The sequence below is a fragment of the Hyperolius riggenbachi genome, chromosome 1 (genome assembly GCF_040937935.1).
Source record: "Hyperolius riggenbachi isolate aHypRig1 chromosome 1, aHypRig1.pri, whole genome shotgun sequence".
NCBI lineage: Eukaryota > Metazoa > Chordata > Amphibia > Anura > Hyperoliidae > Hyperolius > Hyperolius riggenbachi.
In genome coordinates this window covers 121,648,064-121,720,152 of record NC_090646.1, presented here as the reverse complement: position 1 = coordinate 121,720,152, position 72,089 = coordinate 121,648,064, and the positions used below count along the sequence as shown (strand labels likewise).

Sequence of the window (72,089 nt, the reverse complement as noted above, 5' to 3'; positions counted from 1 at the left end):
TGGCATGCGTCAGCAAGCGTTGCTGAAGCTAATCTGCCTTGGGGATAAGCAGCACACAGGGGAGGAAATTTGGAGGGGAATAAAGGAACAGACGGATTTGTGGCTGGCACCGCTGGACCTGAAACCGGGCATGGTTGTGTGTGATAATGGGAGTAATCTCATTCGCGCTTTAAGGTTGGCTAAGCTGACACACATCCCTTGCCTGGCGCACGTGATGAACCTAGTAGTTCAGCGGTTCCTGAGGACATACCCAGGCGTGCCCGATCTGCTGTTGAAGGTGCGTCGAGTGTCCAAACATTGTAGAAATTCCAGTACTGCTTCGGGGGCACTCGCCAAGATGCAGGAGCGCTTCAATCTCCCCCACCATCGCTTGCTGTGTGATGTCCCTACGCGCTGGAATTCTACGCTGCACATGCTAGCCCGCTTTTGCGAGCAGAAGAGTGCAGTGGTCCAGTACATGACGGCGCAGTACCGAGGCGCATCCGGCCAGCTGCCAAGCTTCTGTGGATCCGATTGGGCCAACATGTTGGACCTCTGCCAAGTCCTCCAAAATTTTGAGCAATCCACGTTGCTTGTGAGCAGTGACAACTCTTCAGTCAGCATTACCATACCACTGCTGTGTTTACTGAAGAGGTCGATGTTAAAAATCAAGGAAACAGCTGTCATGATGCAACTGGGGGAATCTGAAGGAGAAAACGATCAGCGTGATGGTACCAACATCAGGCCATCCGCCTCAGGGAACGCTGGCCCCAGCAGCTATGACGAAGAAGAGGAGGAGGAACAGCTGGAGTTGGAGCAGGAATTTCATGCCACCACTGACGAGGGCCAGAGCGGTGCACGTTGGACTTCCACAATTCAACGCGAATGGTCAGCAGAAGCAGACCAGGAGGAAGGTGACGACTATGATGCATCACAACAACTATCACAACGCTCACAAGAGGATGATGAGGATTCTGGTAGGACTCTGGCACACATGGCTCAATTCATGCTAGACTGCATTGAACGTGACCCACGCATTGTGCGCATTCTGGACAACACCAATTACTGGGTTTATACCCTTCTGGATCCACGGTACAAACACAATGTTCCAAAACTGCTTGAAGAAAGAGTCAGACAGGTCAAAATGGAAGAATACCAGCAGGCCCTTGTGGAGACTTTAGAGAGGAGATTGACATCCTCCCCCTCCTCTAGCCAGTTGTACGCAGACAGACTGACTTCCGCAAACCCAGGACGACCAGGAGGGCAGCAAACAACGCAAGCCGCAGCTAGTACCCAAAAGGGAATGGTATCGGCAGTGTCCTTGGAGTGGGAAAATTTTCTGACACCCATGCAGCCGCAGCCCACTGAACAGCAAGCGTGCAGATCCACCTCCAACACCGATCGCCTGGAGAAGATGGTCAAGGACTACATGTCAGATGGCGTAGCTGTGTCGAACCATCCATCTGCACCCTTCAACTATTGGGTATCGAAGCTAGACACCTGGCACGAACTGGCAATGTACGCAATAGAGGTGCTGGCTTGCCCGGCAGCCAGCGTTATGTCGGAACGCTGTTTCAGTGCTGCCGGAGGCATCGTCACAGATCGGCGTATCCGCCTCTCTACAGAAAATGCAGACCGTCTGACTCAAATTAAAATGAATCAATCCTGGATTGGAAATGACTACGCAACACTCCAGGACCCCAACCAAGTAACATGACCAATGAACATCTGGGATGGTGTTGCGTTTCCGGGCCCTGTTTATTGAACCTCTCATCTGTATTACATTTATGACTGCATGGCGGCAAAAAGCATTGCTGCTATATCCGCACGCTTTTTGTCCACATGCAAGGCCTGGGTTGTTGTGTCTCACAAAGCGTGGCCTTCTCCTCCTGCGCCTGCTCCTGTTCCATCACGTCTGCTGCTGCTGGGTTAGCGTTGCCGCGTGGTCCCTGTTTATTGAACCACTTATCTTTATTACATTTATGACTGCATGGCGGTACAAAGCATGCTATCCGCACGCTTCTTGCCCTCATGCAAGGCCTGGGTTGTTGTGTCTCACAAAGCGTGGCCTTCTCCTCCTGCGCCTGCTCCTGTTCCATCACGTCTGCTGCTGCTGGGTTAGCGTTGCCGCGTGGTCCCTGTTTATTGAACCACTTATCTTTATTACATTTATGACTGCATGGCGGTACAAAGCATGCTATCCGCACGCTTCTTGCCCTCATGCAAGGCCGGGGTTGTTGTGTCTCACAAAGCGTGGCCTTCTTCTCCTCCTGCGCCACCCTCCTCCTGTTCCATCACGTGTGCTGCTGCTGGGTTAGCGTTACCGGTCCCTTTTCCTGGAACCTCTTATATGTATTACATTTATGACTGCATGCCGACAAAAAACATGTTACCTGTGCAAAGAAAACAGACATTTCCCGCATTTAAAAGACAGTTTTCCCTTTGAAACTTTAAAATCGATTTTCTCAAAAACTATAAGCTCTTTTTGCTAATTTTTTTTCCTCTTGTACCCACTCCCAAGGTGCACATACCCTGTAAATTTGGGGTATGTAGCATGTAAGGAGGCTTTACAAACCACAAAAGTTCGGGTCCCCATTGACTTCCATTATGTTCGGAGTTCGGGTCGAACACCCGAACATCGCGGCCATGTTCGGCCTGTTCGGCCCGAACCCGAACATCTAGATGTTCGCCCAACACTAGTACTAACCCCTGTGGGACCCCACTGCTAACAGTCACTCATTTTGAATAAGATCCACTGACCACAACTCTTTGTTTTTTGTTTATTAGCCAGTTCCCTATCCATGATGCACACATACTTTATTTGCACCACTGCTGCCCTGCCAAATTTGGGAAAATATGGTCAAGGTGAGTAAACTCACAGGATTCCCTGGATATAGACCAGCCTTAGTGTGGTAATAATGAAAGTGTAGATGCCATAGAATAAGGATGGAGATGCTGGCACTGCAGCTCTCATAAGCAGGGAGGGGTAGAGGGTGGTAAAATCACAGAAATCCGGTTAGTAAAGCGAGCTCCAAGTGTGCTCCAGCTAAGATATAAGTCTATATGCAAAAAGAAGAGAAAGCGCTGGCACTGCTATCAATTGCTTTATTCCGATTGCTTATAAAATCACAAAGTGTTGCATCAGTGCATACATATTCAAAATAGTGAAGCACATACCGGAGGTAGCTGTGAAGAGGTGCAGTGGGTGCAGGGGATGAAGAGCCTTACGGCTGTTTCATGCTAGTGCGCTTCTACTTCGCGCTTCTTATCACTTTGTGATTTTATAAGCAATCAGCATAAAGTAACTGATAGCAGTGCCAGCGCTTTTCTCTTCTTTTTGCAAAAAATTAAAGTGTACCTAAGAAAACCAAAAAGAACAAAATTATACATACCTGGAGTTTCGTCCAGCCCCGTTCAGGCTCGCCGTCCTCCCGGGGGCCTCCTAAATACTCCACTAGGCAGCCCGGTAATTCAATACAAAAATGACTGAACCAAACTCACTCGCTCACTCCTGGACAGGAGAGCTGGTGCCGGTGCACTCCTCCACGCAGGTACACCACCCCTGCCACACACTGTGATACTGGTATTTCCGGAAGAAGGAGGCACTCCACAGGCTTGAACTTGCGTTCAGTTTATTGCATGTCGTTACACTACATGTTTCGGGCTCCGCCCTTCATCAGGAAAAGCCCGGTAATTCATCCAATCGGTGCAAGCACTGGGTCTGCGCCAACTGGATGAATTACTGGGCCGCATAGCAAAGGATCCAAGCGCATCCGGCCATGCGCGCTCCCCCATCGGTGGAAGTATTCTGTGTGCAGGCGAATTAGTACCTGCCCCCCCCCCCCCCCCCCCCCCCCCGGCGGGATGAATTACCAGGTCGCCTGAACTTTTCAGCCCCCAGGTGGCCCGGAAGGATGGTGAGGTACCGATGAGCCTGAAGGGGGCTGAAAAGTTATGTATAATATTTTTTTATTTTTAGTTATCTCAGGTTTCCTTTAAGTACAAGCTTTGTTCTTCTGTTGTATTGCCACGGAGTTGGCCACTGTCCCTTGTCAATATTACTGTTATTAATGGTACTGTTGTATGTATATTGGTATGCTCTCTGTTGTGATGCAAGTTACATCTTTTTTTTAAAATCTGCTAAACTTGATTATGAATACCGGTCTGCTGTTACTGCCATTGTTTTTGTTATTGCTTTCTGATTTGCTGGTCAAGATCACAAGACGTGTTTGTTTTCTGTGTAAGCAAAAATGGTCACTGCAGATCAGAGCCATACATATAATCACCTGATCAAACTGATCACATGCTTCTACATGAATTATACAACACATGTGCAACTCTTCAAAACTGTTTTCTAATTTATAGTGGCTTTCATTTGCTAGAGCTCCTTCAGCGGATCTTTGAGAATTTACCACACGTCCCTAGGAATTTATCATGAATTGCAAATGCATTTTCGTATGGTCCTTTTTCATATTTCTGTACAGTGCAAACAGTATTGTGTACAGTGGACAGAGGCGCCAAAAGGATAAAATATTCTAAAACGTTTAAAATGAGAGGAGGCAGAGGTGGACTTACCTCCTCCAAGCAGACACACACAATTGTTGTGTATATTCAAAACAACAAAAATGTATTTATATACTCCAGAAAGTTTCGCGGGCATCTTCCACTTCATCAGGCAATAGAAACGGAGCATAAAACTCAAACAGGTCTGATGCAAAGCTCTCCGCCTCTGTCTGCTTATACAGTTCCTGAGTCCACCCTTGGTGGAGGGGTGTTGCCCCTTATTTCCTATCTACAGGAAGTGACTTCTTAATCCTGAGTGGGGACAGGTCTAATCTCCTCACCTGCTGATATAGTGGTGGTTACCTGGACGGTAACCCATGTTTGTGAGTATAAATACTTACTTAATAGATACTTACTTGTCATATCCACATACCAGTACATACTACACTATATTGAGCTATCAGTGTCTCTATTCTGTGTACAGTGAATGCCCAACATCGCCTAAAGGTCCCGGTGCACAAGCGCATCACCCACTCACCCCTCCCTGCAGGCTTGTGGCACGACTGTACAGCATCAGGCCCTGAAATGTCACAAAATGGATCAATCTCTGCCAGGTGACAGTGTGTGTGTGTGTGTGTGTGTGTGTGTGTGTGTGTGTGTGTGTGTGTGTGTGTGTGTGTGTGTGTGTGTGTGTGTGTGTGTGTGTGTGTGTGTGTGTGTGTGTGTGTGTGTGTGTGTGTGTGTGTGTGTGTGTGTGTGTGTGTGTGTGTGTGTGTGTGTGTGTGTGTGTGTGTGTGCAGAAATGACCTTTAGATGGTCAGTTAATTTAAAGATCTGCACATCTGATATGTCTGGATACCTTTTGCAACTTGTGTTCCTAGGTTAAAAGGAAGAAGAAAGTACAATGTTATCTCAAGCCATTCTTATCTTTGGAATGTCATTAGGTCATGAAACTCAGCTGGAATGCCATCTGTCAACTCGCCAACCAACAAGAATGCATCATGGAGTTGTAATGACTAATAAATAATTCCAGCTTGCATCTAACCAGATCTTTTTTTTTTCTATAGGACCACAATACACCCATAGCACTATAGGAAGAGAGAGTTGCAGACAGTAATCTTCTCAGCACTGGTTAGGAAAGTCTGCTTTTTTTGCTGTACAATTACCAGCTGGCTGGAATTTCTCCTGACCAGCAGATGAGCAGGAGATACTGAAGCTTCTCAGAAATGCTTATTGCCATAGGGGTCTAATCTTATCTGTGATGCTGTATGCAGTGTGCCTGCTACCAGTAGGTGGTGTTATCAGATGACATGGCCTAGGAGGGTTATCACTGCTATGCAAATGTCACAACAACTACCAGATTTATGTCACATTCCCGCCTCTAGGAACCTGCTCCATCATTCCAGGCTTGTTTAAATGTTTTCTAATTCTTTCTTTCCACTTTCCTCCCATTGGGTTAGAAACAGGGACACCATCTGTGCCCCCAACTCACCTTCACTTCCAAAATGCTATTGAGAATTCATGATCAAAAGACATAGTTATATTTTCTAAATCACGCTCAGCCATTTTTCATTGCTGCTTTTTTTTTTTTTTTTAAATGTACTTGAACATAGTTCCCAACTGTCCCTCTTTTTGGGAACCAAAACCCCCTGTCCCTCTTTCTTCTTCATTTGCCCCTCTTTTGGTACTGATGCCCAGATCTGTGTAAATATAGGTTGTTGTTTTTTCTCCTTAAATATGTTTTAAATTGACTATAAACTTTATCCTCATCCTTTAAATTAATATATTTATTACTTTTAAATGTTATTATGAAATAAAACTAATGATGATAGATAGGACCAGCATGCAGGGGCGTAGCAATAGCCATAGCAGCCATAGCAACTGCTATGGGGCCCTGGAGAGGAGGGGCTCCAGGTGGTACTTGACGTGTTCACTTTCTTTCTCCACTGACTTTGTCTCAGTGTCCATGGAATATACACATTGTACATTGCATGATAATGTAAATTGCCCAGTCAACTCACATCCATAGGGTAGAGGCTGGTGGCATTCCTCAAAAGTGCCTAGATCAGATGGCTCCATAAATATTTTGCTATGGGGCCCCATAGTCTCTAACTACACCACTGCCAGCATGCTTTCGCTTATGAATTTTTTTGTGATATATGTGACTAGGGGTGTGGCGGGGGGTGTTTAGAGGTGTGGCAGGGGCATGTCTTAAAGAAACCTGTAACGAAGAAAAAAAAAACTCCCCTGGGGGTACTCACCTCAGGTGGGGGAAGCCTCTGGATCCTCTTGAGGCCTTCCCCGCCCTCCTCTGTCCCACGACAGCGGCGATAAAGTTCCCCGAACAGCGGGGATGTAAATATTTACCTTCCCGGCTCCAGCGCAGGCGCAGTATCGTCTCTCTCGCCCGGAGATAGGCGGAAATAGCCGATCGCTGTCGGGCCGCTCTACTGCGCAGGTGCAAGTCTCCAGTGCCTGCGCAGTAGAGCAGACCCGACAGAGATCGCCTTTTTTCGCCTATCTCAGTGCGGAGAGCCGCAACAGCGCCCCCGCTGGAGCCAGGGAAGGTAAATAAATCAGCGCTTATCAGCGCTTGTCAAGCGAGGATTCCGGGACACTTCTGGGGAGCCAGCGCTGGATTGCCTGCAGCTACAGGGGAGGGGGAAGCCTCATTGGGACCCTGAGGCTTCCCCCTCCCGAGGTGAGTACCCCCAGGGGAATTTTTTTTGTTACAGGTTCTCTTTAAAGTGTCCCTCCTTTGTAACCCATTAAAAGCTTCAAACAAAATGTTTTGTTTGAAAGCTGCTTGTGCAGTGCGAGCCTCTGACGGTATATCTCATTTGGCTGCCTGGTGTATGGCAGTAAGCAGTTATATTTACCTGTTCCGGACAGCTTCTTCTCTTCCTCTACTCTGAACTTCCGGCAGGTCTTCTGGGTCCCGATCACATTGGATCACATGATGTGACATGACAGCACTGTAACACTAACACAGTTTCCTGGTTCCCGATCACACGTCATATCGTGATTGGAGCTGAGGAGACATGTCAGGAGTATGTCGCTGCTGCAGTGGAGGAAGAAGCCGATCCAGCCGTCCGGACAGGTATGTATGAAAGCTCCCATCTGCCACTCTACCCTGCCGCCACATACCCTGCCAAGCCTGCCGGGCTGGAGAAAGCACACTTCCCTAGCGGCAGGAAAAATTCCCCAATCTTCGTACAGCTCTCCATTCAACTGCTGGGTTCTTTTAAATGTATTCAACAAAATTGTCCAAAATACGTCTCATGATCACGCTTCCATACGTGTATGAGTGCGGCCGTAGTGTGCATGTGTTAGTACGATCCATGCATGCTCAGCAGAATGAGGCCGCTCATTCATGCACACCGGCCTCAGAGGAAGCTAAGTTTATGAAACGCGTTTCACAAGAAGGAATGCATGCACCATCTGCTAAACAATTGTGATTTATTGCTTCATTGACATCCAAGTATGCATCTTACATGAATCATGACGAAAGGCTATCCATTGGTACTGGTGCCCAGTTCTAGGAGCGGTGTGTAGAGGTGGGGTTTGGAAAGCAGTGTGACCAAGCATCTAGAAAGATGCGAAACGGCCGTTGCTTGCCCGCACTTGTGCTCACCAACTTCACCTCTACACACCGCTCGTAAAACTGGGCACCAGTACCAATGGATAGCCTTTCGTCATGATTCATGTAAGATGCAAACTTGGATGTCAACAAAACAATAAATCACAATTGTTTAGCAGATGGATGGTGCACGCATTCCTTTCTCAGCATCTTTCCTTCAGACCCTACATGGAGCACAGGCCTGTACACCAGTATCAAGGAGTCATAGGAGTGGGTGAGAAAAAATGTTTTTATCTACCTTTTTACAATGTTTACCTTAAAGCGAATCCGAGATGAAAAACTAACTATAACGAGTAACTTGTCTATATATCTTATCTAAAGTTTAGATGGTTTACACAGCAAATCACAGCTTTAATAGAAAATGATTAATTCTTCCTGTGATACACTGACAGCAGCCATGTTGTTTGTAAACATTACACAGAGGCAGGCTTATCTGTATCTTGAGCCATCAGCCTAATCCCCTCTCCTCTGCCTCTGAAATCAATGGCTAGTAACACCACCCCTTCCTCCTGCCCAGACTGAGCTCCCATGAGCCCTTGCTACTGCCAAGGCTCTCTGAAAACCTGTGGGCGTGGCTTTTTTTTAGTTTATAGGGAAATAGAGTATTAAAACAAAACAAAAAAGTATTTGGCTTGAGGAATGCCCTATAAACAATAGGAAAGGAATACAATTATGCAATGTGTAAAAGTTCACCTCGGATCCACTTTAAGGGAGTGCCGCACACACTCTTTCCTATTTCTTTATAAGAACAAAGTTTGTGAAACGGTCATCAGACCATGCACCCTCCAGAGGCCACTGCCACCATCCTGCTCCCAGAATTTTAGATCTGAAGTACATGTACTTTTGCTATGTTTACATTTGAATGTGATCCATGTTTGCTATGCTAAATTGCACCAGCACTTTGTCTGAATAATAAATAGCTATTAAGTGCCAGACCTTTCTCCTCTTTGGACTGTGTTGATGCCTCCCATACAGGCCTAGAGCACATTAAGCTTGCTGGGTAGTCACAGCATCACCTTTACCTGTACATGCAGACTTCGTTACTGGGATCCATAAAAGTCTGTACCCACTACGCGATTTTTCAGACGAACAGCAATTTTTTTAAGCAACGTGCTATCATTTCTGCATTCTTGCGACGTGTGATTACGCTGACAACATTTAGCAACAACGACCGTCACATCAGATCAGATTTTTAAGATACCCGTCAACTCCACGCAAAGTACCATGATCGCTTGACTTTCCGTTTGTGCCCATCGTTACATGTACCTGCCGGCCGGAAGATGGATTGTGGAACGCTCATACTCGGGGGGATGTTGCTGGATCTATCTTCCTCCGTCGGGGGGGTGAGTATTCAGTTTAAGGGTGGTGACTAATGATCCAATCTTTTTCATCCTTCGTATCATTTCTATGTAATATAAGGGACTAGCTAAATTATCCATTTAATATATTTACTTAATTTACCCTTATGTTACATAGCTTTGGTAACTGGATAAAAAGGGTTTGGATCACTAGTGGCCACCTTAACCATGTCTGGTCTCTATTTGTTGAATGGTAATTCACTGTAGGATTGCATATCAATCAGAAAGTCTAGTTTTCCAGGAGCTGGACCATAGAAGTTTAGGCAAAAAAATCCAGAAGGTCTGCAAATTTCATGAAAGGTTGTGGTTTATTGATCCATCAAGCTGACATCCATCATCATTTGTTTTGGGGCCACGATGGGTCCCATTTGTGAAGGTACAAGACGGAATAGCAAACATAGTGGTAGCATGAAACTGTGCTCCCATTGCACTAATTAACTGCTCCTCTTCTGGTTATCATCCCCACAATTGTCAACATTGCCAAACCATCTCTGTGAAACACAAAATACATTGTTGTACAGCATCACAAAAGAATACACACAATATGTCTCCCTTGCTCGGTACAAAACTCACCCATGTCACTCAGCTGATCAAAGGAAAAAACCCTGGTCAGCATGGCAAGCAGGGCAGGGTTACTGCAACTTCTGCCCACGGCATCTGTTGGCCAATAGATGGCCATGATACCATTTATTGGTTAACTTAAATGGTATTGTCCTGATTCCAAACTTCTTGCTTTAACTGATGGTTAACATGCACAAGCTTCGACTGCTACTACTTGCCCGCTTACACTTAAAGAGAACCTGTACTGAGTAAAAATATTTAAAATAAATACATGAGGTAACTTCAAATTAACATTACATAGTTACCTTGCCATCAGTTCCTCTCAGAAGCTCACCATTTTCTTCTGACAATAATCCCTTCCAGTTCTGACAACATTTTGTCAGATCTGAAATACATCAGTTGCTGTCAATAAAATATCAGTTGCTGTCAGTTATAGCTGAGAGGAAAACTGATGTGCCAGGTAATGTCCATGTTTCCCTATGGCTCAAGTAGGCGATGTTACAGTTTAACTGTGTGCTGACCAGAAAGCTGTTATGGGGTAATGGCTATTTTCAAAATGGAGGACGGAAAATTCCCTTGATCATAGTGAACAAATAGGACGCGGGACAGAAGAAAGACACTGAGGAGTAGACTACATGGAAGGTAAGTATGACTTGTGTATGCTTATTTTGACTTTTAATTTTCAGTTCAAGTTTTCTTTAAATCAGTTGCTTTCAGTTATAACTGAAAGGACAACTGATTTTCAAAGTAATGCTGAGCTGAGCAACTGCAATTTAGTAAACCGTTTTTTATAAATAAAGAAATAACTGAGAATCCCCAATGAGGATGTCAGATTGTTACTTTCTATTGTATGTGACAGTGACTAAGGGAAAAAAGCCATTTATGGTGCATTTTTCTCTGGGAGAAACATACATTTATATGTATGTATATAAAATGATACAATTTTTTTGTGACAGTTGTCCTTTAACCACCTGAGCGGTCTGGACGAGCTGAGCTCGTCCAACACCGCCGGAGGTCGCCGCTCAGGCCCTGCTGGGCCGATTTTAATCAAATAAAAAGCAGCACACGCAGCCGGCACTTTGCCAGCCGCGTGTGCTGCCTGATCGCCGCCGCTCTGCGGCGATTCGCCGCGAGCAGCGGCGAAAGAGGGTCCCCCCAGCCGCCTGAGCCCAGCGTAGCCGGAACAAAAAGTTCCGGCCAGCGCTAAGGGCTGGATCGGAGGCGGCTGACGTCAGGACGTCGGCTGACGTCGATGACGTCACTCCGCTCGTCGCTATGGCGACGATATAAGCAAAACAAGGAAGGCCGCTTATTGCGGCCTTCCTTGTTTATTCTGGGCGCCGGAGGCGATCGGAAGATCGCCTCCGGAGCGCCCTCTAGTGGGCTTTCATGCAGCCAACTTTCAGTTGGCTGCATGAAATAGTTTTTTTTTTATTCAAAAAAAACCCTCCCGCAGCCACCCTGGCGATATAATCAGAACGCCAGGGTGGTTAAGTACATTTTATAAGATGTCCCATATTAATTGAATGCATTACATTTTTAAGATATATTTTATACTTGTTATATTCAGTACTAAAATCAGGTTTAAGCTATCCCTTTTTTTTAGGCATTAGGGGGAGTTTCTTACAGTCTTTGTGATGTTGTATTAGGCCTGTAAAGGTGGCTATTAACTATATAATTCAGCAATATAGGGAGGTTAAGAGTACCGGGGCACCAGCTCTAGCAATCACCTCAATTTATTGACATCCCACACATAAGACAAAAAAGTGCAATAGAATAGGCCTAACAGCCGTTTCGCAGGTCTATAACCTGCTTCTTCAGAGGCAGAATTCTGGTGCCCGGAACTCTTCACTTCCTATATTGCTACGTTGATTCTGGTATCCGGAGGCACGGCTGATAGACCTGTGATATCCCCTGCCACCGTGCTTATCTTGTGCCCATCCATCTCTCTTATACTAATCATAACTATACAATTCTCTGGACGATCGATTGACCGGTTTGATTGCAATATCGGTCAGAAACGATTGTTCAGGCCATCTAAGAGAAGGCTAAGCTGCTAACCAATCCGATCAGATTGATGGAATCGAGCTGAAAAATGGATCAATTCAGTTAATCTAATCGAAATTGGATAGCAGTTTTCGTTCTGTTTGTGAGCCCAAACAATAGATATTGTTATCAAATTGGGCGATCAAACGTCCAAAGAATTGTATCGTTAATGGCCACCTTAATGTTGATCTGGTGGACTTTGAACATTACACAGAGAACGCATCTTTCCTCAGACTCCCCTTCTTACTTCAATCACTATTATAAAGGTTCAAGACTTGCAGCAGCACTTGGCTTTCCCACCAGAAAACCTAGCAAGCAGTGATTTCTGTTCTTTTATTTATTCAAAGTCTGTAGTACTAAAAAAATAGATTTTTTTTCAATTTTTCTAGTTTTTTTTTTTTTGGGGGGGGGGGGGGGGGGAATACAACACAGGAAAATGTGATACTTTGTGATTGCTACTGTCACGATGGGCAGATAGTTGTGTTGTTCCAGTCTTTCAGAGAAGAAAGCAGGATGAGGATGAGCAGATGTTCCTCTCACAGTTGTATTTACAAAAGCAGACAGCTAATTAACTTGGCAGATTGGTGAATTAGAAGCCACTGTACTGTACTCCTAGACGGTTGCTTAAAAACTGTCTACAGTGTATGAGATGGTTTTAAAAGGTTTGTGTTCATTCCTGTGTATAACATGGGTGAGAACAACACTGCAATGCAATAAATGGATTTTTAGCTAAAGGAGGATTATTCAGGGAGAAAAGGGTAGACATTTATGGGGAAGATTTCTTCACCATGATCTCCAGAAAAGAGGGTCCACTAAAATCAGAATAATCAGAGATGGTCTTACACTTTAAAGAGAACCCGAGGTGGGTTTGAAGAATATTATCTGCATACAGAGGCTGGATCTGCCTATACAGCCCAGCCTCTGTTGCTATCCCGAACCCCCCTAAGGTCCCCCTGCACTCTGCAATCCCTCATAAATCACAGCCACGCTGCTGACAAACAGCTTGTCAGAGCTGGCTGTGTTTATCTCTATAGTGTCAGTCTGCTGCTCTCCCCGCCTCCTGCAGAACTCCAGTCCCCGCCTGCATCCCTTCCCTAACTGCTGATTGGAGGGAAGGGACGGGGGCAGGGACCGGAGCTATGCAGGAGGCGGGGGAGCAACTGAGACTGACACTACAGATGTAAACACAGCCTCACAGCATGGCTGTGATTTATGAGGGATTGCAGAGTGCAAGAGGACCTTAGTGGGGTTTGGGATAGCAACAGAGGCTGGGCTGTATAGGCAGATCCAGCCTCTGTATGCAGATAACATTCTTTAAACACACCTCGGGTTCTCTTTAAGCATCTATTAGGCCCGGTTCACATTAGCGTTTTTATTTTGCGGAACGTAAGTATACTGTACAAACAGAACGGATATGAAATGATCCAATGTTAACCTATTGGACCGTTCACGTGCGTCCATTGGTACGGATATATACCATGCGTTCCGGTTCCCGGATAGAAAAATTGCTGCAGGCCTTAATTTTCTGGACCATTCTACCCACCGGAACGGAACCGGACAAAAAATGCTGCAGCATTGGGGCAATGGAAACGGACCGTTCCACGGGGGATGGGGGGATGTTGGGACACGAGCCTGAGCGGCGGGAGGGTGAGAGAGGGTGCAACAGCCGGGCGGTTGGGTGAGGGAGGGTAAAATACACATCTCTTTTTAAGCCGGCGGTAGAGGCTTCTGTCTTCTTCTGCGTCATGTAACTACATGACGCGTCATGTGACTAGTCACATGACACGCTGTGTAGTCACAGCGGAAAAGGAGGGAGAAAGCCTCTACTGCCGGCTGCAAAAGAGCATTAGGTATGTATTTGCGGGCAAACTGAGTGAAAACTGATCCGATCGATCGTTGATCAGATCCGTTTGGCAGTGTGCACAGAGCCATCCGGATCCAGTGAAGTGGTGACCCGGATCCGCTTACCGGATCCATTTGGCTCAAACTGCAGATGTGAACTGGGCCTTAAAGGACCACTATCGCAAAAAAAGTAGGCAGTTAAAACCTGAGAGAACCAACAGGTTTTGGGCCATTCCATCTCTTCATGGGGGATTCTCAGGGTTTTCTTTGTTTTCAACAGCACTTACTGGTCAGCAGTTTAACTGCCAAAATAATAAGATACCAGCCAGCCTCCCTAATCACTTGCACCTGCACATTATTTTATCAGTTAGACTTTGCAACTGCTATTCGGGAAATGCTGTTGAAAACAAAGAAAACCCTGAGAATCTCCCATGAGAAGATAGACTGGCCCAAAACCTTTCTCTCAGATTTTAACTGCCTACTTTTTTCTCGATAGTGGTCCTGACTCCTTTAAAGAGGACTTCAAAATTCTAGTTTTAAATGTAGCAAAAACACAGTGTTGTACCCAGGAACGGATTTCTGTAAAGGCCACAAAGGCCCGCGCCTTGAGCGGCTGCAGCCTAAAGGGGTACTTGGACATGAACTTGGGGTTAATACATAATGAAAGAGAAGGTTGCAAATAGGGAACAAAACATGAAAATGGAAGCTGATGACCAAGGGGGCTGTTCATGAAAGAAAGGGGCTGCAGTACAAGGATGCATGGAAGAGGGGGGCTGCACATGGAATGGGATGGGCTCTGTTGTACATGGATCTTACACATGGGGGAATGGGAGGGGCACTGCTGCACATGGAAGGGAAGCCCCCAACATACTTGGCCTAGGGGCGATAAAAGAATAAATCGGGCTTTGGTTGTACCATGCTAACCATCAATTTAAGAGAACCTCTGCTCATAATGCATATTTTAAATACACATGACATTACCATGGAGTAACAGGCATGATCACCACATTATGTTTGTCCTGTTCCCATAGCAGGTAACTGCTGCCTGGCCTTTTTTCTGCATGCGAGCTGCCATCTTGATGGTTATGTCAGTCCTTTGTACAGATAAAGGGAGAATTCACAGGTTTTTTTCCCTGAAAAATAGTGTACTTAAAGCAAATAACGTACTGGCTAACTCAACAAAGTGAAAAAGCTTTTTGAAACTGTTGAAGAAGTCTAAAAGGGTTTTAAAACTTGCTTTTTCAAACCATTGAGTTAATTGCAACATCCTTATTGCAACTTTTAAAGCAAACCTGAAGCAAAAAACAACTTACGATATAATGAATTGTATGTGTAGTATGGATAATGCATAGACCATTAGTAGCAAAGAAAATAGTCTCATATTTTTATTTTCAGTTATATAGCTTTTTTTTATAGCATATTGCATCATTCTCTAATATTTGCGGTTTACAAACCACACTCTGTATTTTAAACTATAAAACAGAGCAGCAATAATGACCCTTTGAACTTGCTTGCAGTAAAACCTCATCTCAAGCTGTCTCTCGCTGTTTCTTGGCTGTTGACTGCTTCATAAAACAGGACTGAATTCGACCCAGTGGGTCAAACGGCTGAGAGAAGCTCTTTTGCAAAGATAACAACTGAAGTTACTTAACTCTTCCTGAACTGGAAACAATATGAGACTATTTTATTTGCTACTAATGTTCTATTTCTTAGCTGTACTTCACATACTATTCATTGGCCTCAATTCACTAAGCTTATCTCCTGTCTTTAATAACGGTTCTAGAGTTGTTACCATGGTGATGAGGCATGTCGTATTCAGGAAACATTTTACCTCAGGCAAACCTAAAGTTAACTCTTCTGTCTTTAAGTTAACTCTTCAATCCTTAAAATAACTCCACAGTTAAAGACAGGCTGTTTATTAACTGCGTGTGAAAATAACTACAGAGGAGGTAAATTAACTACAGAGGAGGTAAATTAACTACAGAGGAGATAATGTAAGGAATGAAGAGATAAGATAACTCTCTTACTGTGTAGAGGTAAGTTTTCTCTTGCCTTATTATCTCCAGCATGATCTTAGTGAATTGAGGATTATCTCATAGGTTTACTTTTGCTTTAATAGTAGGGCAAAAAGGCTTCGGTATGGTCTCATGATGCTCAGGTATGGTCCCAGTCAGTGATGGAGTATGAGGAACTGACTAGACCTTTTCTATTATGCAGGTTTAGCTTCAAAAATGAATTACAGATGCCTGAGAAGCATCATTATTATCTCCTAACACACACAGAGTTTCTGATTGGTGGGGTGCCTGGGTGATAATCAGGGCCGGATTTGTACTTTTTACCGCCCTAGGCCGACTATACCGTCTCTGTATGGTTGTTATCTCTGTGTCCCCAATGAGAATTCCCTTACTTTCCATCATTGGTTTCACAGACAATAGCTATTTTAGTAACATACATATAGATTATAAATTATGTTTTCCTTAAGAACTTTTATGTTATGCTTGTCATTTTGTTAATGATGGACCCAGTTAGGCTGATGTGTACCTGCAGGATAGAGCTTACAGGTCTTGCTGGAATGACACAAGTACAGGATAGAGAGTTCAAAGGTTAAAGCTGTCCTTGTAGATAGGGATGGCTGCATAGAACAGCTTTACTGCCCCTCAATGAGCCGCCCCTATATTTCTAGTGCCCTAGGCCATGGCCTATGTGGCCTTGCCAGAAATCCGGCCCTGGTGATAATCAGGAGCTCTGCTATTCTATTAGTTCGTCTGAACAGTTTTTCCACATTATTGCTGAAGGGAGGGAACCCCTTTAATGTCCCACTAGGTAGTATCTCTTTTCTAGTTAAATAAGAAGACAATTTTACAGCAGATTTGAACATTATAAATTAAATTCTAAGTCCTGCTCATGAGAGAGCATAGTCAAAAATTGTGTTTCCATTGTAAACATGTTCAGATAGACTTATGAGTTCATCAGATCCTTCTGTACAACTAATGGAGTGGACGGGCATGAATAGTCTCTTGACGGACCTCAGCACTGGCTGAAACCACCTTTCTTCTTGATGAGGAAGCAGGTGTTGTGCTGGTGCTTAATCATGTGAAGTTTTCTTCTCTTCCTTTTATACTTTCTGATGATTGTGACAGTTAATAAAAGAAAAGACGTGGAAAATAGGCAGAAACTGAAGAATATGAGAGGTTTCTTCTGCTGGAAGAATGCACAGATGTGGCAGGTGTCCTCTTTGTCCATAGTTCTGCACTTGTTCTCTGCAAGGTCCACCAAGAAGCCATTGGCAGTAATGATGGCTCCATATCTCTCCACAGAAGCTTTGGCTCTCATGTCATAGATGGCCGAGTTGTAGAATCCATACTGGGGTTTTGTCTTATCATTTAGCTTGAAAGCGTAGTATCCTCTCAGATTGATGTTATCTTGCTGGTAGGCTGGAGGAAGAAGAAGCCAGAAATTATTAAACGTAAAGTTCAACTCAAATGATATTTTCTCATTTCTGCTATACTGATGTGACGTATAACAGGAAATGCTTTCTGAACGGCCATGAAGTGGAGTGCTGCTCCTTTCAACCATCCATTAATTTTTTTAATAGAGGCTAAAGTGTGTAACTTTGGGTGATGTTCTTTTCAAATATTTAGTCCCACCCACTATCTGTTGTGCCGACTCCCACGTTTCACAATAGAAAGCTACATGACCTGCACAATATGGTGCCCTAAGGTGCTGTATCTTTGGGGATTCCTGCACTGTCCCTGTATATATATTTGTACTATATTCAAATGTTCCTTGGAATTCCAAATGAAAATATCACATTTTCATTTTTGAAATGAATGAATAAAAAGCCCCATCTATGTGCTTGTTCCCGTTGCAAACTCATTATAAACTCTATATCAGCGAACATAAAAAGACTACTTGTAGCTGATATTACATACTGGGGAGTCATGTGACGTAGCTAAAGAGCTACGCACCCCGGTGCAAATTTAACGCTGGTTCCCCTTCAAACACTCTACACATAACAATTGATATGAAGCACCTAAACCTGCCAAGGGTAGCCGCAGTGTCAGGTTCAGATAGAGGAGGGGAACATACTGTACCACATATGTTATCATCACATACGAAGAATAAAACAATGATACTAAGGCTACATGGAAAGTGTGACGGTCAACCAAGAACTCCTCAATTACCAAACCAGAGGAAGAACTTGACCCTGGACACATCATGGAACATAGGAGCTAGTGGTGTATCTTATACCCTAGAATTCAGTGGTATAATTATAGGGAAGCAGCCCCTGCAATCGCAGGGGGACTCAGAGCTGTGGGGGGCCTCCAACTACTGACCTTCACTTGCTCCTATACAGGGGACTTTACTTCAGATCAGGTGTTCTGTGGCGACACTTGTTATGGGTGTGAAGATCATGACGGCCACACTTGTTTTATGACTCTTGTGAGATGGGCCTCAAGGCTGTGAAGGGCACAAATATGAGGAAGGTGAAGGAGTGTGAACATTTGGGATATGGCATCAAAGTTTCGCTGGGGGGCCCCATGGATTGTAGTAATGTCACTGCGAGCATCCACTAATGACTAAATATTAGTATTATGCATCATGTACATCGGTGGTTCTAAACATTATATTGGTATGTACCCATTATGAAAGCCTTTGCTTACTAAATACCCTCTGGTATTAATAACGTTATCAAGTGCCTGTGAATAAATTCTTTCCAAGTATTCCATGCTGTTTTTAATCAAAACTGTATATCCAGTTTTGTTTATAGTCTTCTAAAATACTAAAATTCATATGTATTTAACTTTACCAAGCTGAAGTACCAGCTGTACCCATCAGAAGTACCCCAAGGGATGCGTACCACATGTTGAGAACCTAAGAGGTGTATACACAAAGGTACAATCTCATCTACCCTTACCTTGTAATAACTGCTTGTTGTATTCCTCTAAATAATACATTCTGAGCTGGTCACTGTCAGGCGATTTGTCATCTATTCCATTTGCTGTGATGTAAATAGGCAAGTTTCCATAATTCTTCTTTAACCAGTTCAAAAGTTTCCTGATACCAGGTGGAATTACCGCCAGCCCACTAGGGGAAGTCAGACTTGTTGCATCAGAGAGGAAATGGACATCCTGGTCAGAATCAAATCTGCTGTCGTTCTTCGGCTCATGGATCACCAGCCTGGTGGTGAAATGATTGATGGCCAGAAAATCAGCAGAACCTCTCAGCTGTTTCTTCTCCTCTTCGGTGAAATTTGGCAAGAAAGACCTAGACATCCCCTTTTGGTTCTTGTTACGGATATGTTGCCTCACAAGTGGTGGATAGTCACCAGAACCAAAGACAGGCTCTGCAACCCAGCCAATGTCAAACTGGAGAAAACGCTCTGCGGCAGCGGTGTGAGACTGGAGAAAGGGATTGGCAGGTTCTGCCCAGTCGGCATGAAGAGACAACGACACGTGACCATGCTGAAGAGACCTGTACTTCTGGTCATATAAGTGCCATACTGCAGCATGAGCTATAAGTGCATTATGTACTGCTTCATAGGTGTTATTACTACTGTTGGGATAATACTGACCTAGCCGGTTTGGTTCATTGATTGTGATCCACTGCTTTACTAGGTCACCAAGTTCCTCAAAACACAGATTTGCATACTCACTAAAAGCTTGAACAATTGTCCTGTTTAACCATCCTCCATTCTCTAACAGAGGTCCAGGGAGACTTAAAGAGCCATGGGTTGGGTAATAGAGGGTAAGCATGGTCTTGATCCCAAGTTTTGATGCCTCTTCTATCATGCAGTGGTAATACCTCAGGACTTCCCTGTTAACTGCGGTCAAATCTCCTTTTGGTAAAATTAAAGACCAGTTGAGGGCAAATCTGTAATGGGTGACTTTCATATTGGTCAGGAGGGCCAGCTGCTTTCTGATGGTGATGAAGTCAGTGCATTGAGGTGGACGAGTCTTCAGTGTCACTCCTTTGACTGCATGAAGAAAGCCATCTCCTGTTATGTTCCATACATATAGTCTGCGGTCTACAAACTGCGGTGAGGAGGGAGCCATCTCAGCCTATAATAAATGCACATCATATATTTATTATTATTATTATTCATTGTATTTATAAAGTGTCAACATATTGCACAGAGCTGGACAGTAAATAGGGATACATACAATGTAAACTAGGGGTGACAGACAGAGAGGTAGCACACGGTTATAAAACATAGTACAAGTTTATACATGGAAACAGGGTATAATATGCATGATCATGCAATTTGACAGAAACCCAGCAATTCAAGCCCGAGTTAGTTCATGGGAAGGGTGTCATTGGTGGGGTTGCAAGATCAAGAAGGACACACTAAGGGGGGGAGGACGACAAAGAGAGTGGGTGGGACACATAAGGTGGGGCTGTGGAAAAGGTTCTTGACTGTGAGAGTAAGTACTGTAGATGGGGGGGGGGGGGGTAGGCCATTTTAAAGAAGTGTGTTTTGAGGGCTTGCTTGAAGGTGTTCAAGGAAGGCGTCACTCTGATGGGGGTGGAAGATAGTTTCATAGGGTGGGGACAGCTTTTAGGAAGTCCTGTAGGTGTGCAAGGGGGTCAGAAATGCATGGAGCAGTCAGGCGGAGATCAGTGGAGTACGGAGGGGACAGGCAGGTATATATCTGTGGATGAGCTCAGAGATGTACAGTGGTGTGAAAAACTATTTGCCCCCTTCCTGATTTCATATTCTTTTGCATGTTTGTCACACTTAAATGTTTCTGCTCATCAAAAACCGTTAACTATTAGTCAAAGATAACATAACTGAACACAAAATGCAGTTTTAAATGATGGTTTTTATTATTTAGTGAGAAAAAAAACTCAAAACCTACATGGCCCTGTGTGAAAAAGAAATTGCCCCCTGAACCTAATAACTGTTTGGGCCACCCTTAGCAGCAATAACTGCAATCAAGCGTTTGCGATAACTTACAACAAGTCTTTTACAGCGCTCTGGAGGAATTTTGGCCCACTCATCTTTGCAGAATTGTTGTAATTCAGCTTTATTTGAGGGTTTTCTAGCATGAACCGCCTTTTTAAGGTCATGCCACACCATCTCAATAGGATTCAGGTCAGGACTTTGACTAGGCCACTCCAAAGTCTTCATTTTGTTTTTCTTCAGCCATTCAGAGGTGGATTTGCTGGTGTGTTTTGGGTCATTGTCCTGCTGCAGCACCCAAGATCGCTTCAGCTTGACTTGACGAACAGATGGCCGGACATTCTCCTTCAGGATTTTTTGGTAGACAGTAGAATTCATGGTTCCATCTATCACAGCAAGCCTTCCAGGTCCTGAAGCAGCAAAACAACCCCAGACCATCACACTACCACCACCATATTTTACTGTTGGTATGATGTTCTTTTGCTGAAATGCTGTGTTACTTCTACGCCAGATGTAACGGGACACGCACCTTCCAAAAAGTTCAACTTTTGTCTCGTCGGTCCACAAGGTATTTTGCCAAAAGTCTTGGCAATCATTGAGATGTTTTTTTTAGCAAAATTGAGATGAGCCTTAATGTTCTTTTTGCTTAAAAGTGGCTTGGATATCTGCCATGCAGGCCGTTTTTGCCCAGTCTCTTTCTTATGGTGGAGTCGTGAACACTGACCTCAATTGAGGCAAGTGAGGCTTGCAGTTCTTTAGATGTTGTCCTGGGGTCTTTTGTGGCCTCTCGGATGAGTTTTCTCTGCGCTCTTGGACTAATTTTGGTCGGCCGGCCGGCCACTCCTGGGAAGGTTCATCACTGTTCCATGTTTTTGCCATTTGTGGATAATGGCTCTCACTGTGGTTCGCTGGAGTACCAAAGCTTTAGAAATGGCTTTATAACCTTTACAAGACTGATAGATCTCAATTACAGTACTTTTGTTTTCATTTGTTCCTCAATTTCTTTGGATCTTGGCATGGTGTCTAGCTTTTGAGGTGCTTTTGGTCTAATTTGTGTCAGATAGCTCCTATTTAAGTGATTTCTTGAAACAGGTGTGGCAGTAATCAGGCCTGGGGGTGACTGCAGAAATTGAACTCAGGTGTGATAAACCACAGTTAAGTTATTTTTTAACAAGGGGGGCAATCACATTTTCACACAGGGCCATGTAGATTTGGAGTTTTTTTTTCTCACTAAATAATAAAAACCATCATTTAAAACTGCATTTTGTGTTCAATTATGTTATCTTTGACTAATAGTTAACGGTTTTTGATGAGCAGAAACATTTAAGTGTGACAAACATGCAAATGAATAAGAAATCAGGAAGGGGGCAAATAGTTTTTCACACCACTGTAGGTTGGGTTAGTCTTGTGCACAGATTTGTAGGCCAGGCACAGAATCTTAAAACTGATCTTGAAGCAGATAGGGAGCCAATGTAGGGCTTTGCAGAGGGGAGAAGTGGAAGCAGAGTAATGGGCAGAATGGATGAGTTAATTGCCTAATGTCATTATATTTCATCAATATGTCTTCTCCCCCAAAGTAAAGAAAAAAATAAAGAAAATTAATTTGTATTAAGTTCTCACAAAAGGAATAAAACTGTATAGACCAGGGGCGTGCCCAGAAATACCTCCGACAGAAGCAGGACATTGGAAGTAAGACCATTAGCTTTTCTGCCATATATAGTTTATTCTATAACAAAATGTAGACACAAGCACTAGCAAATGGCCATTCCCATTAATTGTTCATGACTTATTTTTGCATTTGACTTGAGGTTATTTCCAAGGGAACTTGGAGACAGATGGCAATTGCTTTTTGGAATCATAACTGCATCAAACTGTGTGAATTGATCCCTCGAGAGAGTTAATTCACACTGTCCAATGCAGCAATGATTCCAAAAAGCAGTTCTCTTAATGGACTTTCATCTTAAAGGACATGTAGGCGGCCATATTTATTTCCTTTTAAACAATACCAGTTGTCTCGCATCCTGCTGATCATTCTGGCATCAGTAGCGTCTGATTCACACACCTGAAATAATTATGAGGCAAATCCAGTCAAACTTGAGTCAAACATTTGATCTGCATGCTTGTTCAGGGGTCTATGGCTAATAGTATTAAAGACAAAGAATCAGCAGGACAGCCTAGCAATGTGCATTGTTTAAAAGAAAACAAATAAAGCAGCCTCCATATCCCTCTCACTTCAGGTTTGCTTTAAGGGTTAAGCCGTCTACACACTAGAGAATCTAGCCTGTATACGCTGGATCGCGTTCCCCCCCCCAATGTGTCAACTAGATGGACTGGTGGATTATCCCGACTGAGCAACATTTTCCTAATCACCCTGCTGTCTCCATTCTGCTCCATCGTGTGCTATGCTGTCACCCCTCCTCTTTTCTCCATAGAAATATTGGCCTCAATTCACTAAGCTTAACTCCTGTCTTTAATAACTCTTCTGAGCTGTTTTACAGTTATCACCATGGTGATATAATTGTGATAACTGTAAAACAGCTCAGAAGAGTTATTAAAGACAGGAGTTAAGCTTTGTGAATTGAAGCCATAGTGTCGCTAGCCTACAAGCTAGCAATGCATCTGTACTGAATTTGGCCCCAAACTCTCACCTGAGGGATTAAGTCCCGATCCCTGCCAAAGACAGTAATTGTACATGTGCACATACCTAAACCTATACCTATTAAAGTATAAAAGAGAACGATCATCAGGACAGCCAGGCAATTTGCATTGAGTAAAATCAAGTAAATATGGAAGCCTCAATATTCCTCTAATTTCCGGTGTCCGTTAAGCTTCTCATGGCTCAGAAAGCTCCGATATGTTAAAGATTTAACAACATTATGACCTTAAACTGCAGTATAGTAAAACAACCACAAGATGTCACTGTGTGTAAAATGTGATGATGATCTTTATGGGGTTGTTATTTCCTGTATTCATTCTCTATGTACCTCTCTGTATTAAAGGGGAACTTCAGCCTAAACAAACCTACTGTTATTAAGTTACATTAGTTATGTTAATTAGAATAGATAGGTAATATAATATTTTACCCACCCTGTTTTAAAAGAACAGGCAAATGTTTGTGATTCATGGGGGCTGCCATCTTTGTCATGGGGGCAGCCATCTTTTTGGTTGAAAGGAGGTGACAGGGAGCATGAGACACAGTTCCAACTGTCCGGTGTCCTGATAACCCCTCCCAGCTGCACACACTGGGCTTCAAATGTCAAATTCAAAATGTAAAAAAAAAAAATTGCACCTAAACAGCAGAGCGAGAACATTAACATCAGAAATCCCATCATGCTTTGCACAGCATAAAGGGAAAACTGCCCGGGCAGTTTTCTTCTGTGCAGCTAAAAATGAGGCTTATATAAGAGAAACAAAGTTCTGATGCTGTGAAACTGTTAAAGAAACACCAGGCCTTTTCAGTGCTGCTGAGTCGATTTTTAGTCTGGAGGTTCACTTTAAGTAAGCTTCATTTCCTGATGGTTCTATATGATATATCTCTGCACATTTTTCTTTTAGTAAGGAGTTCTAATTTGTTATGCTGGGTGCCTATTTGCGTGTACGGAACACTCTGCTCCATCACAATGTAGGAAAATACAGGGTTTCATTGAGGTGAGTGGTAACATAGCACTGATACATAGAAATAACCTAATGTCACAGCCAAAACAACCAAATTATGCTTCATCCAACTCATGCTACCCACTATAACTGTTGATAAACTTTCTTGGGCTTACAGTATGTGCTATGTACCAGGGGTGTAACTAGAAATCACTGCCCCCTCCTGCAAAACTTTGGATGGGGCCCCCACCTGCTGGGGGTAGACCAGCACTGTACAAAAGACTGTGCTGAACACTGAATAGGGATTGCCTACAAATCTTTGTCTGCAAAACTTCATATGATTCCTTGTCAGTGGCTGAGCAGATGCAGTATTAGAACAATTGTGCAGAGAGCAGGAGGTTTTTTTTCCTCTCTGTGCCCTTAGTTGTCAGTCTTTCAGGGATGGCCCCCTTGTGGCTCCTGGGCCCCCCTGCGGCTGCATCCCTTGCAGGGTGTATTGTTACGCCCCTGCTATGTACAGTGCTGGTGTGGATCATTTTATTTGGATAGTAAGAAATGTGTCTGTGCAGAGTGTGAATTCTTACCTTCAGTATTGAATCAGTCACTCCCCAGGAGTAGTCACAGGGAAACTGCCCTTGAACTGGTAAATCAGAAGTAGCTAAAGTGAATCCATTCTGACCAATGACTTGCTTATAATAAAGTGCAGATGATTTGGGTGTTAATGTTTTGTCTTTGTTGTTGAAGTCTACATAAAACAGTCCACGCCTAATTTTGTAGCCTTCTTGCCATTCAAAACTGTCCATCAGAGACCAAGCAGTGTAGCCGAAGATCTCGATGCCATCATATTTAATAGCTGTTCACACAAAAGCAAAACAAAATGTTAATTTCAGGACTAAATCACAATAGTTTACAAGGTTTATATTATCTTAACCAATCACAATTGCCTTCTGTTTTAAGAAGGCAAACTTCTGCTTTTCATAAAGAGAACTCCAAAGGCGCTCATACCTGGCTGGATCTTTACAAGCTCCATATACTACCTGATGAAGCGGGATGTTGCCCGTGAAACTCATTGCTATTACTTTGGAGTCTATTTGAATAAAGATGTTTTTCAGTCAATAACTGATCGTGTGTCTACTTTTGGGAGCAGTAGAGCCAATAAATGGTATCATCCTGATTCAAAACATCTTACTTTTGGGAGGTAAGTCCACCACTGCCTTCCCTTTTTCAATGGTTTTTAACTATCTTCTCCTTATCTGGACCTCCGCTTTGAACAATTGTTTATCCTGAGTATCCACCCTGTGTTGGGGGTTGTTAGCCTCTGTTTTTCTACTTCTACGGAGAGAGACATTTTTAACCTGAGTGGGGTCGGGTCTATTCTCTCCACCTACCTATTGAGTGGTTACCAGAGGTCACCCACCTTTGTGAGTATATTCTCATATAATTACTTTTTAGACCAACTGGTTTTACATAATGCACTATTGGGGCTCTTGATCTGCTTTGTTTTTCAAGCATTCTAGTAAAGAGGCTTTTTGATCTCTTTCAGCCCCTTACACACTCTTAGGAGTTATGGTTCACCATGAGCTTGCTGGGCAATTTGTAACTTTGGGCAGTCCTACCTACCCCATTGAGCCACATTATTGCATTCCATGCACTGTTGAGGATCAACTAATCCAAAGCAGCCTGTATGCATGTTGGATAAATGTGGCTGTGTAATATTAACAAGCTGACACATCAATGCATTCCAGAGGTTCTAAAGAGATGTTTTGCATGTTCAGAATCAGCACTGATGCATTGTGGGACACTTCAGAGCTCACTCCAACCTCAATAATTGCAAATACCTTCTGTTTTAAGAATGCAAACTTCTGTTCTGCATAGCATTTTAGTAAGGAGGCTATTTGATCTCCTTCAGTCCCTTACACACTCCTAGGAATGCTGGTTCACCTTGAGCTCGCTAGCAATCTGTATTATCTTAACCAGTGATAGAAAAGTTGAAGCTACATCAAGGTAGGACTGTACACCAATCTTATGTTCATGCCTAGGTGGATTCTCCATGGACTGGGCTGAGCTTAACTGAGACGGTTACAGGGCTCTACCTCTATAAGGAGAACAGATATATGTTTAGTACTAAATGTAAGTCTGCAGAACCACCAGTAAACTCCATCCATCCAAACTTCCACGCATATAGTGTCCTGAGTGAGAATTAAACATGCAACACTGGGGCTGTATGACAAGAGAACTAACTACTAAGCCACTGAGCTGTCCAGTTATGGAAGGCAATGGCTTCAATTCACTAAGCATTACCGCATTCGGTAATACTGAAAACAGCTGATTTTACAGAGCATTTAGTAATGTCAATTCATCAAGGCTGTTACCGCCTGGCAAGCTGAAATGACCAAGCTGTGAGATAAATTAGCGACTCGTACGGTAAACAGCTCAACAAATATCTGTAAATGTCAATTCATGAAATTTACAGCATGCGGTAAAGCCCAGTAACAGGTTCAGTAATTACCGGCAGCTCTGATGTGTCAAAAACCAGCTTCAGGATGCGATAAAACATAAATGTCAGAAGCAGAAAGCCAATAGAAACAGCTTTCCTCTCCTGCAAGTCCCTCTGATGCGCTACAACATGCTCTCAGGAGGAACTAACTTCTCTTCCCCAGTCAGTGGAGGAGAGAGCCGGCACAAAAGAGATTTCCCCTGCAGCCCTTCAGATGTCTAACCATTTAGGTTCCTGTTTGAAGATGCCGAGGAGCAAGTGCTGAAATCATCTAAACATGGCATGTTTAATGTTTCTTGGAAGTTCATCTAAACTGTGGCAATAAAATAAAATGTTAAGAAAGACTATTAGACAGATTCAAAGGGAGTAGAACAAACATGTACATCTAAAGGGATGTCGGGTATGCCTCGTAGTATTGTAATACTATTGTAATGCCCTCATTAGAACAGCAACAACAGAGACAGCTCCACACTTTTGCTGTTACCGAACAGGTTTTTTGTGAATTGAAGCCCATTTTTTCGGTAAATTACCGAACTTCTGCAGCACCTGTGAAAATCTTGACGAATTAGCAAAAAAAAAAAAAAAAAGTCTAAAATACCAAATGCGGTATTTTCCCAACTTGTATTTTCTTCCGCACAGCCTTTGATGAATTGAAGCCAATGTATGATGGTCAGTATAGGTCCATCATTCTAAGACTTGACACAGAGCACTATGAAGCCTATGGCTAGTCTTGTTTACATATCTCCAATCACGCAACTAATGCTACATATAGACATTGAATGTTGCTGGAAATGATAGTTTGTGATCATTTTGAGTGATTCTATACAGGTTGCTACTTGGCTTTCTGTTGTGGAGAGAAAAGGAGGGGGCGGGGGGTTGAGCACACTGAGCAGGAGGCACCCAGCTGCAGAAACTACAATACAGTTGGACAAGGAGGATTAACCACAGAGGATTATTGAAGAACAGGCTAACAACTTTGGGGTACACCTGTACTTAACTACTTTGGCCTTTTGGACGTATAGCTAATCGCGCGCGTGCACACATGCTCCCGCCCACGGTTTGTTACCCAGGGAATCAATGAATCGGGACATGGTGCCCGATCACTGATCCCTTTCCCCATCAGAAAAAGTGACGGCTTCTCTCGGAAGCCTCACTCTTTCTGCCTGTCACGTCCCCCCTACATCCCTCTATGTGTACATGTTACGTAATGTAAACAAACTCATGGCTGCCATCTTGTGGCCAAATAGTAAAACTACATCTATATTAAAAAAAAAAAAAAAAAAAAACCAAACACATATTTACATAAAAAAATTACTATTTACATCCCACCCTCCCAAAAATACCCAAATAAAATGTTTAATAAAAAAAAAACATTACAATAATAAAAAAAAAACATAAATATTTACCTAAGGGTCTAAACTTTTTAAATATTCATGTAAAGATGAAATATTTCTATTTTTTTTTTATTATGAATGGGAGGTGAAAGTTGCTTGGATGCATAAAGTGAAACACGACTGAGGGCTGAAGTGGTTAAACTAGCTTTTCACCCAACATGGTTATTAAAGTGTACCAGAGTCGAGATAAATTAAAAGTGTTATACATATCTGAGGCTTCCAACAGCCCCATGCGTACGGATCACTCCCACATCGCCGTCCCCAGTCTCCTCCCTCTTCGATACTGGGTCCCGTAACTTCAGCCAGTCGCGGCCAGTCTGTGCAAAATAAGTACGCCCTCTACGTATCTCTCCAGCAGCAGCTAGAGAGATGTATAAAACTTTTAGTTTATCTCAGCTCTGGTTTCCGTTAAATTCTACTATGTAACTTTCAGCAATTCTCACAATGGTTTGATTTCACCAGTTCAGATTTGCAGAATTTCTTAAAGTGTACCTGAGGCAAAAATAATGAAAAAAAAATAGATACTTACCTAAGAAGGGGGAAGTCTCTGGATCTTGCAGAGGCTTCCCATGCCCTCCTAGCCCCACTGTTGCCATGCACAAACCCCTGAAAGTAGTCCAACAAAAGCTAGTCAGATTTCTGATCACGACCTTGCTCCTCTTCATGCACGAGTTTACGGTCTCTGCACAGCCGCACTGTGCTACTGCGCAGGCACAACCACGCTTGTGTATAAAGAGAAGCGTGATCTGATCTTCAGGAGGGACCTGGGCAGGCGTGGTGGTCTCCAAGAGGGCACAGGAAGCCTCTTAAGTTTCCAGAGGCTTCAATCTTCTTAGGTAAGTATCTAGATTTTTCACCATAGGGTTGCCTCTAGTTTACTTTAAGTTTTCCAATGATCTGCAGCTTTGGAGAACTTTTGAAAATCAGGCCTATTGTGTGATTTTAACACATGGAACTAAAGCAAATATAATGTGTATCTACCTTGTAGGACATCATTGATAAACTTCTTCATGATGTACAGCGTAGTAGTGTCTTCTGTTCTGATGTTGCTATTGGAGAACCAGCCATTTTCCATGATTAGGATCCTGGGATTGTTATATTCCAATTTAATCCAGTTCATTACTCCTCTCAAATGAATGGAGACCCTTCCTGAATTGCCATCATTTGAGTGCTTGAAGTTATTTGGTCCAAAGGAGAAAGCAAAAAAGTCTGCTGTCCCTTGGATGTACTTTTTCTCATTCTCAGAGAACTTAGGCAAAATAGAGCCATACTTGGTCTTGAGACTCTCAGGATAATCACCATCGGTGAAAATAGGTTTTGCGAAGCGTCCAAGTACAGCTTCCAAGGACCACTGACACATATCAATAACTGAAGGGTCAGTGTTTCTTTTTTCTGGCTCTAACCAATGGGATCCCAGGGTCACAGACAGGTACCCCTTCTGTAGGTGGCGGAAATGGGCATTATAGGTGTGCCAAACCATAGCGTGAGCCTGGAATGGAAAAGCAAATCAGATTTATTATTATTATTAGAGTATACAAGGAAATAGTCATTGTTCATACTCGTTACATACATATTCTTACTTCATTATTCATACTGAGGATAAGGAGCGCCATTTTATTAAGGTCTATCTTGATGTTCCAATGTCAGTTGTGGTTGATCCCTAAGGGCTTGATTCACAAAGCGGTGCTAACTGTTAGCACGCCTGTGAAAACCCCCTTAGCACGTCTAAACAAGCTTTTCGGGCATAAAACTTTATGCGCGTAAAACTTTACGCGCGTACTGCACAGAGCACAGGGCCCTCCGCACGAAGTGCCCATTAAAGCCTATGGGACTTAGCGCGTGTAAAACTTTGCGCCCGTAAAACTTTGCGCGCGCAAAGTTAGCGCGCGATCTGATTGAGAAATCCGATGCTAACCTACTTAGCACCCTGGTTAGCACGTCTAAAGACTTTAGACGTGCTAAGTAGGTTAGCACCGCTTTGTGAATCAAGCCCTAAATCTGCATACTTAGAAATAATGGTCACTGTCCCCTGATTCTTATTATTATTATGTATTTATATTATGTATTATGTATTTATATATTATATATATATATAGTGCTGACATCTTCCACAGTGCTTTACAGAGTACATAGTCTTGTCACTAACTGTCTCTCGGAGGGGCTCACAATCTAATCCCTACCATAAATTAGTGTGACTTGGTGTCTATTTTGAAGGTGTTCCAATAAAGTTTTTGTATTTTTGGATTTGAGGTCTTATGTTACCTTCTTTACCTCTCATATTAGCTAATCCCTACCATAGTCATACGTCCAGCATAGCCTAGGGCCGATTTAGGGGAAAGCCAATTATTTTATCTGTATATTTTTCAGATGTGGGAGGAAAAAGGCGTGCCAAGAGGAAACCCACGCAGACATGAGGAAAACATACACTGTGCTTCTTATAAATATAACCAACCAAGCTCCTTGAGAGAGGTGGTTTCATATTAAGGTCATTATATAATCATAAATAAGGGTCATGTTTCTAATGCACAGCGCATATGGATGCTTACCAGGCTGCTTCAACTAACTGAATATTCATTGCGGTGGACCATATTTCTACCCGGCACTCTAGTACTTACTAAAAGGTACTCTAGTTTCCTCCCACATCCTATATACATTCTGATAAGTTAATTGGATCCCCACGAAAATGCCTGATACACACGATGCAATTTCCCATCAGAAAGACGGGTCAAATTGATTATTTCCAACAGTTCTGATCTGATATCCGATTGATTTTCCAATTTTCCAAATTATTTTCCGATCACCCCAATACAAAAAAAAAATCTAACTAGCGTTTTGTGACTACAAGTGAGAACAGGCCCTTAGGGCCCTTTTCCACTAGCAATCGCTAGCGTTCACGCTGAATGCTAGCGATTGCTGAATCGCAATTACCGGCGATTCCCCGACGTTCGCGGCCGCGATTTTGCTATGCTATGCACTGATGAATAAATAAACATGATGAATAAAATGTATAATGGTTACCAAAACACAAAAGGGGGAGAGAACCCTGCCCTTGCGGGCTTACAATCTAAAGGGGATGGGGGGAAACAAGAGGAGGGGTAGTATGCAGCAAATATATAGAGGCTGTGTGTTTTAGGACACCTAGTAGGAGTGCAATTTGGTCTTAGGACAAAGGGAAGTGGCCTAGGGTAGCGCATATGCTTGTCGGAACAAGTGTGTTTTTAGAGAGCGTTTAAAGGCAACAAAGGTTGGCGAGTGACGGATGTGTTGTGGGAGGGCATTCCAGAAGAGGGGTGAAGCGCGTGCGAAGTCTTGTAAGCGTGAATGTGAGGAGGTGATTCTAGAGGAGGACAACAGAAGATCATGTGCCGATCTGAGATTGCGATTGGGTTTGTATCTGGAAATTAGTGAGGATATGTACCGGGGAGAGAGATTGTGGAGAGCTTTGTAGGTTAGGGTTAGAAGTTTGAACTGAATCCTCTGGTTAATTTGCAGCCAGGGAGGAGCTTGACAAAGAGGGTCGGCAGAGGAAGATCGAGAAGAAAGATGAATGAGACAAGCAGCTGAGTTCAGTACCGACTGGAGCGGTGCCAGTCTGTTAGAAGGTAGTCCACAGAGTAGTATGTTGCAGTAGTCCAAACGAGAAATTATGAGAGCATGTATTAACATTTTAGTTGTGTCTTGAGTGAGAAAAGGACGGATGCAAGATATGTTTTTGAGTTGGAGATGGCAGAAGCTGGTTATGGAGTGAACATGAGGAATAAAAGAGAGAGATGAGTCGAATATTACCCCCAAGCACCGAGCTTTGGGAACTGAAGTTATGGGAGTGTTATTAACATTTATTGTTACTTCAGGCAGGGAGGTGGACAGAGACGGTGGAAAAATTATTAGTTCAGTTTTACTCATATTAAGTTTTAGGAAGCGAGAGGACATGAAGGAGGATATAGCAGACAAGCAGTCAGGAACACGTTTAAGGAGGGAGTTAAGATCTGGGGCAGAGAGGTACAGTTGTGTATCGTCTGCATAGAGGTGGTATTGAAACCCGAATGAGTTGATTAAATCACCAAGACCGTGCATGTAGATGGAAAAGAGGAGAGGAGCAAGGACAGAGCCTTGGGGAACCCCGACAGACAAAGCATGAGGAGAAGAGATCTGATCTGAGTAGAAGACTGTGAAGGACCTTCCAGAGAGGTAGGAAGATAACCATGTGAGAGCAAGGCCCTTTATTCCTACATTTGAAAGTATTTGTAGGAGTAAGGTGTGGTCGACAGTATCAAATGCTGATGACAGGTCAAGAAGGATGAGTATGGAAAATTGACCTTTGGATTTAGCTGTAAGAAGGTCATTGGCCACTTTGGTAAGGGCTGTTTCCGTGGAGTGGTTAGAGCGAAAGCCAGACTGGAACTGATCAAGTAGGGAGTTAGCAGATAAATAATGGCTTAATTCTGCATGTATATGGCGTTCAAGTAGTTTGGATGCAAATGGGAGAAGTGAGACGTAGTAGGCGAGTGTGGTAGGATCTAGAGATGTTTTTTTAAGTAGTGGTGTCACAACAGCCTTTTTGAGTGGCGACGGAAAGATGCCAGTAGAGAGGGACAGGTTAAATAGCGTTGTTAGTGCAGGCAAAAGGGATGAGGATAACTGCGGAATGAAATGGGAGGGAATAGGATCCAAAGAACAGGTGGTTAGATTAGCTTTGGAAATTACAGATGGTATGGTAGGGATGGTATGGTAGGGATTAGATTGGGAGCTCCTCAGAGGGACAGTCAATGACTTGACAGTAAAGGTCTGATGAAAATTATTATTATTATTTATTGGATTTATATAGTGCCAACATATTACGTTGCGCTTGACAATAAATAAGGTTACAGACAATGATAATAGGGGTGACATACAACACAATACAGGTAATAAGCAGTAAAGGTGGCCACAAACGATCCAATTTCTAGTGAAAAGTCCGATAAGATAATTCTGATAGGATTGGTTGTAAATAATATCTGTTGATGGGCACTAACGATTATAAAAACCGTCTGATTGGATTTTTGTTGAACCAAAATTTGGATTTTCTTGTCTGTTGTGCTAGATAGGAAGCAAAGATTGGTTAGTTAATGGTGTAGTGAACAATGTGTATTTCACTTCTGATCAGAATTATCTGATGGCTCAAACAATGTTTTGCTAGAAGTTAGACCTTAGTGGCCACCTTCAGATACACAATGCCAGATCATACATTGGCGTACCAGCCCCAAGTAATACAGGTTCACGTTCTTCTGTGAGCAGAATATACAATCCAGTGGCTGCATAAACATATAATATTATTAAAAATTATGACGACAACACAATAAGGTTTTTAATTAAGTCTAGTGCAAAAAAAAAAAAGCTAGATCAAAAAGAAATCAGAAAATCAGAAATAAGGTAGTTACCTAAAGCATCCTTTCAGGTTTCATCTGTTAACTACTTAAGGACTGAGCTAATTGAAATCTACACCCTGTTTTGGTGGTCACGTGGCTTGCAGGGCATAGATTTTAATTAGCCACCGCTGCGCGCATCTGTCGCTCCCGCCGATCTCGTCGCTTAATCCCCGCCGTCTGTCGCCGCAGCTCACCGGCTCTGCCTGTCTCTATGACGGCAGAGCTCTGTGAGCAGGACAGGAGCTGATTTAATTGGCTCCTGGCTGTGTCTTTCAATGTAAGCCGCTCCCATTGGCTTACATTAAAAGACAGGGTCAGGAGCCAATGGTCCTTAAGGGGGCAGAGACCGCTGGTACTTAAGTGGTTAAAGGGAACCTTAACTGAGAGGGTTATGACTGTCTCCTTTTAAACAATACCAGTTGCCTGGCAGTCCTGCTGATCTCTTTGGCTGCAGTAGTGGCTGAATCACACACCTGAAACAAGCATGCAGCTAATCCAGTCTGACTTCAGTCAGAGCACCTGATTTGCATGCTTGTTCAGGGGCTGTGGCTAAAAGTATTAGAGACACATGATCAGCAGGAGAATCAGGCAACAAGGTATTATTTTAAAAGGAAAAATCCATATCCTTCTCAGTTTAGGTTCCCTTTAAATAACAGAAGGTTTCTGATTGTAGGCATGTTGGTTAAAGGACAACTGAAGTGAGTGGTATATAAAGGCTGCCATATATATTTCCTTTTAAGCAAAACAAGTTTCCTGGCTTTCCTGCTGATCCTCTGACTCTAGTACATTTAGCCATAGACCCTGAACAAGCATATGCAGATCAGGTGTTTCTCACATTATTGTCCGATCTGAAGAGATTAGCTGCATGCTTGTTTCTGGTGATGTTCAGACACTACTGCAGCCAAATAAACCAACAGGGCTGCCAGGCAACTGGTATTGCTTAAAATGAAATAAATATGTCAGCCTCCATATACCTCTCACTACAGTTGTCCTTTAAAGTTACCCTTCTGCCTCCCTTCATAAATCAGTCTGTCCTCCTTCTAATCTGAAGGTATAGAAAGGGAAATCCATAAGAAAATTGTTAGTGTTTTTTAGAGAAATGCCTTTAATTTGAGTTGCATATTATATATTTCTAACATTCAGTGACCCCTCCGCCCCCCCCCCCCCCCCAAGCTTGTACCTCCCAGGCAGATTTACTAAGTCTGTCACTCCCAAATAATAGCTTTCTTCTTGCTGTATTCACTGTAACTTAAAGAGGAACTCCAGTGAAAATAATGTAATAAAAAAGTGCTTCATTTTTACAATAATTATGTATAAATGATTTAGTCAGTGTTTGCCCATTGTAAAATCTTTCCTCTCCCCGATTTACATTCTGACATTTATCACATGGTGATATTTTTCTGCTGCCAGGTGATGTAGCTGCTGCATGCTTTTTTGGCAGTTGGAAACAGCTGTAAACTGCTATTTCCCACAATGCAACAAGGTTCACAGACAGGAAACTGCCAGGACCATGGTCCTCAGTTTCCTGTGGGAGGGGTTTCACCACAATATTAGCCATACGGAGCCCTCTGATGATCTGTTTGTGAAAAGGAATAGATTTCTCATGTGAAAGGGGGTTTCAGCTACTGATTGGGATGAAGTTCAGGTCTTGGTCCCGGTTCCTCTTTAAATACAAATCCCTCTACCCAGTGGCGTAGCTAAGGAGCTGTGGGCCCCGATGCAAGTTTTACAATGGGGCCCCCCAAACACTCTATACATAACAATTGATAAGACGCACTAAAACCTGCCAATGGCAACTACAGTGTCAGAGGTGCAGGAAGGGGATAGGGAACAGTTTGTTAATGATTACTACTATTCAAAGCATCTTTAGCAGGGCCGGTTTAAGCAACAATAGGGCCCCAGGGCAAAATAAACCTGGGGGGCCCCCCAACATATACCCCGGAACAAAAATCGGCATTAAGGGACCTTTTTTGCAGCTGATATAGTCATGGTGTGAAGTCCCAATCGGTCGGAGCTCCACATTCTGGCTATCCCAGCCTGCATGGGGAACAAGGGGTTAAAAAGTTTCAGGAGGGGGGACCCCACATAATTTTTTTTTTTAAATTCCCGCACTCTAAACATAAAAAAAAAATTGGGAAAATAGGAAAAAATGCCAGGGATCTTCATGCAGCCATATTGCAGCTGTATAGCGATCCCTGGCCAAAGCGCTGCGGCTGCGTATAGACCCCCTGGAAACCCCGTCAGGAAATTTACTGCGCTTTCGTTTGATGCATGTAAAATTACACTACCGTTAGGTTTGCTACTAAAAGTGACATTTACCGCATTTAAAAGTATACTTTTTTCCTTCTAAACTTTAAAATCGATTTTCTCAAAAACTATAACGTCTTTTTGAAAAATTGTTTTTTCGTCTTATTCCTAATGATCTCCTTAACATATCCTGCAAATTTAGGGTTTCTAGCATTTATGGTGGATTTGCTATTAACCGTTAAAGTCGACAGGTTTTTAAATGTGTGTTGTTTTTTTCCTTTGAAACTTTAAAATCGATTTTCTCAAAAACTATAAGGCCGATTTGCAAAAAAATTTTTTCCTCTTGTAGCCACTGGGGGCCCCTACAAGCTCTGGGGCCCTGGGGCAGCTGCCTCCTTTGCCTTAATGGTAGCGCCGGCCCTGATCTTTAGAAGTGATTATTATGAGCACGGGACCGATAGAGAGCTAATAATGCAGTTGAGGGAGGGCCCCTAGGGCCTCGAGGCGGTCGCAACCTCTGCAACCCCAATTGCTCCACCCCTGCCTCTACCCCTGCAGCCTTCACCGTAGAGATCTGCCTGTTGTGCCTATGACTAAAAACACTCCTACTGGCAGCACTATAGCAAAAATGCTAAACTATTGCCTTGGTTGACTAACATCTAGGACATGTTGTCTTTTGCCAGATTTTGCCAGTCTAATAGGCAAAAACGTCACAAGAAAAATATTTTCCATGCACCTGCTTGGCAGCATGTAAGTGACAACCTGTGCGGGAAATGAATTAAAGTAAACCATTCCTGGTTGCTAAGAAAAGACACATAATGAATGTTCTGTAGTATTGGATCTCATTGCACTACTGACTGCTATTTAATAGTTTGTCTTTATCAAAGCCAAATGTTTGCTTAATAGCAAGCAAGCGTGCTGAATCAATAATGAACACTGCGATTTTGCCTTGTGACGCTACCATTCCAGCTGACATTTTCCCAACCATCGATGGGTAAATGAGTTTGGTGGTTAATCTAAAACCACAGACCGTTGCTTGCTAGGTGTGATGCAGGATTGGAAAGAATCCTGAGATTACGTACATTAGGACTTTCTGAAGAAAAGGTCATATGCAGGTGTAACCTGATGCTAAATACACAGGGATAACAACATATCCTGAAGCCAGTCATTATCTGTTCAGATACTTAAGGTGGCCAAACATCAGCCGACCAACCAACCAATCGGCCATCCAATTCGATTGTTATAATCGAATTGGAGGAAAATTGGTGCTGCCAAGTGCATGCCCGACTGACAAAGCGACCAATTTCGGGACGCTATGCGCCGCTAGCGTGTATGCGGATGTTACCCGGCGAGATGGACAGACACCATGCGGAAGCTGCTACAGGACAGGTAATATATAAATGCATACACTACATACAAATGGGACAAAACTACATTTTGGGGGCACCGCGGGGCAGACGCGGCGGACTCAGCCAATTCCCTGATGATTTCATGCTGAAATCGGATGGGAATCGCCCTGTAGTGTATGCGCAGCTTCGACCAAGAGACAAATTTATCTCTAAGCAGATTTGATTAGAGATAAATTTGTCTCTTGGTCGAATCTGCCCATAATCTTCTGATGTACTGTATGGCCACCTTAAAGGAATACTTAAGGCAAAAAAAAAAAAATGACATTTACTCACCTGGGGCATCCCTCAGCCCCCCGAAGCTGGATGGAGCCCTCGCAGCCCCGCTCCGATCGTCCTGTCCCCGCCGGCGGCTACTTCCGGTTCGGCGACAGCCGCCGACAGGCTGGGAACGCGGCTGATTTTCCGCGTTCCCAGCCGCTGCTATCACCCTCTATGCTGCTATAGCATCTATATATACGCTATAGCAGCATAGAGGGTGATAGCAGTGGCTGGGAACGCGGAAAATCAGCCGCGTTCCCAGCCTGTCGGCGGCTGTCGCTGAACCGGAAGTAGCCGCCGGCGGGGACAGGACGATCGGAGCGAGGCTGCGAGGGCACCATCCAGCTTCGGGGGGCTGAGGGATGCCCCAGGTGAGTAAATGTCATTTTTTTTTTGCCTTAAGTATTCCTTTAAAGGCCTGTACCCACATTAGATTAAAGTTGAATTGGATGATAACGACCAGCTCTGCTAATAATCCGTCGTGTGTACAGCAGTCCTCACCACACAACATCTTCTGCCGCCCACACATAACAACAGAATGCGTCGTCAGCACCGTCGGGCAACATCAATACAGTGTGTGTATGGGCCTTTAAACTAAGCATGCGCAGGTTAACAAGCAATCAATTATTCCCTGATTAGAACCTGATTGGGGAACAAGAAACAGTCTACCACTCAAATTCGATCAGTTTTCAAAACAAATCTGAGTGTGAATCATTCAAAGCACTACCTCTGTTAACTTTGTGCCCCTCAATGCAGTACAAAGTTATGCTACCATCAATCCCCAGCCACCACTCCTCCCAGCCACATGTGGAAAATGTACCATTGCCATTGTGAGCATGTCTTTCATTCAGCTGCCCAAAATCAATTCAAAGTTTAATGATTGGTTAAGTAGATTATTGTCAGCCAAACAGATAAATGTCTGCACTTGAGAATCAATGTCAATTCAAAAAGCTGCCAAAGCACAAGTCCTCAGAGGAGACCTTTTCAATGTAACCTGGCACAGAGCGTTGGCTCTAATCTTGTATTCCAACACCCATCAACGTGTAAGCTTACCAAGTTCAAAGAAAAACCCAAATTATAAGTTCTGAACATTTCTGTTACCACCACAGCTTAATTGATATAGTTTCTCTCCCACGACCTCTGTCACTAGAGTTGGGCCGAACGGTTCGCCTGCGAACGGTTCCATGCGAACTTCAGTGGTTCGCGTTCGCGTCCCGCAGGCGAACTTTTGCGGAAGTTCGGTTCGCCCCATAATGCACCATGAGGGTCAACTTTGACCCTCTACATCACAGTCAGCAGGCCCAGTGTAGCCAATTAGGCTACACTAGCCCCTGGAGCCACTCCCCCCCCTACTAAAAGGCAGGCAGCGCAGCGGCGACCATTACGGTCACTCGTGTGCCTGCATTAGTGAGAGTAGGGCGAGCTGCTGCACACTTTCTCTCATAGGGAAAGATTAGTTAGGCTTAGCTTGTCCCTGGCTGCATACCTGTTCTGTGAACCCACCACTGCATACCTGTACTGTGAACCCACCAATGCATACCTGTTCTGTGAACCCACCACTGCATACCTGTTCTGTGAACCCACCACTGCATACCTGTTCTGTGAACCCACCACTGCATACCTGTTCTGTGAACCCACCACTGCATACCTGTACTGTGAACCCACCACTGCATACCTGTTCAGTGAACCCACCACTGCATACCTGTTCAGTGAACCCACCACTGCATACCTGTTCAGTGAACCCACCACTGCATACCTGTTCTGTGAACCCACCACTGCATACCTGTTCTGTGAACCCACCACTGCATACCTGTACTGTGAACCCACCACTGCATACCTGTTCAGTGAACCCACCACTGCATACCTGTTCAGTGAACCCACCACTGCATACCTGTTCAGTGAACCCACCACTGCATACCTGTTCTGTGAACCCACCACTGCATACCTGTTCTGTGAACCCACCATTGCATACCTGTTCTGTGAACCCACCACTGCATACCTGTTCTGTGAACCCACCACTGCATACCTGTTCTGTGAACCCACCACTGCATACCTGTTCTGTGAACCCACCACTGCATACCTGTACTATGAACCCACCACTGCATACCTGTTCAGTGAACCTGCCACTGCATACCTGTACTGTTCAGTGAACCTGCCACTGCATACCTGTACTGTTCAGTGAACCCGCCACTGTATACCTGTTCTGTTCAGTGAACCCGCCACTGTATACCTGTTCTGTTCAGTGAACAGTTTGGTGTGTCAGTGTGAAGCAGTACCTTAATTACACTACCTGATTGATGTATACACATGCAAGATGTTTTAAAGCACTTTAGGCCTGTCATTTAGCATTCAATATGATTTCTGCCCTTAAAACGCAGCTTTGCGTCAAATCCAGATTTTTCCCGGGGACTTTTGACGTGTATCCCACTCCGCCATGCCCCCCTCCAGGTGTTAGACCCCTTGAAACATCTTTTCCATCACTTTTGTGGCCAGCATACATTTTTTTTTTTCAAAGTTCGCATCCCCATTGAAGTCTATTGCGGTTCGCGAACTTTAACGCGAACCGAACCTTCCGCGAAAGTTCGTGAACCCGGTTCGCGAACCTAAAATCGGAGGTTCGGCCCAACTCTATCTGTCACTCCCACCTTCAACACATCCAAACAAGCTTCAGGGATTTCGTATGTTAAAGTATGATTAAAGCTCTAAGTATATACCGTTTGGTATTTACACCAAATATTTATTTGCTCCTTATGAGCATAAATCCATAAAATACAGTACCAGACTAAAAATTCCACTTACTCCAAGCATCACAAAGCCCCTGATGATACGCACGCAAAACCAGTCGGGTGGAATTGATACTAGACAAGTTGACGGTGCCTACCTGCTTTTTATCAAATTGTGGTTCACATTTACTGGGTCCCTGTGATAAGTACCTATAATTAAGTGGAATTTTTAATCTAGTACTGTATTTTATTGATTTATGCTCGTAAGGAGCAAATAAATATTTGGTATAAATCCCAAACACTTCACACTTATGGTGCCCATAGACGATACAATAAAAAGGTTTGATTTTCCCGTTTATTCAGTCCAAATGATCGAATCGAATGAAAGTTGAAAATATTTTTTTTTTCGATCAAGAAATTCAAACGATTATCCGTTTTTTTTCAAGAAAAGTCTGATCGGACATGATGGAAAAATCTTTATATTCGGTCTAACGGAATAATCGAACTAAATTATATAATCAAAATAAAATGAAAAATTGTACCATGCACTTTTAGAGCTTCAACCATGATTTTGCATATGAAATCCCTGCAGCTTGATTGGATGTGCTGCAGCTGCTGGTAGGAGTTACGTAGGACATGGTAGTGAAACTATATAGATTCAGCTGTGGTGGCAAAAGAAACGTTCACACCTTATAATGTGAGTCTTTCTTTGAACTTGTAAGCCTACACTTTGATGGGTGTTGGTGGTGGACCTATAATACAAGATTAGCTCAGAGGCTTTGTGCAAGATGAAGAAGATCAGTGGCAGAGTCAATCAAAGAGGTTTAATATTCTGGAAATATTGACCCATGTTTGACCATTTTAAAATAAACCGGGTGATGAGTTTATCTATACCATAATGTGTATTATAATACAGGGGCAAACCCAGGATTTTCACGGAGGGGATTCCTGAAAGGTTTTCCTCAGCTATGCACAATACAGTATAATAATATGGTAGGACATCATGTTGGGTACACATAATGCAATTTCCTGTCTGACCGAAAACAGGATAGATCAGGAACAATTTGTATACAGATAATAATGAGGACAGCCGACACTGGTAATGAAGGGGAAAGTGAAGCATTCACACAGTAGGGGCACAGGGCTGTGCACATACCTGACTCTTAAAAGAGTGGCTGGATAGTGTAATGGTTAAGGGCTCTGCCTCTGACACAGGAGACCTGGGTTCGAATCTTGGCTCTGCCTGTTCAGTAAGCCAGCACCTATTCAGTAGGAGACCTTAGGCAAGACTACCTAACACTGCTACTGCCTATAGAGCGCGTCCTAGTGGCTGCAGCTCTGTCGCTTTGAGTCCGCTAGGAGAAAAGCGCGATATAAATGTTCTGTGTTTGTTTGTTAAGTTCCCCAGAGCTGCTCCATGCTCTGTACACATGTTGCTGCTCCATGCTCTGTACACACGTTGCTGCTCCATGCTCTGTACACATGTTGCTGCTCCATGCTCTGTACACACGTTGCTGCTCCATGCTCTGTACACATGCTGCTGCTTTATCTAACTGTAGTCAACTGTAGCCGGGAAAGAAAGGGGGCAGTGATGTGAGCTGCAGGATACTTGCAAATATTCTGGTGTCTCAACTTGTGTCTTTTCCCAGACACTGCACTGGCCCTGGTCTGAGGGGGGATTCTGGGCATATGTAATCCCCCCCTGCGTTTGCCTATGATAATAAGCGGTTGTTGTGTAACTTGTTGTCTTAGTAGGCCAAATATTGGTTTTATGACAATTTGATCACAATCAGCTTGGAGTTTTTCTGCTGATGCCTCAGGCTGTAGGAATCCAGGGAATGTGATTTTTCTCTGTCCAGCTGGGTGAAGCTCTGTGCCTTTCAGTCATGTTCCTGTTACACATATGGCTGGAAGCTAGAGGTATGGGACTACAGCCCATTGCTCACTGACAACCAGCCACATACACAAAGACGGAGAAGGAGTTTGACAGCCAGCAGCTGTGAGCCTGGAAGGTGCTCTGGTCAACAGCAACAATATATGCCTGTTGGAACAGAACAAACAAAATGCTGGATCTTATCTCCATTGCCTAGTACTGAGGGGACTGGTGTGTTGTAATCTGAGTGCATTTTTTTCTTTAATGTAAACACTTAAGATGGTCCATTCAATACTTCATGGGTACATTTTGGCTACAGATACAATATTAATGATACTTCTATTCTCACTATTGCAAAATAACAACAACAAAAACAAAACAGCCTATGTTTCCATATGTGTGTTCTTGTCTAAAATATTATTTCTGAAGCCCATTGAGTTGAATGAGATCACTTACTGCTATCTCCGGTAGCAATAAAATGCATTTCCCCTCATTAGAAGAACATGCCATTACACACAATGCCCAGCTTGCTGTAAAGCCTGTATGTGTCAGGGCTTATCTGTACCACTACTTTTTATAGGGAAGAAGGAGGGAATTAAACACTTGGCCATACATTACTTCCTGTCTGAAGAGGAAGTCATATCTTGCCCTGTTTTTCGTTCCCAGTAAGACATCTGCCTCTTTATAGTTACCAAAAAAGTACTCACAAATGTGAGAAGACAGTTACTGGTTTCAGACCTATGATGATTTAATACTTACAGGGTCCTTGAAAAATATCACTGCCATGCTGGGGAGAGGTGATCAGACATGTACAATCTTTCGTGATTATTACTGACCTCATCTTACATGGATTATTTGCTTTGGAGGTGGCCTCCTAGCACTGTATTTTCATGACAGTGGATATCAGCAAAATGAATGAAACCATGATATTTTATTAATGGCCTTCCAGTTAACGCCTACCCAATCCTCAGCTCCTTCATCAATAACCTAATTGAATATCAGACTTTTACCCAACCTTTACCTGAAACTGCCCTCACTGGCACACTCATGACTAACACTGGTCAGGCCAGGTACACATTGCTCATGGGCATTGGCAGAGGGAATAAAGATACCCTTTTTAAATACACTGTGGGGGAAGGGTGCTGGGTATACATTTAATAAAGCTGCGTGTTTAGTAACTGATAGGTAGAATATCAGTAATGTTCTGTCACCAATATTCTACTATAAGCTTTGTGACAAAAGCTTTGTTTTTTCGCACTGGTTTCCAATCATTACCCTATCCATAAACAAACACCTTTTTTTCTCCATATTACCTAACCCTAACCTACCCTCTTCCCTCTTTTACAACCCCTATGGTTAACATTAATATCTACCTGACACTTCACCCTTACTCCCCTCCCAAGCAATCTCCTTCCTGAGCTCCTAACCTTCTCGCTTTGGCTATTAACTCTATCCTCCCCTACTTGATCCCCTCACACTATAACTAATATTAACCTTGGTGTCATTTGCCTTCTTAAAACAGAAGGAAATTTGCAATAATTCAGTTTATAAGTGAACATTTGTGGTTACCCACAATGCTCTACTGAATATGCAAATTATCCCTTTTCGCCCTTGTTAAGCCAATCAAGCATCCAGAACCGCTGGTGTATAGCAAGCTTATAGCTTTAAGTTTTACACAGCCTTATCAAACCCACATGTAGACAGCCTGTTTCGGACTTTTGGTGCTCATCAGTATATGGCAGGGATTGATAAAGCTGTATGAAATAGGGCTTGGATGAGAATTTTAACCTATAACCCTATCGCCCTGTGTAGATCTTGTCTGTATAATAGCTGATCCCTGGCTCCAATATCTGGAGAAATCTTTACCTTTTCTCAAACAGATCATCAGGGGGTCTGTATGGCTGATATGGTGGTGAAACCCCTCCTACAGTGTGATGTTATGACCATGGTTCTGACGGTTTGCTGTCTCTGAACCTCATTGTATTATGGGAAATAACGTATTTTTCCAACTGCCAGGCAAGCAATATCTTCCTCTGTGAATCGAACTCTCCATTATGAACATTTTGTACAGATCGCCTGCAGAACTAAAGATGGCCCCACCTGTGATCAATTTTAGAATGTAAATCAGGGAGAGGAAAGATTTTACAATGGGCAAACACTGACGAAATAATCTATAAATTAATATTGTAAGCAATAAGCAATTGTATTAATTATGTAATTTTCACTACAGTTCCTCTTTAAACACTTCTGAATGTGACATCTTTTGAATCTCAACATTTTAGAAGGTATAAATTACAATTGTTATTCCTGTCTTGAGGCTCAAACCACAATATCAAAAGTAATTTGTGTTGTGTGACCACAACGGAGACACTCCACCAAGATCTAAATCAATATAGACTGCAACCAAACCCGTCTTTACATGTAACAGAATAGTGTCAGAACGTGCCCTGCCTGGAGTGAGAACCATACTGGTTCAGCAGGTGCATGGTCAAGGTTCACTGATAGGTGCTATCTTGCTATTAGTACATTGGTCTGCCTTTCCAAGTCTCAAAGGAACATGTATAAATGCAAGCAAGAGCTGGAAATACAGCATGCATGTAACACTTTTTTTTACACTATTTTACAAAGGATATTTTATTTTGCTTTTAAAAGCTTCTATCAAAGAAGTGTGATTTTAAAGTACTTTAATTAGTATATTGATTCACAGAAAAAAAGGGACATTTTTATTCTACATAATGTGTATGTTAATATAAATAGAAAGGTAGGGAGGCGTCAAGGGGCGATGATTATATAAGGTAAAACTAACCATGCATGCACAGGAAATTTAACCACTTCAGGATTCTGCGTATGCTTAACTACGCCCCTGAATCCTGAAGTGGATTGCATGGAAACAGCCGCTCGTATGATGTCAGTTCACGGAGGGTGTCTCCGTGAACACCCTGCGAGCCGCCGATCGCGGCTCGCAGGGTAAATGTAAACACATGGGGAAGATCTTCCCCGGTGTTTACATGTATACGGCGCTGCTACGCAGCAGCGCCGAAGAGGAGATCTAAAGCCTATCCCATCAGGCGCAGGACGGAAATCCGTCCTGCGCCGCTCACAGGGGGAGGGAGAGGGAGGGAAGGGGAAGAAGGCCAGGAAGCGCTGCAGAGGGGGGCTTTGAAGAGCCCCCCCCCCGCAAGCGCAAGCAGCCAGCGGCGATCAGACCCCCCCCCCCCAGCAGGACATCCCCCTAGTGGGGAAAAAAGGGGGGAAGTCTGATCGCCCTGGCTGCTAGCTGATCGGTGCTGCGGGCTGGAGAGCCCACGCAGCACCGATCATCAAAAATACCCCTGGCACAGAAGTGGTTAAGCTTTGGAAAACGAAACACACATTGATTTTGTTCGATTTCACACTGAAAATATTGCTGCTGCTAGGAGGGCTATTCCTGGATCTAATCCGACATGGCATAAACCCCTTTTAGATCAAAGTGTGGGACCTATGGTGCATACACACATCCAATTTTGATTGGCAAATCAATGACAAATTTTACCACCTCTATGTAAAAAGGCACACAGCCTTTGAATATCCTGGAAGTGGTAAAATGGGCCAACCACTGTACCATCAAAATTGGATGTGTGTATGCACTCTAAAGCCAGGTACACACTTTCAATTATAATTGGCCAATCACTGACCAATTTTACCACCTCCATGTAGTATGAGGGTTTGCCTACACAATTTGCTCATAGTATTCAATATCTGTTGACCCTCATTCTACACGGAGGTGGTAAAATTGTTCAGTGATTGAACAATCAAAATTGAAAGTGTGTAACGGACTTAAAGGGAAGGTTCAGGGTGGCTGTTAAAAAAATAAAAATGCCCATCCACTTACCTGGGGCTTCCTCCAGCCCGTGGCAGCCAGGACGTGCCCTCGGCGCCGCTCCGCAGGCTCCCGGTCCCCTCCGGTGGCCGACCCGACCTGGCCAGGCCGGCTGCCAGGTCGGGCTCTTCTGCGTTTCAAAATGCGCCTCACGGGGGTGCGCTGATGTCATCGGACGTCCTCCGGGCTGTACTGCGCAGGCGCAGTAGTTCTGCGCCTGCGCAGTACAGCCCGGAGGACGTCCGATGACGTCAGCGCGCCCCCGTGAGGCGCATTTTGAAACGCAGAAGAGCCCGACCTGGCAGCCGGCCTGGCCAGGTCGGGTCGGCCACCGGAGGGGACCGGGAGCCTGCGGAGCGGCGCCGAGGGCACGTCCTGGCTGCCACGGGCTGGAGGAACCCCCAGGTAAGTGGATGGGCATTTTTATTTTTTTAACAGCCACCCTGAACCTTCCCTTTAAAGCCTGGCACACACTTTCAATTCCAATCGCTGACCAATTTTACCACCACCATGTAGTATGAGCGTTTACCTGCTCAATCTGGTCTAATTTGACTTGAATATCAGTTGACCCTCATACTACATGGCGATGGTAAAATTGGTCAGTGATTTGCCAATTATAATTGAAAGTGTGTACTTAGCTTAAGTCTGACCCAATGTAAGTGCTATATTGGAAAGGGTTAACGGCTGTGTTTTGAGTGTGAATGTACTGTACACTGTTATACAAGCTGTACACTGTCTATGCTGTGTCATATTTTCAGGGTTCAGTCTCCATGAAAAGATATATATATATAATAGAGTAAGTGCCTCAACCTTCAAGCAAGAAGAAGAAGTAGCTCCCTGCCCCCAGGGCCGGTCCAAGCAAGAAGGGGCTGATCCAAGCAAGAAGAAGAAGTAGTGTCATATCAAACCAAGGGCAAAGAGGGATAATTTGCATATTCAGTAGCAGTGCATTGTGGGTAACCACAAATGTTCACTTATAGCTGAATTATTGCAGATTTGCTTCTGTTTTAAGAAGGAAAATTACACCAAGCTTTGCTTTTTTTAGTAGGAGGGCTTTTTGGTCTCTTTTATCCTCCTATACATTCTTAGTAGTTTGGGTCACCCTGAGCTGCTTGGTTACTCTGTTGTACTGGTCCAGCCCTATCTCATACAGCCTTATCAAGCCCTGCTATGTACTGATGAGGACCAAATGGCTGAAATAGGCTGTCACATGTGGGTTTGGTATGGCTGTGTAAAACTTAAAGCTATAGGCTTGCTTGAATTACCAAGGGTGAAAAGGAATAATTTGCATATTTAGTAGTGTAGTGGTGCATTGTGGGTAATCACAAATGTTCACTTAGGCCTGGTGCACACCAAAAAACGCTAGCAGATTTTGAAACGCTTTTTCTTATTTTTCTGTAGCGTTTCAGCTAGCATTTTGCGGTTTTGGGAAGCGTTTTTGGTGTAGTAGCTTTCATGTATTGTTACAGTAAAGCTGTTACTGAACAGCTACCGTAACAAAAACGCCTGGCAAACCGCTCTGAAGTGCCATTTTTCAGAGCGGTTTGCGTTTTTCCTATACTTAACATTGAGGCAGAAATGCATCCGCAATCCAAAATCTGCAGCAGCCCGGGAGTATGCGTTTCTGCAAAACGCCTCCCGCTCTGGTGTGCACCAGCCCATTGAAATACATTACCCTAGCGGATCCGCACCCGCAAGCGGATCGCAAACAGCAGCCGAACCGCTCTGGTGTGCACTAGGCCTTATAGCTGAATTATTGCAGATTTTCTTCTGTTTTAAGAAGGCAAATTACACCAAGCTTTGATTTTTTTAGTAGAAGGTCTTTTTGGTCCCTTTTATCCACCTATACATTCCGAGTGGTTTGGGTCACCCTGAGCTGCTTGGTTACTCTGTTGTACTGGTCCAAGCCCTATCTCATACAGCCATATCTATCCTTACCCTATACAGATGAGGAACCAAAAGTCTGAAACAGGCTGTCACATGTGTGTTTGATATGACTGTGTAAAATTTAAAGCTATAAGCTTGCTATACACCAGTGGTTCTGAATGCTTGCTTGACTTACTAAGGGTGGAAAGGAATTATTTGCATATTTAGTAGCAGTGCATTGTGGGTAACCACACATGTTCACTTATAGCTGAATTATTGCATATTTCCTTTTGTTTTAGGAAGGCAAATTACACCAAGCTTAGCTTTTTTTAGTAGGAGGTCTTTTTGGTCCCTTTTATCCCCCTATACATTCCGAATGGTTTGGGTCACCCTGAGGTGCTTGGTTACTCTGTTGTACTGGTCCAAGCCCCATCTCATACAGCTGTATCAATTCCTGCCATGTACTGATGAGGACCAAAAGTCTGAAACAGGCTGTCTACATGTGGGTTTGATATGACTGTGTAAAATTTAAAGCTATATGCTAGCTATACACCAGTGGCTCTGGATGCTTGCTTGGCTTACCAAGGGGGAAAAGGGGTAATTTGCATATTTAGTAGCAGTGCATTGTGGGTAACCACAAATGTTTACTTATAGCTGAATTATTGCAGATTTCCTTCTGTTTTAAAAAGGCAAATTACACCAATACAGTGTGCGGCATTGCAGGAAGTGACGACAGCGGAACGCACGATGGAACACGGAAGAGGTGAGTCATCCCCGCCCGCTGCCTCTTACTAATAGTGGCGGCTGCTACTGTGCTTAAGCAGGAGGGGGAGCACACATGGGGGACCAAGGTGAGGGGGGGGGTTCCTGCTGAGCTTAAGCTGGAGGTAGAGCACACATGGGGGACCCAGTTGAGGGGGAGTCCAACTCCCCTCCCCGCCGCTGTGCCCAATACCCCCTTCCTGCCCTCTACCCTCTTAAGCGGCGTATGCTACGCCGCGGGTCGGCTAGTAATAAAATATTTAGATAAATGTAGGAAAAGGAAGGAAAAGAAGAGTCACTACTGACAACGTGGCTAGATAATACATTTTTAGTTCTTACTGTTTACCGTCTAATAAAGGGGCATATTCATAAACCACCCTTACCTAGGTAACGCAGGTTGCGCTATTTGTGCCACATGCTGCATAACTGGTGTAGCATTAAAATTGCTGTGTGCTGCCTGTGAAAGGCATTTTAGCGAATTTGCCACTTAATGTATATCTAGCATGGAGACATCAAGTCCAGTTTTGTTTACAGAGTTACATAAGATATGCGGCTGAGCCAGAGACTGACCACCCAGCAAGCAGTCAAAAATAATACAGTAGAATTCTAAAAAGCCTAGGACATAATGATCCCTGGAACACAGCCAGTACTCACAGATGAAACAAGCTTTTAGATACAGGTGAAGGTCTGTGTATATTAGCTTTTCTTGTTATCCTTGAAAATCATCCAAATAAACATGTAGCTGTAAAGTAGATCTATGATCCATACTGTTACTACGTGGAATATTACAAAGCGTCAGAGGCAGCCAAAAAAGATTAGAGAATCAGAATTTAACCTGAATCACCAGATTGATTAAATGTAGACAAGGCTAAGAAGATTTTTAAGTATAACCCCAGCTTTGTTAAAGATTTTGCACTGCAGAGGTGGGTAGTGAAGCAGTAGGTTTTATAAAGTCTATTACTCAATATTTAACAGTTTTTGCAAAGCATCTATTGTGCCCATTGGCCCCTGAACCTAAAAGGCCCACACAAAGCCCTCCTATGGATGCTGCATGAAGCTCTTTATTGGGGTGTGTGGTGTATTCAGCAAATTCAAGTAGCATAGCAGGTGGTACTCTAGTAACTTGCGCATTACCTAGGTAACACAGGTTGTGCTAACTTCGCAGCATGCGCTACAGAACTGTCGGAAGTACTTAGCGTCTTAGCCTATAGAAATGTTACTAATATTTACTGAATACATCCATACAGTCACTAAATCCCCAAGCCAGGATATTTTTATCAAATTCAATGACCTGATGGGACTCAGGAGCGGTGGTAGGGATGCATACTGATGGCCCGTTTACTCTTGTGCAGTGCGAATTAGTCGCGGAAAATGCAAAAACGAAAACGCACGCGGATGCAAATTTTACCGCGAATTCGTGGGCATTTTCGCATATGTTAATGAGTATGCGAATTTAACCATGTCAATGCCTGTATGCTTTTACATTGATTTTATGCAAAAACGCCCACAAATCTGCGGTAAAATTTGCATACAATGTATTTTAAATATTCTGTTGGCTCTGCCGTGCAGATTTTTTCTGCACAGAAAAACGCTCAGAAATCCTGACAAGTGGAAACAGTTCCATTCACTTGTATTGTCTATGCGGATCTGCATGCAGGAAACGCATGCAGATTCGCTCTAGTGGAAAGGGGCCCTGAAGCATACCTGAGCAGAGAGGAATATGGAGACTGGCATATTTGTTTACTTTAAGGCTGGTTTCACAGTGGGACGTTCCTGTAACGCAGCCCACCGCACAGCAATGAAAAATCAATGAGGCTGTTCACAGTGCGGATGTTGCGTTACATTGTAACGCTGCGTCACAAGACAACGTACTGCATGCAGTACTTTGGACGCGGTTGAGCCGCGTTAGACTGCTTGCACATGCTCAGTAATGTTGGGGAGGAGCGGAGAGCGGCCAGGCACATGGCTAATTATTATGCACTGCACGTTGTGACGTGCAGTGTTTACATCCTGGAGCAGCCGCTCTGTGCGGCGATTGGCCGGCGGGACCACGTGATGCCGCATGCGCACAAGAGTGCGCATCACGGCATCACTGACGCCAGAGTGAGCTGCACTACGTGGCTCACTCTGACGTCCAGATCCAGCACCACCAGGCAATGAGTTAGGGGGACATTATGCGACCTTAACGCCCCCTCTAACGCAACGTCCTGGTGTGAAATTAGCCTTAAACAAGGAAAGTTGCCTGGCTGTCCTGTTGATTCTCTGCCTCTTATACTTTTAGCCATAAACCCTGATCAAGCATGCAGCAGATCAGATATTTCTGACTGTCTGAGTGACTGGCTAAGATAGGCTACAACCATGAAATGAAATGTTGTAGCCTGTCGGCTTCTAGCTGCATTGGATGCCCAAATGACTGCCCTATAGCTGAAATTTAACCGAGGCATCTATTAATCTAAAAATTATAAGTTTCTTTCTGAAAAGTAATTTTGTTCTCACTTTGGCAGACAAATAAATACTGACAAGCATAATAAGACTATCAATGGCCATTATTAACACTAGTGATTGCTGCAACCATATCAGGCTTTGAATGTGAAAGCATAGCAGGAGCACACAGACATCATCAGTCATAGATGGCCACACTGGGGGCTGATCACAGTCAGTGATATTAATGTCATCATCATTATTCTTCACAGACAGACACAGCTAACCCTCATAAGTCACAACCATTGTCCGGTATTTTTCTAACTTTTTAACTGGGTGTGCTGGTAGACACAATGTGAAGTTTCTCAATGTAGAACATTTCTATGGCTTGCTTAGCAACCAATCAGCAGGAAGGAAGGGAAGAAAGAAAGAAACAAAAAAGGGGAAAATTTTTCCTCCTCCCCAGCTGCTTTCATAGTGCAACATATAACAAGAAGAAAGTGAACTGGCAAAAAGTATTTCCCAATAGCCTTTTATAGATAAATGTATGTTCATATCAACAAAAGTCACATGTGTGTAAAATTTTAAAATACATGTTAACATACATAAATAAGAAGTATGTGTCTTCCAGAGTAAAATGAGCCATAAATTACTTTCCTCCTATGTTGCTGTCTCTTACAGTAAGTAGTAGAAATCTGACATTACAGACAGATTTTGGACTAGCCCATCTTCTCATGGAGGGGTTCTCAGGGTTTTCTTTATTTTTAAAAGCACTTAGTGAATGGCAGTTGCTCCGTCCAACTGCCAAAAAAGTGCGCAGCGAGCAGGGAGAGTGGCCAGCATCTTTGTATAAATCTTTTTCAGGGAATGTCTTTGTAAAGAATAAAGGCCATGCTTAGAATCCCCTATGGAGAGATGGACTAGCCCAAAACCTGTCGGTAATGTCAGATTTCTAATACTTACTGTAAGTGACAGCAACATAGTAGAAAAGTAATGTATGGCTCATTTTACTCTGGAAGAAATGAACTTCTTATTTGTATGTGTTTTACATTTTAAGATTTTCGTGACAGTTCCTCTTTAAGGCCCACACACGTGACCAATGACTCCCGCAGGGGATAAGGACCCAACCCCATAGGTGACATCGCTGGGCCAATGATGTACAGAAGTAGAGTAGGCTATATAGCTGATGACATGTTCTGTTGCAATGTGGGGAGGGACGACAGAGCGGCATGTGACGTCGTCATGTAACTTCATGCATTGGGTTGGGCAAGTGACATGAGCCGCGTGCACACAGGTATCAGCTGTTGGTTGAGCAAGTTGATCCACTTGGCGGATCACTTGCTGAGCAGCAGTCGGGGGCCACTGCACACATGCCGATAACAACCACCTCAGCAGACTTTAATCTAGTGTGTGTTTGGAGATTTAGGCCTCTTTCACAGTGCGATGTTAAAGTCACACATAAGAATATGTTTCAACGCAGACTAACGCACAGCAATACAAAGTCTGTGCAACATTCACAGTGCACACGTAGCTTTTGTGTGTAACATGTAACATTATTAGAAAGTGCAGTATGCTGTGCGTTATACATGTTATTAGCTGCGTTGGACTGTTTGCACATGCTCAGTAATGACTTGGAAGCATACTTTTCATTGCCTGTATGCTCTACTGTATGCAACTTTTTTGGGGCGTTGCGTTGTAATTTTGCATTGCGACTAGAACGTCGCATCAAAATGCAACATCCTACTGTGAAAGAGGCCTTAGGGAATATGTGCTCATTATAAATTTGATGTCAGCAATACATTTAAAACAAAAAAAAAGTTAAAAACAGGAGTATCTATAAATTAGGGAAGTTGCGTAGTGCTAAAAAAAAAAAACACAGATAGATCATCCCCAAACACATGAGGATAACTGACAACAGATCAGTAACATGACTGAGTATAAAAACATCGATCATCCTATAGTCTCAGAAGGAATTTGGGAAGCAGTACACCATTCTGTGAAACACTGGCAAACACTGCAACAGTATAAGGATAATGTTCCTTAATGTGAAAAAGAAAATGTTGGGATTTCATTATCTATGGTAAATAATATCATAAAAAGAAACAGAGAATCCACAGAAATCTGTAAACGAGGGACAAGGATGAAAGTCAGTATTGGATGGCAATGATCTCTGAGACATCAATCAGCACTGCAATTTATTTTTTACTGGAAATTACTAAATGGGTTAAAGAAAACACTGTTTGTGAATGCACTTTGTTGTTGCATCTGCAACTTAGAATTCTACCATGCAAAGAAGAAACCAGATATAAATTTGATCCAGTAACACTGCTACCCTCCATGGGCTCATACTTATTTAAGATGGACTGAGGTGAAGGAGAAACCTGTGCTGCAGTGCAGTAGTCTAATTAATACATATTTGAAATTCTTTTTGGAAATCATGGACACAGCATCCCCTAGGCTAAAAAGGAGACCATTCAGCATGTTAGTGCTCAGTTCAAAAGTAAGCCCCTGTGATGGTATAGGCGTGGATTAGTATACATGACATGGATAGCTTTTGAAAGTTGCGCATCCTTGAAGTCAATATTAATATTGAACAGCACAGTAAAGATTTTGGAACAACAAATGTTGCCATTCAGATTTCACCTTTTTTAACCCATTAGCAGCTTCAATAGAGTTATCCTGTTTGAGATAACTGCAATGCTTTTGACCTCAGTCGGCAGAACTTGGCTGTGCTGTAATATCTTGGAATGCTTTGATGTCTCTCTCTGCTAGCAGAAAATATAGAAACTGAAAGCAGAAGTCCTCTGTTATTGTCTCACACTGCCCCCTAGTGACAAGTGGCCATAAATACACATCATTACAGCAGTTCTGTTTAGAAGCAAGGAAATCTAACAAATAAGAAATAAAAAAATGTGCTAAAATAAATTGGCCTGGAGTACGTGAAAATATCTAAATAAATTGGCTGCTTAAGGGTTAAAGAATGCCCTTCTTAAAGTAAACCTGAAGCAAAGCAAATAAAATTTAGTTAGATACTTGCCTGTGTAGAGGGAAGGCTCTGGATAGCATAGAGCCTTCCTGGTCATTACCTCTCTCCCACTGTTCCAGTACCGGCCCGTGCCCTGGTGAAGTTCTTCGACCAGCTTAAAGTCCTCTTCGGTCCTCCTTGTGTGGCCTTCGGGCTCACACTTGCACAGTACAGATGCACTCATCTTTGGAAGAACTCAGGAACCTGAGTACTTAAGAAGGCTGCCCGAGGAGGGTCTAAGAGGTATTTGGTCACTGAACTTAACTGGGACATGTTGCTGGAATGAGGGCACCAATGAACGATGGGAAAGCATAGGTATGTACGGTAACTAACCTGATGCAAGTTTCCATGAGCCAGGTTCACTTTAAGCTAGTCATACGCTGGTTGATCCCTATGTGATTAAATTTGATTGGATAGTGATCAATTACTACTATCCATGGCAAATTCAGCTTGATCAAGCCTTAACTGAACCGCAAGCTTTATGCTGCTCAATGCAGTGTAGTGCTATGGGCTGTTGATCCTCCTCCGCTCCTGTCCCGCCCCCATCACATGTGCATATTTCAACATGTCCAATCAATCGAAAAGTCTATTGATCAGATACAGTGTATGTATGGCCAGTTTCATTTCAACAAGGCAGTGCTAAACAGCATTGGCATTCATTTTAAAATCAGGGCTACAGTACAATGTTTGTGTGCTGAACTGGCCTTTAAAACTGCAGCAATTGTGGTAGTTTACTGAGTTCGCAAACGTTTACAATGAGTCAAGCTCCGTACGCACGTCAGATGAAATTATGCAGAGGCGGCTGATAACAAATGCCTCTGTTGAGAATCCAGCGTGTGTACAGCACCCTCCAACTCCTCTCAACCACTTAGCCAGCAATCCATCCTGGCAGATCACTTCGGTCGAATTATGGTTGAAAGCATTATTCTACCCCCACCCACCGTGTGACGTCACTCCCGCGATGCTTCTCCCCATCCCTCTGCACAGAACAGAACAGTCTGCTCAACCTCAACCCTGCAATGCTGCCCAAAGATCGGGTCCCAATCCCTGTCGGCGACATTTAGGGCCCTTTTCCACTAGTGCGTTTGCGCTAGCTGAATCGCAAAACCGCAAACCGCTAGCGATTTTACAATCGCTACGGTTTGCTTTTTAACATAGGAATCGCGGTAGGTCATTTCCACTACTGCGATTCGTTTTTTACTTGATCGCGATCGCGCCGCGGAGCGACTTTTGCCGCGATTTTGCTATGCAGTGCATAGCATAGCAGAATCGCGGCCGCAAACGTCGGGAAAACGGCGGAATTGCGATTCAGCAATCGCTAGCGTTCAGCGCAAACGCTAGCGACTGCTAGTGGAAAAGGGCCCTAATTGGGAGTGTGTATGGGGTTTTAAGGTGCTTACACATATCCAATTTTGATTAACCAATCACCGGTGTTTCACCACCTCCATGTAGAATTGAGGGCAAAAAGATTTTGAATACAGCACTATGAACCGATTGTGTAGGTAAGCTACCTTTAACCTTACAGTGATAAAATTGGCCAATCAAAACTGGATATGTGTACCAGACAGGCTTTATTAAAATAACAGGGATGAAACACACTAGTAAACATGCCCCTGTCCTAACTTACAAAATTACAATACAAAATGTAAAACAAAAAAAACAAAAAACCCAGGGGGTTTACATGGTTGGCAAATTATTACATTCTGTTTCTGGCTTTTTATCTCATAAATGGAGATGTAACTTAGAAGAAGAGATCAGGTATTATTTGGGCGTACATAAGTAACCAGCGCCGGGAGACTTGGGCGCAGGATACAGCCGGTATATGGCTGATCCTGCTGCTGCACAAGTCCCGACCGTGTTAAAGAGACTGAAGTCTAAAAAAACCCCATCTTTTTATTTAACAAATATGTTTAATATGTTAGGCCTAACTAAACCGCCGCATTCCCGCCGCTGTACACTATCTAAATTCCCCCTAACTCGCCGGGGGGGCAATCCGGGCAGCGCTTCTGTGAGAGGCAGAGCTATGAACCACAGCTTTGCCTCTCAGAGCGTCTATCAGCCTGGATCCAGGGGCATATCTGGGTCATATAGAGCCCATGGCAAACGTGGAAATTGCGCCCCCCCCCCCGCCGGTCAGAGCTGGGGGGAAATTGCACCCCCGCCGGTCAGAACCCCCTTCCCCTAAAAACAACATCCTTTCTCGCGTACATGTGTTGTGGTTGCTTGTGTTTTTTGGCTCGGGATATTGCTTAAGTTACTTTACTGTAAATATCTCTTCTTATTCCCTCTTTGTCCTCTTTTAAGAATAAGCCAAGTGCGCTTACATACATAAATAGCCATGTTCCTCAGATGACAGAATTAATCTGATCTGAGGTCTGAGTGACGGGGAGGCATGGGGCAGACAAGGAGGCGCAGCACAGGGGCAGGGAAGGGGGTGCAGCACGGGGGCAGGGAAGGGGGTGCAGCACTGGGGTAAGTATGGCAGCACAGCATAGGAGCAGTCATGGCGCCCTTGGTGCTTTGGCGCCCATGGCACAAGCCATGCCTGTACCCCTCTAGATACGCCTCTGCCTGGATTGCAGCCTCTCCCCCGCCCCTCTCAGTCTTCCTTCACTGAGAGGGGAGGGGGAGAGGCAGAGATCCGCCGCTGACAGACGCGTGTAGAGGCAGAGCTGCAGCTCATAGCTCTGCCTCACACGGAAGCACACAGGGCAGCAAAATCCACGACCAAGAAAGTTGTGGATTTTGCAGGGGAGAAGGGGGGCGAGTTAGGGGGGATTTAGATAGATTCCAGCAGCGGGAATGCGACAGTTTAGTTAGGGTAAACATATTAAACACATTTGTTATATAAAAAGATGTTTTTTTGAGACTTCAGTGTCTCTTTGAATATTATTCCCCCTCCAGGCCGCCATGGATGGTGGGGAATGAAATAATTTGGCTTCCTATTGTGCTTTAAAAGTAACTTCAGCTCCGTCTTCTGACAGCGCCAAAGTTACTCCCTGTGCACTTAAAGAGAATCTGTATTGTTAAAATCGCACAAAAGTAAACATACCAGTGCATTAGGGGACATCTCCTATTACCCTCTGTCACAATTTCGCCGCTCCCCGCCGCATTAAAAGTGGTTAAATACAGTTTTAAAAAGTTTGTTTATAAACAAACAAAATGGCCACCAAAACAGGAAGTAGGTTGATGTACAGTATGTCCACACATAGAAAATACATCCATACACAAGCAGGCTGTATACAGCATTCCTTTTGAATCTCAAGAGATCATTTGTGTGTTTCTTTCCCCCTGCAGCTATCTTCCACTGAAGTGTCAGGCTGTTTCTTCCTGCACAGTGCAGACAGCTCTGCCTGTATGTAATTCCTCAGTATGTGAAAGCCCAGCCAGCTCAGAGGAGGATTTATCCAGCTTGTAAAAGATAAGAGAGAAGAGAGAAGCTTCCCTAATCTAAATAATACACAGGCAGTGTGCAGAGAGGGGCCTGGAGGGGGGAGATGCATCACAGAACCACAACACTGAAGAACTTGGCAGCCTTCCAGACACAGGCTGACAAGTCTGACAAGAGAGAGATAAGTTGATTTATTACAGAGACAGTGATAGCAGAAAGTGCTGCAGTAAGCCAGAACACATTAGAATAGCTTTTGGAACTTGTAGGATGATAAAAAACAGGATGCAATTTTTGTTACGGAGTCTCTTTAAGTCTCCTGCGCTGGATTCACTGTGTTCGATTATTTGGATGTTATGAACAGCCTTGCATTGAGTTGTGACTGGTCAGCACTGGCCTGGACAAGGTAAATATTGAGTGTCCCTGAAGTAAGTTCATTATACACAAGAGCCAAAGGTCAAGGATAACTCATCTACTGACTAGTGTAAAGACTACAGCTCCTCCTAGGCAGGTGATTGGCTCGTGTCTGTACAAGCAGCAGAAACCCCTGGTTGTCTGATCATTGTAGGAGAAGAAGCATTTATTCCAGGAGATTCCATAGATGCTGACAGGAATGTTTGATTGATGATGAAGCAATTGTGTTTTCACAGCAGTTACGAGTTCTTAATGTTGCCACTGCAGTGGCATAGCGGCTAGTACATTTGTCTTGCAACGCCGAGGTCCTGGTTCAAATCCCAGCCAGGGCACTATCTACAAGGAGTTTGTATGTTCTCCCTGTGTCTGTGTCGGTTTCCTCCAGCAACTTCAGTTTCCTCCCACATCCCAAAAACATACAGATAAGTTAATTGGCTTCCCCCTACAACTGGCCCTAGACATATGACTAGATTGTGAGCCCATCTGAGGAACAGTTAAGTGGCAAAATTATATACTCTGTACAGCACTGTGGAAGATGTCGTCGCTATATAAATGATAATAATAATGCTGTCTTGTGACTATGGCTAGCAGGGGTGCAACAATAGGGGCATGGGCAGCCAAATGGGGTGGGTGGGGGCAGAGTTGAGGGAGCCCATCTGCTTACCCTTCCTCCATCTGATATAGATGTCCATCCTCTAGATCAGGGGGTTTGGCTATGTCTCTTCATAGTATACTACTGGGCTTGTTGGTTCCTCTTGGCTCTCCTCCCCCCATAGCCTTCATAGTTAATTTGTAGTTTGTTTTGTTTGAAATTGATTCAGCAGTCCCGGGGTACGGAACAAACACAGAAATAACGAGCACACGCTATTTCAGGTTGGAGCAATATGCAACACATTTCTAAAATTATTATTATGATATTTATTATTATTTCCCTTCAGTTTTCTTATGCTGAGCTGCACAATTACATAATTTGGCGCATAAAATGTAAAGGTGACATGGAAGCATTCCGGGCTCTGGCCAATGCAGAGTCTGTAGCGTGTTGCTACACGGTGTGTGCGGTACAGGAAGCAATGGAAGTCAATGGACACACAAACATTTTGCAAGTTCTTTGAGGTAGCGGTGTGGTGCGCATGAGCAGGTAGTGAAAATCAATTCAGGCGACGCACTCCCTGTCCAGCAATGTGCACGTTACTGAGGGGGTAAGACATTCTGGGGGGCGGGGTCACTCTGGTTTTTCTTTCCGAGCCAGAGATGGATTTAGATGTAAAGGGCCCATAGGTAAGGTAGTAGATTTGGCGTCCCTATGTGGTGCTTTTGGTAAGCTGAAATGGAGAGGTTAGAGAAGGTGGCAGGTTGGCCCCTTGACACCTACTAGGCCCCAGGCAAATGCCTCGGTTGCCTGATGGATGATCCTGCTCTGGATGGCGCCGTCTGCTGCAAGGACCAAAGTGCATGTAAAAGTGCATTGCGTTGCGGTAGGCTCTTATACCATGCACAAAGGGCTTGATTCATGAAACTGTGATAGCTCAGATCATGGCCGTTTTTCACACGCATTTTAGCATTTGCGTGCGATCGCGAATTTTCGTGTGAAAATTCACATTTGCGCGTGCAAAACGCCCGTGATATGAGTAGCACGGTTTAGTGAATCAAGCCCAATATGTGAAAGGGGCCTTACGAATAGTTATTTCGCAGAATACAATGTATACACAAAACAAAGTAGCTTAGTAACCAGTTCATCTATGAAACAGTTAACATCACACACATATTTATTTTTAATCATCCTTGTTTACACATTGTATGATCCTTCTCTGTGTCAAGTTTACAAGGTTAGATTAAGGCACTGATAAATGTAGCAACTGTGACAACGGGTAATGCTTATTTAGATTTAATCCCATAGTAATCTCCAACTGTAATGAAGGAAAGCAGCCCTGCTGTCAATCTTTCTCTAATGATCTGGGATCAGATGACAAGAGGTAGCCTGTTGTACAGTCACTACATCTGCTTGTGTGACCTTAGTATGATGATGTCTTGCACTATAGCCCACACACTGTCAATCTACTATTTTGGATTAGCTAAGGGCGCGTAAACACATACCATTTCTATGGCCAATGATTGGCCAATTTTACCGTAGTACCGTAGTATGAGGTCCTGCAGATTTTGAATACTGTGAACAGATTGTGTAGGAAAGCTCTCATACACATGAAAGTGGTAGAATTGGTCTATCAAATACCACTATTGCAATTTAAAAACTTTGAAAACATAAAAAGGACACCTGATTCTTTGGAGAAATCCCCAATGCGTGGAAAAATTGAGGGCAAAAAAAGAAAAGGACTGCAATGGCTAAGATGGATAGACAGCATATGTGAAGCTATGAACATGCCTATACACAGCTGAAAGAAGCAGTAATTTACATTATTTTGAGTATTTTCCAGTTTGCTGAGGGCTTAAAGTGAACCCAAAGGCAAAAAAAAAAATGAGATTAACTCACCTGGGGCTTCCCTCAGCCCCCTGCAGACGATCGGTGCCCTCGCAGCTCCGGTCCGATGCTTCTGGACCCGCCGGCGACGACTTCCGGTTTGGCCGTCACCGGCCGACAGGCATGGGAACGCGAGTGATTCTTCGCGTTCCCTGCCTGTATATCGCCCCCTATGCTGCTATTGCGGCCTCTGGCTTCTGGCCTCTATAGCAGCATAGGGGGCGATATACAGGCCGGTGACGGCCAAACCGGAAGTAGTCGCCGGCGGGTCCAGAAGCATCGGACCGGAGCTGCGAGGGCACCGAGGGAAGCCCCAGGTGAGTTAATCTCATTTTTTTTTTTTTACTTTAAGAGGAGCTGTTAGGTATAAGGTCTCAGAGAAAATAAACACATATATCAGTAGCTAAAGATTGGCTGTACTTACATTACATATGCATTTCACTGTCCACGTTTGGATTTCACAGAATTTGTATATAGTATATGCAGAGATAGATGCTCCTGACAGCTCATGGCAGGCTCCATGTTTTTCTGTCAAATGTGTCGTCATGTCCTGCCTGCTTCCTGATCACAGATAAGCTCCTACTTGAACAACACAGTGTGCAGTGAATATTAATGAGCCATGTGGCTAGGAACAATAGCTGACTCCTGCAGAGTACTCTGCCCCGAGATTTATCAGTGCTACATGCTGGACTGATTACAAGCTTCTGTAACGTCTCATTAGCAGCCGAGGGGAGGGCCCCAGAATGCTTTGCAGTTTAGTATGCGGCTTGCGTCCTTATGGGTCTATAACAGACTTGCTGATAAGCACACATCAAAGGTAACTGAGATTTTTATCTTCACTAATGGCTTTTGGGCTTCCTTCTAAACTGTTTAACACAGGAGAATAGAGGTTTAAATTAGCTTCTGCAGCCTGACAGTTACTCTTTTAGGTTATCTTTAAGCCTCATCTACACGGTAAAATTTTCCATTAGATCGACCGGTGATCTGATAAGAAATTGCATCGTGTGTAGACATCCAAATTGTTTCGGATCAATTTTTGCGATAGATTTTGCAATGATAAGTACCCAAAATCTATTGCAAAATCTATCGCAATCCGATTGGACCAGTTGGAAATTATCTAATAGATCCGTCTAATAAATCCGATCTGACAGAAAATTGTACCGTGTATATGAGGCTTGTTAATAAGGTGTGAAAACATCTCCCGGGAGAAAACTGAGGGAAAAAGTAGAGAGGCCAGTGACGCATTCTAAACTTCCCACCACACTACAAAATGAATCTATACACTTATAGATTGAGTAGACTTTGTGTATCTTAAGATGACCATACACTGGTTGTTTTTTTACTTCGATCGATCATTATAACCAATAAATGAATCAAATGGATCAAAAATTAAGTTGTAATTTTGATTTGATGAATATCGGCCAATATTCGATCGAATTCTTAAAATGAATCGATTGAGTATGTCGGGTTATTTCAATCAATGGACCAAGAATCGAGAGCTTTTCATTATGTTTTCAATCGAACTAAATGGTTAGCTCACATTGCCGCATTAGAAGTGAGGCATATGTCCATCAGGCATAACACAATGCATACAGTGGGTTACTGCATAATGCCCATGTAACGCATAGTGAAGCATACTTCTCATTGGCTGTATGTTTCACTGTATGCAACGCATAGCACACATAGGGGTTGATTCACTAAAGCATTACTGATATCACGCGATCTGCCACTTGGCGGTTTGCGCATGCAAAGCATTATTCCGCGTGATAAAGGAAGGTTTGCACTCGATCACGCGCTTGTTTCACACGCGCAAACCTTCCTTTATCACGCAGAGTAATGCTTTACGCGCAAAAACCGCCGTGCGTGGCAGATCGGGTGATAACTGCTGTGATAGCAGTTATAACGATTTAGTGAATCGAGCCCATAACGTGAGATGTGACTTTCCCCTTGTTTTTGCAGAGAACACAACGCAGCTTCCCATTGTGAAAGTAGCCTTATGCTAGGTACACGCAATGAGATTTTCTGGCAGATATACTGCCAGATTGATTATTTCCAACATGTCCGATCTGATTTTCCTTAGAAGTGAACGGAAAATCAATCGGAAATCAGATCAGATATGTTAAAAATAATCGATCTGGCAGTAAATCTGCCAGAAAATCTCATTGTGTGTATTAAGCATTACTTTGGAGTGTGTCACAGCATGCCACAGTCTGAGAGGAGTATAAATGAACTATAAACCAAAGATGTCCACGAATTACTACTTACCCACTGTACCCCTACCCCACCCCCTTCCACGTCCCCCATTCCCCCCTGCTTTGGCAATGCCTGTATGAATCTTGGTCATGCCAATAAAGCTATGTTTGATTTGATTTGATATATGTTTACAAGATCACATATAGCAATGTTATAGACCACTCACAGCTCTAGAAAATGAACAGTACAGATTTCAGTTTGACTAATGACTAGGGCTGAAACCCAATTGTTTCTTGTTAAAGGAAGGGGGAATACACACAGATGCTAGACTCTCATCACCTGAGATGACTTCATCATATTTTTGAGAGAATATTTTACATTGGAGGGGCACAGCTAAGGTTTTGGTGGCCCCAAGCAGTCCATAACTTGATGCCCCCATCCATGAAAGACGAAAAAATGGGTATCCCCACCACAAAACAAAGCCACAGCGAAAAATGGGCATGGCCAAAACATGATGTGGGAGGAGCCAAATACTAGCAGTTTCTAGGCTAAATTGCACACAGAGCGAGAGCGTAAAATGCGCCCCCCCACGTGGAGACAGGTATAGGTGCCCCCAGTATAGGTAGCCCGTATAGTTGCCCCCAGTATAGGTTAGATAGGTAGGTGCCCGTGGCGAGGTTAGATAGGTAGGTGCCGGCAGTATAGGCTAGATAGGTAGGTTCCCCCAGTATAGGTTAGATAGGTAGGTGCCCGCAGTATACGCTAGATAGGAAAGTGCCTACAGTATAGGTTAGATATGTGCCCGCAGTATAAGCTAGATAGGTAAGTGCCCAGAGTATGGGCTAGATAGGTAGATGCCCCAGTATAGGTTAGATAGGTAGGTACCCCTCAGTATAGGTTAGCTAGGTAGATGTCCCCAGTATAGGTTAGATACAGGGCTGGGCCAAGGCAGAGGCGAGAGAGGCTCCAGCCTCAGGGAGCAGTGTAGGAGGGGGCGCACAACTCACTCAGCTATCATTCCCCTATTGTGTTTGAAGCAGAGAGAATTAAGAAAAGGGGATACATGTAAGCCAGATAACTAGACATTAAGGTGTTGGGGACCCTGGGGTGCCTCTTAGGCTAATAGCAATCAGTGTATGATGGCTGGGGTGGGAGGGATGGAGGGGTGCACTTTGGTGTCTCAGCCTTGGGTTCAGCCTTGGGTGCTGGAGGACCTTGTCCCAGCTCTGGTTAGATAGGTAGGTGTCTCCAGCAATAGGAGAGCGGGCAGAGCAAAGTTTCAACTCACCTGCCTCGATCCTGCACGCAGCCTCTATCTTCTTCCTGTCCCGGCGTCTGTCGCATCGGTAAGAGCTCCCCCTGTGATGACATGCGGTTATGTCATCACAGGGGGCACTGTTACCATAGCGACAGACGCCGGGACAGGAAGAAGATGAAGCCTGCGTGCAGTATCGAGGCAGGTGAGTTAAAAGCTCTGCCCGCTCCCCCCGCCGCTCCACACACCCTCCGGCCACTCCGCCGCCAGCAGCAGAGCTAAGCCCCCCCTTTGTGTGAGGCCCCAAGCTGGGGTCTGTACAGTGCTCATTCATAAAGCTGTCACGTGGCACAATCACTGGTTCTGTACAATGATTATTGAATGTGTGTTTTGGGCTTTAGTACTGGAATTGTAGCACTCAAGCCACTGATCCCATATGAAGAAGCTGTGCTATATGACCATAATTCCTGAAGGAATGCTCTCTAAGGCTCTGTTCACATCTAAAATCACAATCACTGGCGCCAGTGTTTTGCGATTTTGTGAGTGATTTTTTTAGCGGTTTCCGGCTCTTACCTGCATGCTACGATTTTTTTGTAAAAGCCCTTTTCTCAGTGCTTTTGGAGAGCGATTTGTTTTTTTCACTTCCTGGCGCAAGTCAAGAAGTGAACTTTTTGACCCGGAAAAGAATAAATATAATGGGTTCGATTCACAAAAGCGTGCTAAGTGTTAGCACGCCAGTGAAAAGCCCCTTAGCACGTGCAAACTGCCTCTTCACGCGCTAATATGCGCGTAAGAGTTTTCGCACGTTAAGTTTAGCGCTGCACACGTAAAGTTTTGCGCATTGCTTCGCGTGCAAAATCATCCACTTCTTGTGCTAAGTAGCGTGATAAGCATACTTTGCATTTGAAGAGGCTGATTTTGCACGCAAACAGAACGTAGCACCGTATGCGTGCACCACGTTACATGGTGCGTGCGCTAAAATAGCCCGTGAACAGTAACAGCTTTGAACAAGCTTTAATCTCTTTATTTTTTATCTCAACTGACTCCAATCTCTCATGAGCTTGTTTATATTCTTCACTTCTGGGTAGGAAAGAAGAGGATTTTGAAGAGCATATTATCCTCACATATGCCTTATATACTTTATTCACAGCATGGGGAATAGAGTTATAAAGGTTCCCATGAATCCAGTTATCTGTCTGAAGATATAAGAAAGGAGTTAGCACCTCCATGTGTGCAGGTTCCCTGTGATCACTGCCAGACCAGCCAAGTGCAGCTGCTGCAAAACGTGATGGAGTACACTGGAGAAACTTGCCCAATCACTAGTGTTTTTGGCATGATAAGCTGACACTAGTATTAGGGCTGGTTCACATGGGCGTCTGCCCCGCATTTACCGCCGGCGTTCGGGACTCGGTGTTAACCGGGCTTTTACCGGCATTTGCGAACGTGGCGTTCAGATCCCAATTTTCCGTGGCATTCGAAGCGACCCTGGACGCTACATATAGCGTCCTGTGATGGTTAATTGCTGCGGCTAATGTCCCCATGTGGGGGAGAAAAACACTGACTGCAACTGAATGCCAGGGAAAGCCACTGAAAGCTTGAACGCGACGCTGCCGCAACGACGCCGAACGCAACACCACTGAAAGCCGGGCAGACGCCCTTACACGTATGCAGAGCTGGATCATCCACAAGGCAATTCTAGATAGTCTATGGGCCTGGTAGATGCCAGCCTCCACCAAATATAACTAAAGAAGCCAGGTGATCATCAGCACTGGGCAAAAACTGCTATCTTGCATAGGGCCCCATCTCATCGGTTCACACTTGTTTAAAAAACGTATCTGTGGCCCTGCTTTTTGGCCTGGAGCTAAACCGGAGCCACGGATACCAATGTTTAAAATAGCGTCTGGATCTGCCCGATCCGTTTGGAAAAACTGAACGGCAAGTCCGGATTTGCAGGTTTTTCACAGACCCCGGATACACGGAGGGGTAGTGAAAGGCTACACAAAAAACGATCTCCCTAGTCTACACAGAGAACTTTTGCACACAAAACAGGTAAAAACGGATTGCCTACTGCCTGCTCGACCCCTCTGCGTCATCTATTATCCAATAGAAACACACATGAAGAAAGGACATACGTTTAAACAGACTGGAAAACGTATGCTACAAAAGGACAACATTTTGAATAACTGATCAGTTTTGCATCAGTAGAAAAACTGATCAGTTTAAAACGGATCCGATCTGCAACTGGACAAGAGTCCTCTTCTGCTTGTATGCCACACATAGGATCTTTCAAGGTAAGTTAGCTCTCCCATTTGTGGGACAATTGTCAGAAGCGCTCCCTGTGGGAATTGACTGTATCTGCATGGGTTTCCTCTGGGCATGCCAGTTTCCTCCCACATACCAAAGCTTGTAAGCTAATTTGTTCCCCCTCAAAAAATTAGCCTAAAGGTGCCCATTAACTGTACAATTTCACAGCCGATCATTTGTTTCTGGTAATCGATCAGAAACAATCGGTCGAGCACGTTAACTGACAAATTTCTGCTATCCAATCCAATTATATCGATGTGAAAAGATCGATTCCATTAATTTGATTTAATTGCTTAGTGAAAATGTTCCCATTAAGGAGCATGGCCGATTGTTTCCGATTGATTACCACAGTGATCTGGTTACGATCGATTGGCCATGGAATTGTACCGTTAATGGGCAGCTTTATACTATGTTAGGGGTAATAGACTAACTATGGTATAGATTAGATTGTGAGCTCATTTTAGGCCCTTTTCCAATTGCCATGTTTTGATATGATTTTAGGATCGGATGTGATTTACTAACCGCAAGGACACCATGATTACCATAGTAATCACAGAGCCTTTTAACCACTTGTGTAATTTGATAAACACCAATGGGTGCTTGCTGCATTTTTTTTCTGCATTAGCATTTGGTTGAAATCAATGGGGGCGCTTCCTCTGTTAGAAACAGTGAACGCCATCGCACAGTGAAACCACAAATACATGATTATTGTGTCGCAACGTTCACAAATTATGATTGCATCGCACTGCGTTTGCGACCGCAATCGGAAGTGGAAAAGGGCCCTTTACTGGTAGAACTATATAAATAAGTAGATATTAATAATCTGCTGGATTTCTGTAGACACAAATTTTTACAGATTCTATTTCTGTTTGAGAAAAAGCTCGGATCCGGCAAAAATCTGTACAGCCTACTAATTGCCAATGGCCGAATCCAGCTCAAAATCTATAACTTTCTTGATTAGAAGCAGATTGGATATGCTGGAAGTATAGATTGAAATACTGGCTATTGTTCCATGTGTATGTCCTTTCGATCTATGTTTTTAAATGATCAGAAATCTGACCAGAATTTGGAAAAATCCCATAGGTGTGTATGCTAGCATAGGCGACTGATGTCATATCTGACTATCGATCTGATCAATCACTTGCATAGAATTTGAAGCACAAATAGCATGGTGTGTACCCAGCATTATAAACTGCATTCTTCCCTTATGCTATTTGGCCCCCTGTATCTGGCCCTCTGTATCGTTGGCTCCATCTTGCTTAGTGTGTAGTGACACGTTTCATAAGTATGTAAGGGTTATGCCATTTTAATTGACAGAGGTGTTCCTGCATCCTTTACCCTAATTAAGTCACTGATGAGTATCTAATGCCTGGCAAACACCATTAATATTACTTAAGGGGCCCATACACTCAGCCGATTTTCTGGCCGACCGATTGATCCCGATCGATCGATTGCAAATCGGTTGGCCAATCGACCGATCGATGGCCGATTTCGATCGATTTCGATGGATTTCCATCGAACTGGCAGGGTGGAAAATTTAGGTCGATCTGATGAGATTGCTTATCATTTTGCATTGGCCTTAATGGAAATCTGATGGCAAAAAAATGCCATCAGATCAAATTTCAATAGATTTCAAACTGAAATCTATTGGAATTCTATCCTGGTAAAAAATGTTCTAAAAACGCATCAGATAGATCATCAGATGCATTTCTTATCTATCTGCTGCCAATCTGACGAGTGTATGGGCACCTTTAGTATTTATATAGTGCCAACATCTTCCGCAGCACAGAGTATATTGTCTTGTCACTTAACTGTGTCCTTCAAAGGGGCTCACAATCTAATCCCTAGCATAGTCTTATGTTCTGGATACACGGCTCGATTCTGAGCTGATTCGATGGTTAGATAATTTCCGACATGTCCGATCATCTTTCGATCGTTTTGCCGCTCGATTTGTCATTGAAGTGAATTGAAAAAAAGATAAGAAAAATGAGCGGAAGATGGGAGAATCGAGCAGGCAAAACGATTGGGCGCAGAATCGAGCGCCAGAATCGACCCGTGTATTCCCAGCATTGGGCTTGATTCACTAAACCATGATAACTCATATCATGGCCGTTTTCGCACGCATTGTCACTCACAAAATGCACAATGGTGCACGCAAATTCGCGATCGCATGCAAATGCGAGCAAAAACAGCTGTGATATGAGTTATCACAGTTTAGTGAATCAAGCCCACTAGGTTTATTTATGTATCACGCAGTGTGTGTATCCTAGTCTAGGGCCAATTTAGGGGAAGCTAATTAAGGCCCAGTGCACACCAAAACCGCTAGCAGATCCGCAATACGCTAGCGGTTTTGGGAGCTGATTTCAGAGCGATTCTAGGTATGTTTAGAGAGGTTTTCTAAACATACCTAGCGGTTTTGGGTGCGTTTTTGTGTAGCAGATTACACATATTGTTACAGTAAAAGCTGTTATTGAACAGCTTCTGTAACAAAAATGCCTGGAAAACAGCTCTGAAGTAGCGTTTTTCAGATCGGTTTGCGTTTTTCCTATACTTTACATTGAGGACGAAACGCTTCCGAAAACCGCAAACGCGCAGCAGGAGGCGCGTTTGCGGCTTGGCAAAAACCTCAAACCGCCGGTGTGCACCATCCCTAACTTATCTGTATGTTTTGGGGATGGGGAGGAAATTGGAGTGCCAGGAGGAAACCCACACAGACACAGGGAGAATACACCATGCAATTTTCCATCAGATAGACTGTTCAAATGGATTAGTTCTGACAAGTCCGATCTGAGTTCTGATAATTTTTCTGATCAATTTTGTATAGAGGTGATTGGAAAATCGATCAGAAAAATACTTGGAAATGAGATCAAACCTGTTGGAAATAATCGATTTGACCCATCTATCTAAAAGAAATTGCTCTGAGGGACATTGCACGGTTTATACCAGGCATAAGCTATACAGGACTTTTGTTATCACTATAAGGGCAAAGAACAAGTCCTACCAGCCACTGAAAGAGCACAATCACTAATATTATATCTCAAATGCTGCCTTCCACCTAAACCATCTGTACCACACTATTTCCACCGCTGTGTACCACTGGGGGGAATTTACAAACAGCATATGCATGCTAAATACTTGTTAAATTGTATCCAATAACAGTATGTCACATTGTATGGAGTATCTAATGCATGTTTAGAAATGACACTTTGTTGCTAGACGTTTGGCAACATTGTAGCTATAAGCTGAGACACATCTGTGGTGTCTGACTGGCACACAAAACAAGTGACGCTATTGCTCCATACACTGACTTACCTTGATGAGGTTATGTGTCACCTCTGCCACCTTGGCTTCCCCGCCTTTCACCCAGGGCGCGTGGATACCTGTGCCGTACCCATGCCAGGCGACCAGGTAAGGGTTGTGCATAGTGATCCAGTACTTCACCCGGTCGCCAAACCGCTGGAAGCAGAACCTGGCATAGTCATTGAAGAGATGGGTGACACTCTGGTTTGTCCAGCCCCCGTAATTGTCCTGGATGGGCACCGGAAGGTCCCAGTGGTACAGGGTGATGATGGGCACCATACCTTTGCTGAGGAGAACATTGATGATACGGTCGTAGTAGATGACCCCCTGCTCGCTGGGTATGCCGTTTCCCTGTGGGAAAAGCCTTGACCAGGACAAGGAGAAATGGTAAAAATCTACCCCTAAGAACTCCAAGGCTGGCATCTCCTTACGCAGGAAGCTGCTTGAGATGTCCTCAGACTGCCCAGCTGTTCGGTTGACAAGCCGAGACTGGTGGGATTTCATAAACTGGTCCCATACGGACTGTCCTCTGTCGGAGTGGTCATCTTCTCTCTGCAGTGAGGAGCTCCCTACACCCCACAGAAAGTCATTGGGGAAAGTCCTGTGGTTGTTGAACATCTGGCTTTCATTTAAGGGGTTCACCTGACTGAGCCTTTCCCAGACCTTCCTGCCTTCTCCTGGTCTTCCAGTCACTTGCCTTGCACAGATCCAAACCACAATGATCCAGAAGAACTTCAGCCCAAATGTCTCCATGGTAGGCATGGTCTCCTGGCTCTGGGTCTCCTTTCATTCATTAGGACACAGAAGCATCCATCAATGGCCAGGGGTCTGCAGGGAGAGAAGATATGCCAGTAGCTCTGCTCTGCTGTCTTGTGCAGCGAGCAGTGCTGTCTTATCTCAGCACCTCTATACAACTCAATTGTAAAAGTGCTGTCAATGATTAGCTTGAACTGTGCACAGGAGGGGTCGCTGAGGGAGGGGGCGGTGTGTCCTTGCACCAGCTATTGAGAGGCTGATCTGCTTTCATATTACCCAGGCAACATATTGCAGAACTTTGCTACCTACTTTAATAAAGCATAATCCTTGCAAGATTACATAACCAAATCATTCTGAAGTCACAGGTTCCAGGTCTCCATGTGGGCTTCAAACGTCAGCTAAGCAGCCAACCACAAGCCCGCCACCAGCTTAAAGGGAACCCAGGCTTCCATATGTATTTCCAATACCAGTTGCCTGGCTGTCCTGCTGATCTCTTTGGCTACAATAGTGTCTGAATCACACCCGAAACAAGCATGCAGCTAATCCAGTCAGACTTCAGTCGCAAACATCTGATCTGCATGCTTGTTCAGGGTCTATGGCTAAAGTATTAAAGGCAAAGGATCAGCAGAACAACCAGGCAATATGCATTGTTTAAAAGGAAATAATAAATATGCCAGCCTCAGTATTCCTCTTGCTTTAGGTTCCCTTTAACTGCAACATGTATGATGTGTTGTTACAAGATCCCACCATGCCTGTTGAGCCTTTGATAGTCTCCACTGATGTTACACACCCCATCATGCATTTCATGTGCTTCATTGGAACTACAATACCCAGCGTGCCTCACCAGTTATTGACAGATTGCCATGGAACTACAAGTCTCATCATAGCCAGCTGGGAGACTATCTCCTCTCATTCTTTGGCAGTGTAAATTATAGTATGTAGTTTCACCAAAGCTTGAGAACCCCGAACGTCTACAACGCTTGTACCCAATACAGAACACCCACTTGTTAATCAGGTTGTGCCTACCCTAAGAAAATGGTGATTTATGACTGTAGATAAAACTCATGATTAGGCAAACACTTCAGTTCCATGGAATAGAGGTGTTGTTGTGTATTGCTGGAATCCGCTTCTACAGTTGTGCCATAGTGCATGAGTGTAGATAAGATAATTTATCTGTCTGAATGCAAATTGATACAGCGTAGCGAAAGCGCTACATTTTTGCAATGCAAAAAACATTTCCAAATTGTATTCATCAGAGGCATCAGCCTTGGTGACACTTGTAAACACAACAGCTGTTTTTCTGTTTGTAATGTACTTGTTTTACATAGATATCGCCTTTTGTCTCTTGTAGACTTCATCCCTGTGACAGAGCAAACAGAAACTGATCCGAGCTCTTATCGCAAGGGAGATAGTGTTATTAGCCCAGCAAAGTACTGTGGCTGCCTGCCTGCCTGGCCTGCCAGATATGTATCAGCACAAAGGGGGAATATAATTAGCCTCTGTATTACAGACAGTTCCCTGCTTACCAACAGGTTCCCTTCTGGGAGATTGTATGTAATGCTGGGAATACAAGGCTGGATTCTGAGCCATTTAGGCCCGGTTCACATTAGCGGTTGTTTGCCAAACGGACCGGATGACCTGACCGGATCCGGACCGGATCCGGATCGGAACCGTACGGTTCTGATCCGGATCCGATCCGGATCCGGTCAGGTTGCATCAGGTGGTAATCAGGATGCGATCCGGATCCGTTTGGCAAAGTTAACGTAAAAAAAAAAAAAAATGTTGGGGTCTGGGAGGTCAGCAGAAGGGGGACCTGTGGAATCAGGCCCTCTGCTGT

General features: G+C 43.8%; 1 protein-coding gene across 1 annotated transcript; it reads right to left on the bottom strand.

Moving 5' to 3' along the window:
* Positions 1 to 16,663: 16,663 nt before the first annotated feature.
* Positions 16,664 to 70,348, bottom strand: KLB (klotho beta). Its single transcript, XM_068268088.1, has 5 exons — positions 69,509 to 70,348; positions 29,300 to 29,807; positions 25,012 to 25,280; positions 18,848 to 19,991; positions 16,664 to 17,363 (listed from the first exon to the last, which is right to left on the bottom strand). The coding sequence occupies exons 1-5, from the start codon at positions 70,256 to 70,258 to the stop codon at positions 16,957 to 16,959; spliced, it is 3,078 nt and encodes a 1,025-aa protein (XP_068124189.1). The 5' UTR covers positions 70,259 to 70,348; the 3' UTR covers positions 16,664 to 16,956.
* Between the last annotated feature and the right edge of the window lie 1,741 nt (positions 70,349 to 72,089).

Bases quoted from the DNA above. Each gene is read 5' to 3' on its own strand.
- KLB (XM_068268088.1), bottom strand. From the start codon at position 70,258: ATGCCTACCATGGAGACATTTGGGCTGAAGTTCTTCTGGATCATTGTG. The intron at 29,808-69,508 runs GTAAGTCAGTGT...TTTCCATTCCAG, and splicing joins TGACACATAACCTCATCAAG to GCTCACGCTATGGTTTGGCA. The intron at 19,992-25,011 runs GTAAGAATTCAC...CATTTATTATAG, and splicing joins TGACTGATTCAATACTGAAG to GCTGAGATGGCTCCCTCCTC.